Source organism: Neodiprion pinetum, chromosome 4 (genome assembly GCF_021155775.2).
Source record: "Neodiprion pinetum isolate iyNeoPine1 chromosome 4, iyNeoPine1.2, whole genome shotgun sequence".
NCBI lineage: Eukaryota > Metazoa > Arthropoda > Insecta > Hymenoptera > Diprionidae > Neodiprion > Neodiprion pinetum.
In genome coordinates this window covers 32,146,659-32,216,984 of record NC_060235.2, presented here as the reverse complement: position 1 = coordinate 32,216,984, position 70,326 = coordinate 32,146,659, and the positions used below count along the sequence as shown (strand labels likewise).

Below are 70,326 nucleotides of genomic sequence, written 5' to 3'. Positions count from 1 at the left end.
CACTTGCAGTAATTTCGCCACGTGGAATTTTTTTGTTCAATGAAATTATATACAACAAAGAGATAAACATGATTATGTTAAAAGTAACGCCTTACCTATATTTTCGTGAACTTTGATCTCTAGGGATGTAAATTTTTATAGCTATACTCTGTCGTGTAAGCAGATCGCAGAACAGATTGATGGATCGATTACACAGCTAGTCGGTGGCACGTGGCTTCCATCGTCGTTAATTATTATTCATCGTTGCTCTGTTTAGAAGTAAATAAAGTGATACGAAGCAAGATTCATCGAGTTTGATGGAAAATGATGGGGAAATTGATATCTACGTCAAGATCTCCGTGACGCTTATTCTTTACTCGGTTTCTTCTGTTACAGACGAAGAGGGTGCGTTGAGAGAGTGGACAGAGGTGGAGGGACCGTCACAATGATGGAGCTGAGTCACAGTCTCACCCTCAACGAGGATGCGCTAAATCAAATCCCAGAGGCCAAGCGGCCCGTCTTCGTATTCGAGTGGCTGCGTTTCCTGGACAAAGTCCTTGTTGCGGCGCAAAAGGTACACCAAGCGATGCCCTTAAGGGTCTTTGAAATTTTGACAAATCCTCAGAACGTGCTCGACGCTTAACGATGCTAGTTCGACAAGTGGCAAATAGTTGAGACTGTGCATCGTGGAGGCGAAAAACGTACGGAACGCAGAAAAAATAGACGTCTGTAAATCATACTTGCGTTACTCTAAAACTTTTATTGCAAAATCGAAACGCTGAAAGTCAGTAGAAGGTTGCCGAGGCAGAATAGAGTCTGCGCATCATGCGTCTATCATCATATCACGCAATCTTGCTACTTGAAAACACCGATGTGCCGATATAATATTCGTGCGAATATTACGCAATATTGTGCCGAAAAATTATCGATTTCTGCAAACGAAGTCATTCTTTAGGTGCATTCTATTACACAGCTGCGACCGCTAATTTGATGTCACTTTTTAGCGACGTTACCGAGAGGATGACCGTGATTTTTATACGGTACTTTAAAATTACATAACGCTAACTGCTGTTATCATTTCACTTAATCTTTATATAATGATAGATTACGCACTGCTCTACACGCATTGAATTAGGCACTCTTTAAAATAATGAAAGGTACCCGAAAGCGTGCATTAAATGATGATTTTGGTCGGTTGTAATGGCGTCTACATTAGATATTGTACACGCGAAAAACAAAAACGAGAATGGAATAATTTCGCTACGAAATTACAATAATGAATCGGTATGTAGAAACTCCGAAAAGATATTCAAGTCATTCCTGTACGCGCTAGAACATAATTTTTGAGCATGCACTGAAAATAATTTTACTAACGAATCTAGTTTTAAAACTGAATCAAATTTTCAGTTTGCATATTTAACTGCAACCAATTTAGTACAGCCAAATTATGAACGGTTATTTCTTACGCCATTTCGTACACATGTCTTACATATAGATATCCGCATCAACTTTCAAATTTAATTATATCAAACAGTAGCATTAATAATGAATTTGTTTACTCGGTTAATTGGTACGTATAGTAAAAACTGCTTGTCCTGCCCTGACTGTTCAATCGTTCTGACAATTTGACAGACTAACGTAATTTATTCCGCAGGACTTTCAAGCCCATCACACTGCCATTCTCTATACTTCATGGTACTGATATGTTACTTCGTATTATTCTCAAACAGTTTGATGTTTTTTTTTTTTTTCTTTTAATTTTTTCTCCCCGGTTTTTTGAAGCCGTAAAATAAATCTTAACTAATTCTTACACTTGCTTGAACTTTCGGGCACATGATATCTCAAACGATAGAGATAACATCAGTGGCAGTTCTGATTAGCAATGGACATTGACCAATACAGCTACATGTATAGCACGTAGCAAACCACTAATCTATCTCGAATTTAAATTGTCGGATAAAAAACAGTATAGAAGAAAAGAAAACAATAGGTACGGTATCTCGACGAATTACGTACTAAAGCATGCTAGAGATTAACAGGAATTACATTACACGGTACCATAAAGAAGAATTTAATGTCTAGTATTATGAACCATTAAGAAAATCGCAAGGTTCATCCGTCGAAATTTTTTACGCATCGCATATTATTTTTACCATGATAATTCCTGCCAGTCCGCATTTCATTACTCACCCTTGAATTAACGTTTGATGGTGCCGTTGCAAATATTCAAATAATACCTACGCCAATTAGAAGTTCTTTGATGCTTCTAATAAAGCTTGTCTAACACTGAAACGAACTTAACGTGACGTTGCAGAACGATATCAAGGGATGCCAACAAAAATTAGTCGAACAGCTCACAAGGCACATGCAAGGGGCTCCGGGACCACCGACCCGTCGTCTCATAGCGCGCTGCCTTGCAACCCTCTTTAGTGTTGGCGACACATTTCTGCTATTTGACACAGTAAACAAGTGCAACGATATTCTCAAAAACAAGGACGACTCTCCGAGTTTCCTGCCCACAAAATTGTAAGTTTGCATATCCAACTCTTTGAAAAAAAAAAAGAAAATTTGGAAATAAACAAACTCTGTCGAAATCGAAAACTTTTTTGTCCGCGTTTACAGAGCTGCAATTTGCTGCGTCGGATGTATGTACGAAAAATTGGGCCGCATGATGGGCCGATCTTACGAAGACACTGTTCAAATATTGATAAAATCACTCCGCTCAGCGGAGTCGCAAACCCGGATAGAAATAATGCACACTCTTGAGAAGGTAAACAATTTTTTTGTTGTGATAGAAACTACCGTAAACATTCTTACGGTACGGTTTGAAATTCATTTTGTTTCATCGCTGTGATACAAGGTGTGCGCTGGGATGGGATCTGCCATTACAAACGTCCACAAGGAAATTTACAAAGTGGCCCGACACTGCCTTACGGATAGAGTCATGGCAGTACGTTGCGCTGCTGCTAAGGTATAACCCACCTCTGACCTTGTTAATGTTAACACAATATAACGCAAAGTCAACATCAGTTTTTCATTTTCAAGACTTCATACCTCATAGTCAGTTGGACATCAATAGGGATATTTCTTAGTAAAATATAATACGTGGAAAAGAAAAATTGCGAAGAAGTTGGTATTCTTGTGCGCAAGAAATATACTCATTACTCAAAGTTAAGGTCACTGGTCCCGCGTCAACGTCAATTGCTTAGTTCGAGGCGCACTATTCAGAGCCAAAATTAGCGTGTGATCACTCATTCGTTTTCAGTGTCTTTTGGAAATGTTGAATCACGCACCTTTTCTGTGCACAACTGAAATCGAAAGTGTTGCCACATTGTGTTTCCGGGCATTCGAAGGTTCAAATTATGAAGTGAGATGTACCGTGGCAAAACTTTTGGGTGCATTAGTTGCCACCACGCAACAAGCAGCCACGAAAGGAAACAATCCGCCAGGTAACGGAGTCCTCTGATATTGCCCTACATGCGTCGTAGAATATGAATTTTACGAAACATTTCAAAGTTTCAGCTCCTCAAAGTAAAGGGTATAAGCCAATATCATTGGATGAAGCACTGAACATACTAATGTCTGGATTTCTACGCGGCGGTGCCGGCTTTTTAAAAGGCACAGGAGAAATGATAAAGGGAAGCTCGGGCGTAAATCGTGAAGTGAGAGTTGGAGTTACACATGTGAGCCTTGTATTTAACCATTAGCCCTAATCTATAAACTTACGTAATTGCAAATCGGCAGGTACTTCTAGTACCCATTATTGCTATGAGCTATTGATAGCCTTGTTTACGAACAAATGTAAGTTGCTTCCTTATTATTTTCTACAAAAATCTTAGAAATGTCCGTTTCGATTTTACGTCTTGTCGGATATGATCATCCTTAGGCTGTAAAAGAAAAATCTGAACGGAGGAAAAGGACAGCGTACACAACTAACTTCTCCGTTCCTCGGAAACATTAAATATATACGATTTCTTACGATATTACGCAATTGCGGTTTTCAGGCCTATGTAGTATTTGTGCAAATTCTCGGAGGAGCTTGGCTTGAGCGTAACATAAGCACCCTGGTTTCCCACGTCCTAGATCTGGTCGCTAATCCCAAAGCGGCCAGTTCACACGTGGATGCAGTATACTCGAGAAAATGCATAAACTTTATCCTCCGAGGTACGATAGGAAAGTTGTTAGGTGAGGGAGCTCAGGCTGCAGCGTGCAAAGAAATCGCCCATGTAATTTTAAAGCAGATGAACTCCATCGGTAAGTCATATCCGTATCTTCTGACATGGCTCGCGGTATAAGTAGGCATGTTGTAAAATTAACTGTCATTTCGCGAACAGACTTCAGCCCAGAAAACGCGAAAGACTGCAATCAAGAAACGTTATTCAGCCAACATCTGTTAGTCTGTGCTTTACAAGAAATGGGAAATCTGATTCTCGGACTAGGCACAACCGCTTGTAATCTCATATCCGACCAATCACTTAGTAAGTAAACCAGTCAACCAGTTATTAATGCAATAATTTTAAAAAATCGTCAATTGAAAATACATGTGGTTCATTTTCAGAAAATTTTTTTCAATTATTAACATTTCTTGCATATTACGTGTTGTCCAGGCTTGATTGAAACAACAATAGCAGTTTTGGTGCACCCTTGTCAAGCGGCAAGACTAGCCGCTTCGTGGTGTCTGCGATGCGTTTGCGTCGCTGTTCCAAGTCAGATAACACCGTTGATAGACCGTTGCGTGGATGCAATTGAAAATATGAGAAGTTCGCCGGAGGCAATAGCAGGCTACAGTAGTGCCCTAGCCGCGGTTTTAGGAAGCGTAAGATTATCGCCTCTCGGAGTTCCCCATACCAAGGGAAAGGTGCTTATTAAGAAATTGTTATTTCGACACACATACAGTTAATTATAATGCTGCTTTATCTGTTGCTGAAAGGTTTTCATCGCTGCCGAATAGAACTCGCTGAATTATACATAGTAGAAATCCATAAATATTAATCACGCTGCGGTGTATGCGAGTATGATAAATCTAGTTTTCCATAATGATAATCGATGCTTTGCATGCTATTACTTTTGTTTTTCAGATAATATTTAATACAGCTGAAGAATTATTGAGAAGTGCTAGTCAAAACAGCCGGTTGTCGTTGAACAGAACTCACGCTGGTTGGCTATTGATCGGGGCTATAATGACTCTTGGTAAAAATAATAATTTGTAGAAATAAGTTATCTCATTCATCTCAGAGAATTTAGTTATTTGGCCAGTTCAGCTACACAGATCTCTTGGAAGCATCTTATTTTCACACCTCGGTACGGAATGGAGTGTACTAGCGTAATATCTCAGAGAGTAAACAGTCCAAATTCATTAAAACCGTATTGTGATTAGCGGCTGGTATAAGTAAGAAAATACACCAAAACAACGTGGATTGCAACGTGCTGACACGTGCCAAAAACATGCCTTTATGAAAATATGTAGAATAAGAGACCATAATGTATTTGAAGTGGTGTATATGTGGGACATAGTTGTTTGCATAAATTTGATTTCATTACGTACAGGCGTGGCGGTGGTGAGGGGATTACTGCCGAGGATGTTATTACTCTGGAGGAATTCTTTTCCACGTTCAAACAAAGAGCTTGAGAGTGAAAAAGCTCGCGGAGATGCGTTCACCTGGCAGGTGACACTGGAAGGCCGAGCTGGGGCACTTTCTGCTATGCACAGTTTCTTGCTACATTGTTCAGATCTTCTCAATGATGACATCACTCGCAGGCTTCTCACACCTATTGAGTCTGCCTTGGCAATGCTTACAAAGTACATAGCAAACTTCCTGTTTCTTAACAATATACATAAGTAATCAGTTTAAACTCTGGTATTAATTTTAGAATACAAAGTACAAGTATTTCAGTGACGCACCTTTCATACTGTCACAACCTTTTGAATCCCGTGAGCGGTAATAAGTGTGTGTCATGTCTTGTTGAAAACCAGTTAACATTCGAATTTATCCTTTCAGCTTATCTACAGTCCTCAAAAACTATGGTCAACAATTAAAAGCTCCCGCTGCAATGGTCAGATTACGCTTGTACGAAACGTTATTACTGCTACCACCCCAAACTTTCGAAGGTGACTTATTATTATCTTCTTCTCCCTTGGTATTGCGATGTCATGATTCGTTAAAAACAGGAATGCCCCGTTCACGTATTGTGATTCTTGTTAATAAAAATACCCTACAAATGTTGATTTCAGGCTCATACACACATCTGTTAAGGATGTTGGTATCTGAATTTACTTTAACCGAAAATCCGGGGAATACCACAACTTCGTTACTGCGCATTGTGTGTCATGCCGACGATTCCGTTATTCTTGGAACATGGTTGCAGGAGACAGATCATCGCACTATTGAAGATCAGGTAAGTGAATTATAGACTATTGTTTTTAGTGGCATTGTCGGTGAAATAAATATGAGAGAATGATAGGCATATAATCTTGTTCCATATAAGTGAATGATAATTTAACGATGAACTCACTCTGCACATCTTTCGGTGCTGAATTAATTTCACATTTCATGTAGTTAATACTCACTCAAAAATTAGCTACAATTGAAAGAAGATTGTTGAAAGTAATATATACAGTTATCTTAGGCTCATGATTTCATGAGTCGACAATACTCGATGTATTCTCGTAATTTTCAAATAACTACTATTTGCCTTGTACTTCATCGTCCAGCATCATACATCAGTCGATATAAATGGCTTCTTTACAGACTTTGGATAGTTGTGCATATTTCAAAATTCAGAAGTCATTTTTGCAATTTTTCATACAAGTAAAAAAATCCTTGATGATAATTAACGAGTATGTGAAATTCTAGATGCATGTGCATGTTAATTTCAATAACAATTTGTTGTACGGACTATAGCGAGTAGCCTGTTCACATTTTTTATGTACGCAGAAAATCATTCTCTGAATTAGCATCTGGCAGGCATACATGAATAACAGATGTAACAGATCAAGCACTGTCACATATTTAAAAAGTAAATCACTCGTAAATTACATTTATATGACCATATACTCAAATCTGTCTAATGAACGAGCACAAAGAACAAAAGAATAAAATAAAAACTGTAGAAGATTCGTCCGACTTGAAATCTGCATTATAAATATCCTACGTAGGTATATGCATGTGCATTTCTCGATGTAGGAAAACTAAACTTTGGTGACGGATTGCAATAATTATTAACGCACACTGCTCTCATTCGTGTCTAGATGGAACCAAACCGACGGGCCGATTCTGAACATGTGAGTAATGTGTTCTGTAAACAGTGACTATCACCCAACTAGTCACAGAAAACAAGATTTACGATTTGAAATGTTTCTTGTCATTTATTTTGTGGCGTTAAGAGTAAAACTAACTTTTCGTTTATAAGAATTCAAATCATTCAAATTTAGTTGTATAGTAATTGTCTTGTTTTAGTTTCGACGGAATGGAAAGATTACTCGCTTTCCACTCTGTGTCCCTAATACATTCAAAATATTTTTCAAGTCTTATCAAAAAATTGTCCTATCCACGTGTTTAAGGTTTTTTATGTTAATTAACACAGTGTTCAAACAAAATTCTGTATCAGTTTCTCCTTTATCCTCAAACCAAAAAATCCGTTGTGTCACATGCTCTCATGCCTTTTTGCTGCACTATTGAGTGAAATGAAAAAATGCCATCGCACTTGTATTAAATATCAGATACTTGGAGATTTCATGAAATATTGGAAAATCTTAACTTGCGGGGTTGAAGGTGAAAAAAAACAACTTTAACATTTACGCTGTTTAACTGGGCTGCATTTCTAAAATAACATGTATAGTTGAGTGCTTTGTACCGTGTCGTTAATAATCCAGTGTCATTGCGGGTTTGACTGACTCAACTAGCGTGTGATATTACTTGCTAGCACCACTTTAAAATTAAGGAATAACAACTCATCATATTAACTAATGACATTGAACTTATTTCATTCCTCATAACAGATTCAAGCTTTTTATTCTACAACATTGATCGTCGATTCATGACTGGAAATTAATCTAATATATAGGATACTTGAATTGTTTCAGTTGCAACCTAATAGTGCCGCCGGATCAGGAGCACTGGAGCATGATTCATGCTGTTTGTATCGTCCTGTTCCAAACGTGAGTATTGTTAATCTGTCTGGTTTGCTCTCAGCGAACATCTCATTTGACACATCAAGAGAATTTTTTTATGCATGAATGAGCTATATGATGTTTATTATAATTCTCAGGGCGAAATAGTACCGGGACCACTTCCTCTAGGTGTTGCTGTTATCGATATGTCAGTCTCATTATTTGGACAAATATTTCCTCGCGTAGCGAACAAACACAGATTGCAAATGTTGGACCACTTCAGCGAATGTATTAAACATGCTAAAAGTGCCAGACAAGAAGCGGTACAAATGAATGTCTTTACAGCCGTTCTTAGTGGATTAAAGGGTCTTAATGAGGCAAAAACTAGTTTCGGCCAAGAAGATGTAAAAAAATCTGCAACCAATCTGATTATCGTGAGTCACTTGGTCCACTAAAATAACTATCCCTTCAAAGTATCGCAATTTAGAAAACGGTGTTAACTTTTTTAGAGCGCACTTGTCAGTAGCAATTCAATCCTGCGCTGCGCAGCTGGTGAGGCAGTCGGGCGAATGGCACAAGTTGTTTCAGACTCCAAATTCACCGCAGAGTTGGCACAGACCAGTTTCGATCGACTCAAATCGGCTCGTGATGTGGCTAGTAGGACGGGTCATTCGCTGGCACTTGGTTGCCTGCACAGATATGTCGGAGGAATGGGTTCTAGTCAACATTTGAACACAAGTGTCAGCATTCTGCTTGCTCTCGCCCAAGACAATACATCTCCTGTTGTACAGGTACGTTTTTCATCTAATAAACCTGCTGCCGGTTGCACATCAAGCTATTTCTAAGAACGTCATCTTTCGACTTAGGTTTGGGCATTGCATGCGCTAGCACTTATTGCCGACTCTGGAGGCCCGATGTTCCGAGGCTATGTCGAACCGACGCTGTCATTAGCATTAACTCTCCTCCTCAACGTTCCACATTCCTACATTGACGTTCATCAATGTATCGGCAAAGTTCTGTCTGCACTTATTACCACGATTGGACCAGAATTGCAAGGTATGTCTTTCGTATCATCTATATTAGCCTACTCGCTAAGTCTCGACGGAAATAAGTTAAATCAAACTCACATCTCTACTGCAATTTCACAGGCAATACATCGACCATATGTATGGCACGGTCATCCTTTTTATGCGCTTGTGCAATAATGCAAGATCATCAGGACCCGCTTGTTCAAGCTGAAGCTACAGGGTGTTTACAACAATTACATCTATTTGCGCCACGACATGTTAATTTATCCTCATTGGTTCCCACATTGTGTGTAAGTTGTTACTTGGAAACCTATCAATTTGTCACAAATCAGCAATTTTATCGATAATCATTAATTACAGCGCACTTTGTCAAGCAATCATCTTCTACTTCGCAAAGCGGCAATATCTTGCCTTCGTCAGCTTGCTCAACGGGAGGCGAAAGAAGTATGTGAACATGCGATGACATTAGCCAATGAAAGCAGAGATACGAACATCGTCGAGGGTCTTGTTATCACGGAGACAGGTCTTCCAGGAGTTTTATTCAGCATGCTAGATACAGAAACAGACAGCCGACTAATAAAAGATATCCACGATACTCTTACCAGTATGCTTCAAATGCTTGCTGCTGACAACCTATCACAGTGGTTATCCCTTTGCAAAGATGTTTTAACGGTAGCTTCAGGTAAGGAGTGATGATTTTCGACTCCTTGTTACAATTAGCGAGCTCATGGAAATTAGTAATGAAATAAATAGTGTTCGGAGATGAACGTAACGAAACATATTTTTAGAGTCGAGTACGACAACAGAAGAAGTCACTGCTGTTCTAACTGAAGATAGTACAGCGGATGATGAAGGTGGTGAAGCAGAAGGTGATGATGATCAGGCCGAATTTCACGCAGAAGAGTCAACACGGCAACGTCCAGCTGTCTCACCACGTTGGCCGACCAGAGTTTTCGCTGCGCAGAGTGTACGACGGATTATCACTGCTTGTCTTGTCAACAAGCAGGCACACTTTGATCTGGCCTTAGCTAAGGAAATGCAGCTCACCAGAGGAAGAGGTATGTACCACGCCTGGATTTTTCTTTCCTGTTCTTCTTTCACGATCAAAATGGTTGGGATACTTATGGCCCATATTTTGTGATTTGACAATTTAATTTTCACCTTTCAGGAGATTTTCTAGTACTGCACTTATCAGATCTAGTGCGTATGGCGTTTATGGCTGCGACCAGTGATTGTGATCCTTTGCGATTAGAAGGTCTCAAGACCTTACAAGAAATAATTGATAAATTTGCCAAAGTTCCGGAACCAGAATTTCCTGGACACTTACTTCTGGAACAATTCCAAGCGCAGGTGATTGTTTTGCTAAAATTTAAAACACGAAAAACTACTCAGTCTATATTCCCATGATCAAATAACGATAATCTTATCACAAAGGTTGGTGCTGCCTTGAGACCAGCGTTTTCTACAGAAACAGCATCTCACGTCACCGCTGCAGCTTGTGAAGCTTGTAGCGCATGGATTGGTAGTGGTGTTGCAAGGGATCTCAATGATTTACGCCGAGTACATCAACTGCTTGTATCGTCGTTGGAAAAATTAAGAGGCGGACATTCTCATCAACAATTATACAATGAAAGCCTTTCTACGTTAGAAAAACTGGCCATATTAAAGGCTTGGGCTGAGGTAAATACGTAATTCCATGTTACAGATGATTCACCACATCATTCAATAATTGCAATAAGCCATGTGAGAAATTCATCGCGTGTGTTCTGATTCAATGTTGTAGGTGTACGTGGTGGCAATGATTAATGATGGTTCAGCACCTGGAAATGTAGAGACGTCATCAAGAAATAAGGCTCATACAACTGCCGCAAACGAAGAAGAAGGCTTTGGCGAATTTGAGTTCCAGAATGAAAGTTTACTCAGTTTAGTTCAGCCAGAGTTATTAAGTCTGAGTCAACATTGGTTAGCTGCCTTGCGCGATCATGCATTACTCTCCCTACCACCTGGTAAGTTTTCCCACTCATATAAAAAATGAATTTTGGAAATACAACTGCTAGATATTTGCGGAATTTCATTTATAAATACATTTTTATTAGGTCCTTTATAGTTCATCTTTTCTTACAAATATGGTCACAAAATCCATTTGAGAATTGGTGAATATGTAGTTGAATTTGTTACAGCATAATATTTAATCTATATTATACCTCGTTCGTTTGAGGATAATATATTTAAATACACATTAGAATTTATAAAATTATTAATTCTAGACACGAATCTCTTCTTTAGATTCGTGTTTAAACATGTGTTTGATTAGTATAACAGAATCATGCATACAAGAATATGAAATGAAACAAATGAAGCCCGCGCGATACATGCTGTACAAATTATTACATTAATTCCGTTCAAATTCAAAGTAGACCCTGGCGTTTCAAATCCTCGTAAGTTTTCCGATTCACAACATTTCCTAGAGAGTCTTCAAACTCCTCTTCTTGTTCCGGCTGCCAACGTTCCGACTGTTTTTGTGCTTTGAGTTTTTCCCACAGAGCTAGAGCGTCCTCGATCTGTGTGACGTTGGCAAAATGCGCTGTATTTGGTATCCCCAAACATCTCATACCGTGAGCGTGTCTCCACTCTGCAAAATGCCTTTGGAAGGCTTTGGGTCCCTTGTATGTAAAGTTTCCACAAATTTCGCAGTTGTAGCTGATGTTGAGACCGTGAAGTTTGTACAACCAGTATGGTATAGGCTTGCCATCCCAACCGAGGGGTAGATTTTTCGGATTATACGGAACTTCGTTGTCATCTTCTTCTTCCGACTCGCTGGCACTAGCATCTGCATCGGAATCACCTCTCTCACCCTCCGTTCTCGCCTGTTTTCTTTGAACATTTTCTTTAGTGGCGACACGCTGACTAGATACCAGCTCGGCAAGCCTATACACCTGGGCCTCGAGCATTGCGATCTCCTTCTGCTTTTCCACGTCTCTTCCTTTGCCTGGTTTTCCCGGTTTGTTTTTGGTCAGCAGACTCGGATCTAGAGAGGCTTGTCCCTTAGTGCTAAACAACCTCTGCGCTCTCTCTTCCAAAGTTCCACCGCACTTAAGACCCAGCGCCAGTAAGGCTGATTTTAATCTGTCCAGACCTAGCGAGGCGAGTTCTTCCCAAGAGGAAAAGGCGGAGAGCTCTAAGTGCGCCCCAACGTTAGTTAGAGCACTTCCGGTCTCCTTTGGCCACCCTGGAAAGCTGCTGTTTTCCCAGTGTACCACGAATTCTCTATTGGCTGTTTCGATTTCAGCATTGAGATCAAGGAGCGGACGAACCCTAGTCAGGTATTCGGTCAAGTACTCCAGGAGCGCCTCGACGTATCTGCGGTATTCTGCGTTCTTACGCTCTCTTGGAATGTCAAATAAATGATCGAAAGTCGACAGATAGGTTATGTAATCGACCTTTTCAATACCTTTCAGGTTTATATACTTTTCGTAGCACTCGTGAAGATCGAGGTATTTCCCGTAGCCCTCTTCGTCGGTAAATTCGACGAGATTTGCGAGTTCCTCTGTTGGATTTTCTCGCATTTTAGCCAACTCCTCGAACTCTACCGACATCGGGACGCTTATCTCGTTCGGATGCCGCCGATAGAATTCCTTGATGGACTTGAGTCGCGAATAAAATTCGGAGAACTCGTTCGGTCCCGACAAAGCCTGGACCTCGTCCTTTCGTTGGCCATCGTTATCCTCGTAGAGATCCTGCAAATGCGCTGTGCTGTCCATGTGTTGGTCTAATAGCATTTTCAGCCGATGTTCTGAATTTATCGTTTCTCTATGCCCAGGCTTCTTGTGCAACATTTCTTTGACCATTGCGTCCATGAGACGCTCCCGTTCTTCATGATAGCGACGCTGTTGCTCTAAAATTGTTTCCATCCTATTTTTTTCTTCACTAATGTGCACTCGAATGTACTCTATACTACTTCACACGTAAACGTACTATTGATTACTGTGTCCGCCATTTGCAAAATACAAAACTTGGCTCATACGGCTCCAGATCGTAGCGCCGTGGCTAACAATGAGACCAAGTCAATCACTTAGGCTGTACGTCAGACTCTGACGGTATTGTAGTTTTCAACCGATGATTGAATATTGAATACATTCAGGTTTCCTTTTTCATTTTATTTTCAAAAGTGGATTATAGAGTCTTTTGATGCAGAAAAAAGAAAAAGTAGAAGATACCAAGGGTGCAACTTAATTGTTTCAGAATTTTCAAGTCAGCTTCCTCACGATGGAGGAGCTTTTTACACAACTGATACAATGGAATCAGCTCGTCCGTATTACCTTGAGTCTTGGGCTCCAATACTTCATGCAGCAACACTGTGGCTGAATGCTAGAGGCTTCGAATCTCCAGAACCTGCCAATGTCGATACTAATACGAAGAATAAACTTGGCCGTAATAATAATAATGACTCTACCAATACAGAATCTAATGTCGAACGATTCCATTTATTGTTTGGTAAGATTTTTTCTGCATACCTCACAATGAAAAATCTCATTTTACAAATTATTGCATTGAACATTCTTCCATATTGCGCTTCAAGGTATATGCATGGAAGCTTTGTGCAGTCCTCGATCTTCGGAGTCTACCCAAAGTGTAGAGACATGTCTGAGTGCTCTCTACACCTTACTTGATTCTATATGGGCACGCAACGTACTTATGGTTGATCGGTCCCTTCCTATTGAGCTTTGCAATGTTCTTCACAGGTAAGTTACAGAGCCAATACAAAATCTGAAAATTGCTAATTTTATTCGATGTATCAACAATTTTTAATTTCATTTTTCATTATCCTACGTTGCCTTTCACTGGTCAACAAAATTTTATTCATCTTATTCTAACTATACAGGTTGCTACTGACGCGAGAAAGCTATACCATTCAAATGATGGTAATGGAAGTACTGAAACAAGTAATGCGTGCTGCTCAAGAAGACCTTGCAGATCGGAAAAAATCGAAACTCAAAGGTTGTTCATGAAACTCGTTTTTATCAATGATTCAATACATTATTTATTTTATTACTGACGCATAGAATTCGTTCACTTTCAGAACTTGTCCCTGCAAATCAAGAGTCTAAAGACACCACAGAGGTCGATGAACTGGGGGAAGGGCAGGAAACTGGTGACCTTATTCCAGGACAATCTTTAGTTTTTGCTGTACTAGAAGTTTGCTTGTGCTTACTCGTACGACAAATACCAGCGTTGAATCCCAGTCCAGGTGGTGCGACAACGGTGTTGTCTCATCGGGGATATACAGCATCGGAGGAATGTGGCAGGCTCATTGCTGCCACTCTGAATGTGATGGAAGGTCTTCCAAGGCTTTGTTCTCCACAAGGTTGGTCCTGAAATTACTCGATGTGTCGATGTATATCATCGATAATTTATAATAAAAAGAATTCTCAACAATCACGTTAAGTTAATACTTGTTCGTAAGAACATATTGTAAATCATGCTGATAAGGTGCATATTTTGCTATCAAGCTTTAGTTCGGTTTATTTTAAGTTTTACATGTACGCGATGAATACTTAAACTGCATTATCTCACAGGTGCCATTGCGATTCTACCCACGTTGTTATATTTAACAACTGGGGTAATTAGAGAGACTGCGATTCGCACAGATAACGATAATTCTGGGGTCGGACCTGGAGCACCTGTGCACGGGGCTCTGCATTGTCTCAAGAGTCTTATGACCAATAAATACGCAACTGATGCAAGAAGTGAACAACAGTGGAAAACTTTGCTTCAGAGTGCTCTTGCTAAAATAGTCGATCTTGCAAAAACAGGTAAGCCATATTAAATCTAAAATCATCGTTACTGCATGTACGTACCTCATTACAACGTACATTCATAATGATTGGATTGCAGGTTGTGATGAAACGAAAATGGATGAAGTTGCGATGATGTTAGGGATTGCAGTGTTTGTCCTCCACGCATCCCCTGAGGTTGTGAGTGCGCCGAACTTACAGTACCCTTGCATCAATCATTTTCGGCAGTGTCTTCAATCAGAAAATACACTGGTCAGTACGAACTTTCTTTCTTACCCGGTCGTCCTAGTACCTTATCGTTGAATGAGAAAATGTATCTTTCTTAAAGGTTAAATTAAAGTGCATACAAACATTGAGAACAATCTTCATGCACTATGAACGCAGTGTCAGTACTCCCTACATCCACGCTCTCGCACCAAGGTTGGTGGAATATCTGTACAGTGAATCGAGCAAACAAGTATCAAACGAAACTCAGCTAACTCTTACATTAGAAAGCATAGCAACGATTGAAGCACTCATATCATTAGCTGAACCTGCTAATCGTGAGTAGATAATAAATTGTAACTGCTTTCACAATTATGGTTCTTTGTATTGATAAATTAAATTTTGCATGCAAACCAGGAGATCTTATGCAAGGTAGGTGACGATTTCCAGGGTGTTCTTTCTATCAGTTATTTTCAATAATATCCACACCAACCAACTGCATGGTATTATGTCATTGGATAAAAAAAAATATAATTGGGAAGTTTTTTCAATTTTCAGGTATTCAAATGCTTACTCTGTTGGTGCCTATTCTGATAAATTATCTACTGGAAGGTGATGCCTTGCGCCATGGATCCAAATTCCAAATCACTCTCCATCAACAGAGTTTTCAATGGCTGAATAAAATAGGACCAAAGTACCCTCAGGTTTGATACTTATAATTTTTCTGCAATGAATTGTACGAATATTGCATAGTCCACATAAAATATTGCATATTGTGCAGGAATTTAAGACGTTGATGGCACAATCTACAGAGTTGAAAACAAAGCTCGAAAACGCGGTGAAATCCAGCCACCAGCAGCAGGTTCAAAAGCAATCAAGATTATCGGAGCCAGTGAAACAAGCAATTAAACTCAACACTGCCCCTTCAATTAAATTAAAAACAGATTTTTCTAACTTCAACTAAATAGTCGTAGAAACAGAACTAAGTATATCATTCTTAGTAGAACACTATACCATAACATTTATGTTGCTATGTTAACAAATTGTGTATAATACTTTTTCTCATCAAATTGCTTACGGTCTAACATTCCATCAGAGTTCAGATAACAATAAGTGAGTATCAGACAATTAATTTTTAATATTTGTAATCTGATAAACCATGCATAATTATCTGTCTGAAATTTTACGTTCGCTGCGACATGGATGACCGATGATTCGCACCCCGTACATACAGTAAAAAAACTCGTAGCATCGAACATTTTAGAAGTGATATTTAGTTTTTTCGTTTCGTTGCATATTTATCAACAATTGATCCTCGCGGCGTACTGCTTGTATACTAATTTAACAGTTATTAATTTACTGAAGAATTTTCGAGCGTAAAATATGATTCATTAGACCGCAAATTATTTGATGAAACGATTGAAAACAAAGGGAATGCTCAGTGACCACAATAAAGAGTTATTTTTATATTATGTCATTTTAGGTCAAGATTGGAAGAACGATATGAAATAGTCATGAAATATTTCTTAATTATAACGTATATTTTGACGAATGCTTTAAGTCGATCAGATACAGATACATACACGGATAATATCTTTGAATTATCGTCTTTGTTGCGTCATTTCCTTTAATCTAACGCATCAAACGCTATTCACTAAAGTATGATCGAAATTAGGTCCAATCGTTGAAAAACAGTTGTCGACAATCCAAAAACAGCATTTAATTTGTAATAAACAATCAGAATTAACATCATTCGCGAAGTCTTATGAAAGTTCTGTTGGCATACCATTAGAATATGTTTATCAATGATATTGATTTACGGGAAATTATTTGTTAGTTCAGACGTTCATCCACTCCCCATTTATCTGTAGAAATATTTATGAACAGATTTGCCAAGAAAAAAAGAATAAGAACAAAACGAATGGTCCACATAGTGGCGTAAAAATTGTAGTCCTTCATACTTCGCATAAACTTGTATACCAAACGTAATACACACACACAGCAACAACCGTCATACACATCTAGCGAGTGAATAAAGTAGCTGTGATTATATATATTATATAAATTCGTATAGAAGTCCAAGTGATGATAGTATTACTACGTGTAACGGCGTGAAATCTCGTCAAAGTGAATCATGTTGTAATTTTACTAAAATGTATAGGAATTCAAGAAAAACAAAAACAAATATATATTAAATCTATAATAGCATTTTTATAATCTGATTTTTGTTTTATAAAATCACGTAGTCCTTGATATAATGTATAGTGGTATAATCTTATTTTAATTTAGTTCCGCGTTGTATTTCAGTTCCTAAACCGTGATTGAGAAATCTGATAAAATATTATTGGATACCTAATTCAACCGATGATAGAAATTACATTTTCATGTCTTATTGATCTGCCACTGTACTTTTGTTAGTATTCTGAATTCTACAATATCGCATCCGTGCGATCTACCGATAACTATAGCATGATACGAAATCTCAAATTTTCGCTTTGAACTGAAAAAATCCATTATCACACCATTATTCTTGAACTCGGTAATTAGTGTAGATAAAGCGTTTGCGAAATAACGCGCTTTGACTTTAGTCAACGTAGTGCGCCTAATTGTATGTAACTTCTAGTTCGTATCTTAGATTTTAATTTAGCGCTGCCCTGGTGATAATTTCGTAAACCATACTTGCCGCAAATATATGGGCGAGAGTCATTACGAATTCCACGTGTAGTCTGTTGGTAGTTCACACCGACTAAATTGAATCTGTGACGCTTTGTTATTGTTCCAGTATCTCTGATAGCCAACTTGATGCGCACAAAAGTGCCCCTTGAGTATTTTTAATCGATTTCTCCCACCAGAAACGGGGGAATGTTGATTGAACATAAAATGTAGCTTATTGATGGAACTGTAATTTTCACATCACGTTGACACTGTAATAGCATTTTAATCTAATTTACGCGGAAGTTCTATCAACGTCACAATTATGATGATGAAATATATCTGGCCGGAGTCTGCAAGGGGAGATGAATGAATTATCGCAAGAAATGTGTCTGAATTACATAATCGTTTCTCTTCGCAGATAAGAGATAAATTGTAGCAATTTCACTTCCAAAGATATTTTGCTACGAAAATATCGAAATGCAGTACTCATTTATTATTCACGTTAGACTGTTTCGCCGTATATTAATAAAAACTTTTCCAACAGATGCATCCTTCAACAAATCCAGATTTTCCGTCGTTTGCGACTGGATGAATTGATATCCTGTCCCGACAAAAAATCCGAGACTCCGTTTAATGAGAGTGGATTTTAGGCGGCGACAGTACCACCCGATTCTACCAACGCATCGCGTACGGCCCTGACTCATCGGAGAACGGCGACAGGTATAAGCTGTAGGCTTGCTCGTGGCCATACCCTGCACGGATAGTGGGACACGTACTGATGCCGAACAAGTGTGTTCAACACTCGAGAGAAGTCTCGGGCCACAGTCAGTCGCTAGAGAAGTCAGCGGAGTCAGTAGTGAGGCAACTCCGCAGCCGTGGCGTAGTTCATCAGGCACATCTCGGGTGCAGCGATAGAATTATTTCCGGCCCTTTTCGCCGTTATCAATGTTTGTCTATTCTAATCACTGACGACGCTCTCAGACCTCGTGCCTCCGAAGCTGCAGTACCGCGTATCATGAGTGAACTCTGATCATCGCAACCGTCCCTAATAATAGCCGCCGATGCGTCTGTGGAGCGCCTGATGCATTGGCCCGCCGACAACCTGAGCGCCGAGGCACCTGTGGAACCAAGTGTATCGGTGTTTGGTAATTCCCGTGACAGACCATGTGAGGATTTATGCTGTTTTCAGGGAGATCTTTGCGCGCTCCATTCTCCCGTAGCGAAGACGGTGAGCGGAATTTGACGGAGGTCAACTTCTGTGCGGGCAAGGTGAAGAGACTGAGGAATCCGAAGGTGACTGGTTCGGGATTGACGTACCTTACGAGGCTGAGAAAAAAATTAAAATTTACACAATGTGTAATCTATGGTGAACGTTTATATCTATGCGTCGTGCAATGACGACGTTTTTTTGCTGCGGTCAACGCGTGCTGACGGTTATTCAGTTATAATCAGTTATAGACAGTTGTAATCAGTTGATGTATTACACGGATGTCATGGTTGAAAACTGACACGTGATGCCTCTGCCCTCTTCTCCGAATCCTTTAACATCGTCATAATTCATTCGCATATTCCGATATGGATATTGGATAATGTATCAATAACTGGGTGTGTTTGAATCGATGAGATTGATCGGCACGATCACGATCCATCACTGCTTCAGCTGAAGAAATCGAAACAACTTTTTGTATAAATGACGGGATGATCTGGCAGTTGATAAATTAATTCTTGATGCACCAAAGAGGACGCTTTATAAATTCAACAGCTCTTCTGCTGGCAAGGAATGTTGAACAGTTTCTGATTATTCGCCAACTTGGAAAAAGTCTTTTGCATATGAGACTGACCACGAAAAGTTCCAGCGAGGGAAATAATGCATGGTGTAAACACTATAGTTATTGTCCGCGGTAATTAATTATCGTTGCTGCGATAAACGATCTGCTGGTGAAATAACGAGTAATGCATTTGACTTGCCTGCAGTTTTTGGTGAATAGACAAAAGACTGGACAGATTTGGCGACTCAGTTTTACTCGCTGAAAATCAGGAAGTTGGATAGATATCGTTGTTTTCAGGCTGCATACCTGACATAATCAACCGTTATTAAAATGAGAAACTGATAATATAGATACATTACACCGAGACGCTGGCCAGCCCAAGTTAATGGCGCGATTTTTCTAGCTATTTAGAAACTCCTGTTTCTAAACCTGATTGAGGATTACCCTCGAATATTACCACAGCCAAGTTAAGCCAAGGCAGTAGGTAAACGGAATGGATTGGTACAGGAAATTGCGTCGAAGACGGTAAGATCATATTTTATTCGTTTTTACGTTCATGTAATTTTAAGGGGAAAATCCTGTTGTAAGATACTAAAACAGAGGGAATGTTTAGAATGTTTTTCGAAGAGTCAAAGAAAGGAGTTTTCATAAAAATGTTATAAGTTATTTAACGACATTTTTACTTAAAAGAAACACTTTTTTCTATCGAAATATTTGGTAAATATGAAGCAACAGCAGCAGTTTGCGCCCAGTATTCCGCCTCTAATTCTTCACTGAAACAAAAGACGCAAGTTTTTTTGCATTTGTTGAAAAATTTCGTGATTGGTAGACCTTATCAACGAATTTACCTTATAAAATCATGCAACGCGTTTTTGTAACAGTTTACTAGCTACTTGTGAAATTAATTTTTCTTTCGTTTTGACCTAATCATACATTACGATTTTCCTTTAAGTAGTGGTATAAATTTAGCGTGTGGTGATAATTTCTATTAACTGCATCCCAGTGTTGAATCATGTTCGTTAAGCGATAATCGCGACGGAGCATGCCAACGATAACAAATTTAATGCACGTGTCAGGCCAAAGTGCAATTTTTCGTTATTCATAGTACAGAGTCTGTTATAAGTGAACGAACTTAAACGTTACGAGTAAAACACATCTCATCATGTGTGTAGTATAAAAATATATGTGCTGTTGTCCTTGCCATATATATATATATATATATATATATATATATATATATATAAATATTAATATTTGAATGTATGACTTGATTTGACACTATTCAGTATGTTCGAGTCGATTTAGTCCTTGAAATAAATTCTATATTGTAAACGGTTTCACCCACAATGTGAGTGATTTAAACAATTTACTGAAAAGCACTCGAAATTGTTGATTGACCATTCGACCATTGTCTCGGATACATGGAACCGGCAAGTGCAACCATCCTTAGCATTCCATTCACTTTGAGTATCGACACCAACTTTCCTTTTTCCCTGACAAGCACGCCTTCTAAATTTGATCTATTTCCTGACTTGGATGGCGCACGTTGCGTGGCTTGGCATTGCGCCCAGTACAGACTCAAGCCCACATCTTCGCACACATACACTATACTATTCGTGTATACAATATTAGAACAACGTATCGTTGGAGCAACGACAGTCGCTTACTGTTAGTAATTAGATCATTTGGGTAATTTCAAACAGGTGTCAATAAAATTCCCGTTCCGTATGAACCGGAGTACACAGTAGGTACTCCATCATCTATGATAGGTAACCCTGAAGCATTTTACGAAACGATCAAGCATTACATACGAAATATTATACTTTGTGTTATCTCAACTCTGCCGTGAAACTTAAGCCAGAGTGTTGCTTTGTTCGAGAGTTGCTCAGGGGAGAAGCACGTTTTTTCACGATATGACGAAGTGTTATCGATGAAGTAGATTAAAATACCATGGTATACATCATATCCATTTGCTTTCCGTTGTGCGAGATATCACGGAAAATGTACGTATTAGGTACAGTTACACAATCAACTCGAACAAGGCAAGCTCTGTATGATTTTTTTCATTGCATGGTTAGAGTTACACTATATTGACAATCTTATTGTGTGACAGTTTCTTCATTTTGAACAATGCCATATCCAACTATAAATTATACTTTCAAACGCGCTGTGAGTGGAAACTGAAAGAAAAATCAAACATTTAAGGCTTGTGCGCAACTTGAACCGGTTTTCTATTTCACCACTCTCACATAGAAGGCCGAGCCTGAGGTTCACGCGATCCTCGCTTCATTCATTCAAGTGGCAATGGGAGCCTCTGATACGAAAACGTAATTACTTTCTTACGAATCAAAGTTCGAAAAAACATTATATATTTTATTACATATTTTACGTATCGATATTCACGTATACCTATGAAAACGGAGATGAATATCGTTACAAGCGTGAAAAGTGTTCGTGACGGAATTACAATGCACCGCATTCAAACAGCTTTGTCATACTGGTTGTGAATAACATTTTTAGATCTTGATATGTTTGCACTCGCATGGCTGGCATCAATGTTTGCGCATTTCAACGCGCGTGGCTGACGATAAGTTATGTAGGTATGCATAACAACGAATGCAAAACATACGTCCACGCTCTAGAACCAATGCCCGCAATCTTCTATACCATCAAATACAAATTTTTATCAACCACCATTGGTTTCAATTGCCTTTGTCGGTCATGCATCACAACTGAAATAAACTGAATTTCGCGTATCATGAGTACCTACAAATTGCAAGAATCGTAACGTAATAAACCCACTGGTTTACACAGATTCGGCAGGAGAATTTTATGATGGCCTGATTCCCTCTATAAAGAATAGTATGTACATAAGATAAGTGTCCGTAAAATGCTGATTATGAGTATATAATTGTGTCAACGACTTGTATCTCTACATAGGTTGCGAGAATACAATCATAGCAAGACTGTGAAAAGGAAATTCCGCGAGTGTTCACAAACGCGGTAAATACTACGGGCTTTCAATTCCCTTTCCCTCGTCTGGAGTCATAATTCACGGAAATGAAAAAAAAAATATCTATCCATTTGTTTCAAGAAAAAATTACACGCTACCGTGAGAATGGTATAACTGAATCATGTAATACGCGATAAAAATGATTTGTAGGTAAGAAATCCATAGAAAATATCTCGTCAGAAAGAAGCTCCTGAGTATTCAATGACCTGTACGTGTTACTCCATATATTCTTATCCGTGGCTGACAGCCAATTATAAAAGTATCAGATGCGTAAAAACAACGAATCTCGCGCCAGTTTGTAGGTAAAAGCTACAGTAAGGTTTTTATGTTTATGACGAGGTTGCAAAAGTCTCGAGTCATTGCGCAAGATTATTCACAATAACAAAACAACAAAATATTTTGTGAAACTTGGTAGCTTATTCAAGTGTAGATCTGAATTCTGAATTTGTACCTTGGATCATAAATGTTTCCAATAATACAGTAGGCATGGTAGGTAATATACCCTACTTCAATTAAATTAGGTATTCGCATCATATAATTTGCGTATGCCAGGTTGAAATATTGCGTAACAACGAATGCAGGCTGAACAATGGATGATAGTACGATACCCACAGTGTATGCATGAATGCACGCGCATACTGATTCTTGAGGGAACTTCGAATTACCGTATAGATTGATGTGGATTTTTTTCTGTAAGTGTAATATTTCGACAGATTACCGAAGCACGCAGTCTAGTAAGATGAACTGAGAAACCGATTTTAAATTTGCCAAATTCTGGTTAATATTTTCATGCGCTGGTCTTTGACGGAAGAAGGAAATATTCTTACAACGGACTCATTTACAATGATCAACGAATAATATCTATTCCTCAATGCTTAGATACGATAAAAGACTTATCGCATCTGCAGTGATAAAAATAATTATATATTTGTGACTACTGAAGAAGACTAGCGGTAACATTTAGGGCAAACGTTTTACATCGATACAATCTTTTATAGTCGCCTGGATAGGCTAAACAGCATATTTAAAAAAGTTATCCATATCTGTAAACGAATATTGTTTGTATCGTATTTGTATCGACATGATACATGACATGTATATAGTAACAAGGCGGGCCCGTTTGGGTCAATGATCATCTCACATTCTGAATTTATGTAATGTGAACGTATAGTTGTAGTCTCAGATCTATATAACTGGTCAACCATAAAACATGTCAAACGGCAATATGGAAACTAAAGGAACGGCGCTAGCGACTTTAGTGTTGAGAGTGCGGAGAACTTCATAACCTGATCATTTGTGGCGCAGTGTGGAAATTCCACATTCCGAAAAGCTCGTTTCAAATTCACAATTTCGAAACGAAATCTATATAAACTGTTGAATAACCCTATATTTAATGACAATACACTTGTCATTCTAGTTTCACTCTTACATAATAAAATTTCGAAGGAAGGCCGTTGAAATTTTAACTTAAACCAAACTTTCGATCTTGAAATGACTGAAAACAAAATCAAATAAGAAAATGTTTCCACAGATTCTGAAATCTTGGTAGTATGTTTACTGAAAAAAATGTGAACCTTTTAATGGATCTTTTATGGAAGACTGTGTTCGCTACGAAAGGTTTCTTACTATCGCGATTTCGTACAAATCATGCAATTTCTTTATTTTGGCGTTAAATGAAAATGTATCGGAGTAGTTTTGTTCAGAATTGCACATAGATTGGGGCTGTAATGCCCTTTTTTGTGTTCGAGATACGTGGAGTTGGATAATTCAAGATATACACGACGACGTTGAAATCGACCAGAGCACCCCCTTAAGTCGCTGGCTCTGTAAACGAATTTATCAATTTAAAAGAAATCCGGTGGAAAAGTCACGCAACTTATCTTGTAAAGAGATCGATGTTCTTCCACCCTCATCAATTCCGCAACTATTATTATTATTTTTTTTTATTCTGCAGTCGAGCAGCGCCCGATGATGATCTTGAGACCGCAACTGAGCGATGGGAACGTTGGAAAAGTATAAATGTCATTTACTTCACAATGTTCTTAATGTCGCTTGGCTTCAGCATCATTCTCACAGGAGTTTGGCCCTATTTAGACCAGGTACGTATTTCATGAATGTACGGTGAATTGCATGGTTATACATAAATATACATACTAGAGTAGTTCTTAGTATGGCCAATTTTTAATTATGATATGAATAAAAATACAAGATATTTCAAGAATGCATCAAACTAGTTCCGTTTCATTGCGATGAGTGACACTAACCATAATTATCTACGCTTAACCTGCATGTATCTCTTCTGCAAAGCAATCATTACTTCACCTTGCTTATCTACAATATTATCGTCGCTTGCCAACTACACCGCACTTCACTGATGTTAGTTAGTGTTGAATATTTCCCAATGTTAATGCAGCCGGAGATGCAGCCAGTCAGCGTACAACACCGAACTTTCTACACGCATTCTTAGAGGACCGGATATTTTCTTATTGCCTTGGCCCATTATCATTCTTTCCTACGATTACATAAAATGGTACCTTGAAGGGTATTCAAAGCAATATTCTTAGTTGTCTTCCTCATAATTGTAGTCTGCGTTCTTGGTATACTGTGGCGATGCACCATGTAAATTGTACATTGCAATTGAAAATATTCGTTTCCAGCTAGATCCTACGGCTGGAAAAGAGTTCATGGGGTACGTCGTGGCTGCAAATCCCTTGGGACAGATGTTATTCTCTCCCTTGGTCGGTTGGTGGGGCAACAAACGCGGGTCCGTCAGATTGCCACTCTTGATTACTCTGGCTGTTTTTACTCTGGCTTCCGCAGCCTACAGCGCACTTGAAATCATACCCGTCTACAAGAAGATCGCGATGCTCATCGCCAGGTTCTTTGTTGGCGTCAGTTCCGGTTAATAAAATTAATTATTAATCGCTAATTATGAAATCCAACGACGGCGAATGCAGCAACAAAGAAATATATCATGTTTCTTTTTCTAATTTTCCTTGAGGAGCCCAACTTAAAGTTGAAGCATCGCTCTAGCAATGGTATCGATTCGTCATTTCTGATGCTTTTGCTCTTTTTATTTGATAATTAAAACTGTCACTGATTATCCATTTACAAGTATTATGTGACCGAAATAGCCACGAGCAAAGAAAAATGGGGCCTAAAAATTTGTAAACGATTTATTCTCCGTTATTTTCACTGAATATTTTTCATTTATTTTTAATTTTTGGACTACAAAGTCGGATCAGGAAGGCATTTGGTGTACAATTTAAATCTCTAATACAGACTTTATTATACTTTTAACTTTCATGCTTGTGCATAACCATATTCATGTTTTCAGCAAACATTGCAGTGGCGCGGTCTTACCTTTCAGCAGCTACGAAATTATCTGAGAGAACTCATGCCGTTTCTATGGTATCTCTCGCTCAAGTATGTACAAATATGCCATAAAAAAATCAATTTACATTAGCATAACTCATTACGTATGAGTTACTGCATTCTCCAATGGTACACGTTTGTGAATGGCCAAGTTCTACGGCGTTCAATGTGAAATGGTATGTGGATCTATGTTCAATGATACTTAGTCACTTATTTGTACTTTTCAGGTGCTGGGATTTGTCGTTGGTCCCGGCCTGCAGGCTGCGGTAACACCATTAGGCGACAAAGGATTTTACCTTTTTGGTCTTCCTTTCAATATGTACACAATGGCCGGTTGGATCAACGTTCTGATGGGCGTCTTCAACTTCGTCCTCTTTCTTCCGTGGAATTTTAAGGAGCACCGAATCGCAACTCGGGAAGCTATGCAGACTCAGGGGAAAACATCAGGTGATACTGACCGTTGGAACGCGTATAATTTCGCTATAACTGGTCGGATTGAGAAATTGTAAAGAGAGCAAGTAAAAGGCGCGCATGACAAAGAATTTCGGCTAACGTTCGGTTCTTCTTCATTGTTATGTGTCACTGCAATTTCTTTATTCAATTAACCATATGACACGCTTTTATCAATCGTTTCACGTGGGATACTGCAAACCTACTTACCTATTTTCTCTTTGTAAATTGATGTTATGATAATGCGTATAGCTTATAAGATAATTATGAACTCTCTTTAGGAAAAAAGACACTTCCCAAAGAGGAAAGTGAAGCTGATTGTGAGAAAAGTCTGATTCTGTTACAGAGGAAGAAACTTGGAAGGCGATGAAGCCAGATTACATTGCCTCTTGGACTTTGATTTGCGCGTTCTTTGTATTGGTCTTCAATTTTGTCCTCCTTGAAACGTAAGTAAAGTGGATATTGCCTAACCTGAGAACTTTTTTTTGATTCTGTACAAGTAACTTTCACCTTATACAACACAGTTTCGTACGAAGACTATAATGCATTAGTAAACCACAAACAACCTGCATGTTTCAGACTTGGAACTTCGCTGACGATGGATCAATTCGCTTGGTCAAAGACTGATGCCTTGTACTACATGGGTCTTTTAATGAGCGTCGGTGCCGTAGTAGCCTGCATCACTTTCGTCTTAATTGGTCCGCTGTGTAAAAGGTGAATTGAAAGTCCATGCTCTTCTTACAATTGGATGGATTTTAGAAACAATTAGAAGGTTAAAACTTTTTCGCACCTAACTGCTACAAGTCGTTCACGGATCCAATTTTCCCCACAGATTTTCCGAGAGGAAGATCATGCTCTGGGGTGGTTTCTTTTTAATGATCGTCGGAAGAATACTGTGCATTCCATGGGGTCCGAATCCTCCGGTGATCGCCGAGTACGGTCGTGAGTAGTTATTTATTATCATACTATGTACGAACCGTTTTTTAGCGTAATTTCAATACGGTGTGTTAAACAAACGACAGTAAGAAAATGAAATGAATGTTTAAAGCTTTCGGCAACGAGACAAAAGATGCCAACGGAACAGACATCCTCGGCTGTCCAAGCACCCAGGAATGGTGTCGGTACACGCCTCAAATGACCGTGACACAGTTTCTCCTCGGCTACGGATTGACGACCATCGGATATCCATTGGGAGTGACACTGATCCAGACGATATTTAGTAAAATACTCGGTCCCCGTCCTCAGGGAGTCTGGATGGGCCTCATGACAGGAGCTGGGTGTGCATCTCGTGTGATGGGTCCAGTGTTCGTGGGACTTATTTACACGCGGTATGGGACTTACCAAACTTTCGGGGTTACCGGTATGACGCTGGTGGTAGCTATGATTTCAATTCAAATTGTGAACAAGCGCTTAATACCACCCGATGCTGCTGATGCAACTTTAAGAGGCGTTGGTGAAATCGTCGATGGCAAAAAAGAGTTCGAGCTTCCCCTCGTCTATCAGCCCTTGAATACAGATCGAAAAGAAGGGGAGGCACAAGGTCTGAATGGAACGTCGTGATTAAAGTCTATATGTCGGACAGCGTTATGTACATACATTCGTAATATTGTAGCAGCAATGACTGCTGCGTTGACTCCGGTTACCCGTTAATCGAATTTTACCGTAAAATTTCAAATAAAACGGAGGCCACAGTGTCATTTGTTTGTTTGGGCATTGACGGCCACTGCATTGGCACGAGCTCAGGTCAATATACAAATACATAGGTATATCAAAATATTTTACTGCTAATGTACAGTGATAGATGTATGGATTGTTGAATATGTTTTGTGTACTCTAAACTTTATACATATTAAATTGATATATATATATTTGTTGGGTTAAAGACTGTGTAACGATGACTTTGTTAAGACTACTCATATGTGTACCGCGACGAACTTTGTTTGTACCCCATTTATACAATATTATAATGCATAATAGTGGGTAGCGTATGTTGTGTATATTAATCATATAAGAGTTCCGAACTTCTGTTACAACATAAAACCTTACTATGAAACTTGAAGTCGTACTGTATCACAAGCCACAGAACGTGTTAAATCTCTTTTTCATTTGAAGGTGTCACTACTGTGCACGAACTGTGGGATTTTGTGCACACATTCTAATGGTCATTTGGCACCTGGGTTATGCTAAACACCAAGAAAAATGTCTGAAGCCACTGAACGAAATACATAGAAAACATTTTTGTAATATTTGACACGTCCAATAAAGAGTCCGTTTCCGACGAACTTTGATTAACTATATCTTACAACGCACATACGTTCATACGTTAGAATACATATATATTTTTTTGTTGTGTTGTACTCGGCTAGTACCATACACTGCTGTATAATTCATTTGTCTATATCACGAGCCCAGTTTGGAATAAGGTTCTTTATAGTGAACAAGGAAGTCGAATGCACATGCGTTGACCAATGCAGATTCTACACGAGTCAACGCAGCCTACTGCACATCACGAACTGCCGCCAACCTATATGACGAAATGGTTTCTATCCACTTGCGTGACGCCCGTTAACGAGCTAGGACATCTCGTTCCATCGTTTTCAACATTAGGTTGGCAACAGAACGTGGCATACGCTGGGCTGCTTAAGGTGGTTCTTCCGGTAATCGACTGACTTACGAGAGTTTCCAAGTTTTGGTATATTGTTCACAAAGTGAAACAGTTTATGTGTCTGAAAATTGGGGGTCAGTTATCGGGCAAATAACAGAAATGAATGATGTTGAAAACCGATGAGTATGAACTGTTTAACAGGGGGGTTACGGCCGACCTATCATTGTCAAAATTGCAATTGAATGTTTCTTACCTTTAACGGGTTACGACTTACACAAAAATCGACGTACACGAAGTTTGGAATATCAGAATTCTATAGGTGACAAAAAAACGAGGGTTTTCGGAAAGTCTAAAGAAATATTTCACAATATAGCAACGGGAATGTACACCGTACGCGTTTGCTCGTAGACGCGTGAATATTTGGCAACGTCGCTTACTTTAGCCCGTGGTCAACGACACACCAGATTTGAAAATCACTATCCGTGTGATATTAGCCGTTGAATGAAGACGTTGATTGAAGAAGGTCAAGACGGATACCCCTGGGTAAATTTTTGTGACCTGTTTTCGTCGGGCAAGTGGGCCCTGGTGGGTCTGGGAGCGTAGCAGGGTTCTGCTCTATGGACTCTACCTAATAAATTTCTTCTAAAATTCGTAACAAAAAAGTGATTTCATTAATGTATAGATACCCGAGAGAAAAATGTATACATAGATCATAAATAATAATAGATCAGATGTTATAAGGATGCAGGGACCAACAAGTATATATATATATATTGTATATGCGGTTCGTTTACGATATAATATGTATGATCCATTTACAATTACTACGTGATCCATACTATAAATTTTATAATTTTCCAAGAAACAAACTAGATCATCTACAATAATACGGCTGTAATATGGGAATGGAAACATTATTCATTTCGAAATGGGATTCTATTCGACACGCGCTCGATGTATTCCATAACATTGATATTCATAATTATTCCAACAACTTTTCATTTGCTCTCTCGATCTTGAATTTTTGTGGACATGGAATCGAAACGCTGTTTTAGCTAGTCACAAGTGAAGTACCTACGTTGGGTAGAGAAGCAGAATTGTTTTTGAAAAGTGTTCGTATGGAAAAAAATTGAGAGTAACTGTAATACATCACGGATGCGCTGATTTTGATCGAGATGAAATGGATGCTCTGTATATGAGACAGTATTGGATGCAGTGTCCCGATTTGAAGATCTAGAAGGGCGATTGTCGGCAATTTTTTTCTTTCTTGACAGGGAGAGAAAGAACTAAGCTTCTTAAAACTTCGAGTGTATTTTAACACACATTTGAAAGGTGCGAGCAAACATTTTGATCATCCAACTGTCGCAGAACAGTAGCGGTATTAGCCGACTCCTTGACTGAAGAACATATCTTCAGTCAAAGGTTGACCGACGAAGGGCCTAGCCGCTTGAGTTTAGAATCGGCAAAAAAGATGAAGTGCGTATTTTTTGTCTGAAATGTAGAGACTAAGATCGTTATACATCATACGTCATCATGGTATTAAAGTTCGGAACTAAAGTTTGTGTATTCGAATGTTCGGATGTTCAGAAAGCGACGTCACCCAAATTTTTTTTTCTCCTGACGTCATCGTTTTGAAATCTGCTAGCCAAATTCCTCAGTCTGGAAACGACCGCGCAGTAGAGCGGACGTACGAGAATCGCGCTCCACAGATTTCGAGTACCAGGTTCTCTACCTCCCGGATCCTGAGCTCCGGGTCCACTTTCTGGTGCAACTCAAGTTCTAGGACAATAGCTCCGTAGTTTCTTCGCTCCTGGTCGGCTACCTGGTGAAACTCGACTTCAGCGACAAGCGCACCGTATTTTCTGTGCTCAAGGTCCGCTGCTTGGAGAAACTCGAGTTCAGGAACAAGCGCTCCGTGGTTCCTGCACTCCGGGTACGCTACCTGGGGAAACTTGACTTCCAGGACAAGTGCTGCTTGGTTCCTGCGCTCCAGGTCCGTTACCTGGTGAATCTCGATTTCTATTACACATTGCAGCCAAAAGACAAGACCTGTGTTTTCGACAGATTTCAGTAGGTGCTTTTCCTTTGGTAATTTCTCACCAGTTGATCCCACGCTCTTTTCGCTGCGTTTTCTGAGTTGAAAGGGTCGTTCAGATCGCATATGAGACCAAAAATTTTCGGCTTCCAAAATGAAGAAAAAATGAGACTAACCCCTTTGCATTTTTGGCGGATATTTTCCCGACTTCGAAAAGTGCCGGAATAAATTCTTTCACGCACAATTCCGACGTAATTTTGCGAGAGAAATCGATTGGGCGCAGTCCCAATACGCTGCGATGAACGCATCAGAAGTTACAGCCAAAAAACCAGAACCCGTGTTTTCGACATTTTTCAGCAGGTGCTTTTTTCTCCGTAACTTCTTTCCTGTTGAACCCACGCTCTTTTCACTGCGTTTTCTGACTTCCTGGGGGTCCAATTGGTCAGAAAAGGGTCATACAAATCGAATCGGAGACTAAAAGTTTTTCGCCCAAAAAAACAGCAAGGCTTACCCCTTTGTATTTTTGGCGAAAATTTTCGCGATTTTGAAAAGTGCTGAAATAAACTCTTTCACGCACTATTCCGACGTAATTTTGCGAGAGAAATCGATTGGGCGCAGTCCCGATACGCTGCGAGCAGCGAATCAAAAGTTACAGCCAAAAAACAAAACCTGTGATTACATGAATCCTTACGTAATGTTTTTCATGTGTTCTTATACTGAAAATATTTATTGCTATTCCAGGTACAACCCGAGGTGGTTATCGGTGGTTGTTCGAGGTGGTTGGCGATTGTTGGAGGTGGTCGGAGGTGGACGAGGAGGAGGACGAACTGAACTGAGTCTCAAAGCCCTGTTGACATAAAAGCAGCTATTCGATAGAAATTATAGTTTATAGTTTACACAGCCCATTGCATGATATTTCATTACAAATACATACGTTTCAATGTATTTAGGAATAATTTATCAAATATACGATAAAATTGATGCACCGGATCATCGTCGACTTTAACTTTTGAAATGTCCTACCATTTTCGAACACCTCCTACCTCCCCCTGCCACCTCCGACCATCAATGGCCACTTTCGACCACCCCCTATCACCTTTTGCCAGCGCCGACCACCTCCTAACATTTCCGCACACCTCCGACCATCCTATTTAGCTCTATTACCAGATTAGCTATGATATGAAAAGAGAAGAATTATTCGCAGAACGGCAGCGTTATTAGCCGACCCGTTCACTGAAGAATATATCTTCAGTCAACGGCTGACCATCGAAGGGCCTGGCCGCTTGAGTCTGGAATCGGCAGGAGAGATAAAGTGCGTATTTCTTGTATGAAATGTGAAAGCTAAAATCATTATACATCATATCATATCATCATACCTCATACATCATACATCATACATCGTACATCATACATCATCATACATAGTATCAAAGTTCGAAACCATAGTTTGGATGTCGGACGTTCAGAAAGTGACGTCACCAATTCAGAATCAGCTAGCCGAATTCCTCAGTCTGGAAACAACCGCGCAGTAGAGCGGACGGATGAGAGGCGCGCTCCGCAAATTTCGAGTACCGGGTTCTCAACCTCTCGGATCCCGCGCTTCGGGTCCGCTACGTATTTCGAGTACCGGGTTCTCAACCTCCCGGATCCCGCGCTTCGGGTCCGCTACGCGGTGAAACTCGACTTCCAAGATAAGCGCTCCGTGGTTCCTGGTTCATGTTTACAATAAATTATTTCAATTCGTTTTTCGCGCAACCCCAAAATCGGTAGCTGTCAGTCCGCTAATAAAATTTCTCGACTTCCAGGATAAGCGCTCCGTGGTTCCTGATTCATGTTTACAATAAATTATTTCAATTCGTTTTTCGCGCAACTCCAAATTCGGTAGCTGTCAGTCCGCTAATAAAATTTCTCGACTTCCAGGATAAGCGCTCCGTGGTTCCTGGTTCATGTTTACAATAAATTATTTCAATTCGTTTTTCGCGCAACTCCAAATTCGGTAGCTGTCAGTCCGCTAATAAAATTTCTCGACTCCCAGGATAAGCGCTCCGTGGTTCCTGATTCATGTTTACAATAAATTATTTCAATTCGTTTTTCGCGCAAGCCCAAATTCAGTAGCGGTCAGTGCGCTAATAAAATTCCTATAACTTTACAATCTACTCATAATCTTTTTGGTAAAATATGTCGATAAAAAAATTATATCAAACCTTACACATTATTTTTGATTTGTTCTCACGCTGAAAATATTTATTAGTATTCGAGGTATAACTCGAGGTGGTTGGCGGTTTTCGTTGGAGGTAGTTAGGGGTGGTTGCGGGTAATCTCGGTGATTCCGGAGGAGTGGGACGAGGATTTGTGCTCGGTGAGTAAAACACTTTTATAATATTTCATGGCAATTGTAATTATATTTCATCTGAAATATTACAAACTTGTCACCTTTACAATAAATTATTTCAATTCATTTTTCGTGCAAGCACATATTTAGTAGCTATGAATAATCTTATACAATTTATTATATTATGAATTAATTAATTAAAATTCTTATAATATTTGATGGCAATTGTAATTATATTTCATCTGAAATACTACAAACTTGTCACCTTTACAATAAATTATTTCAATTCATTTTTCGTGCAAGCACAAATTCAGTTGCTACGAATAAGCTTATACAATTTATTATATTATTAATTGATTATTTAATCAATTACTCAATTATATTAATCCTTACACAATATTTTCGATGTGTTCTTATAATGAAAATATTTATTACTATTCAAGGTATAACCTGAGGTGGTTGAAGGTGGTCGGAGGTGGACGAGGAGGAGGACGAGGAGGACGAGGATTTGTGCTGGGTAAGTAAAACACTTTTATAATATTTCATGGCAATTGTAATTATATTTCATCTGAAATATTACAAACTCGTCACGTTTATAATAAATTATTTCAATTCATTTTTCGTGCAAGCACATATTCAGTAGCTATGAATAATCTTATACAATTTATTATATTATTAATTAATTAATAAATATTCTTATAATATTTAATGGCAATTGTAATTATATTTCATCTGAAATATTACAAACTTGTTACGTTTACAATAAATTATTTCAATTCATTTTTCGTGCAAGCACATATTCAGTAGCTATGAATAATCTTGTACAATTCATTATATTATTAATTGATTGATTAATTACATTAATTCTTACACAATATTTTTGATGTGTTCCTACACTAAAAATATTCATTACAATTCCAGGTATTACCCGAGGTGGTCGGCGGTGGACGAGGAGGAGGACCAGGTGGACGAGGAGGAGGACCAGGAGGACGAGGAGGAGGCGGGGTGGGTCGTGGGAGAGGACCTCTCCTCTCCTCAGAGGAGGGGAGGAAGCGGGGTGGGTCGTGGGAGAGGACCTCTCCTCTCCTCAGAGGAGGGGAGGGGGAGGGGCAGGGAAGGGGGAGAGGTGGGCGGGGTGGTGGGGAGGGGGGGAGGGCGAGGGAGAGGGGGAGGGGGAGGGGGGGGGGGGGGGGGGGGGGGGGGGGGGGGGGGGGGGGGGGGAGGGAGGGAGGGAGGGGAGGGAGGGCGGGAGGGAGAGAGTGGAGGATGTCGATGCGACCCCGTTAGAGTTAATAGAGCAGAACAACCCTCCCCGCGCCCTCCCGCCCTCCCTCCCTTCCTCCCGCCCTCCCGCCCTCCCTCCCCCCCCACCCCGCTCCCCCCTCACCCCTCGCCCTCCCCCCTCCCCACCACCCTCTCCTTCCCGCCCCTTCCCTTCCCTCCCCCCCCCCCCCCCCCCCCCCCCCCCCCGCCCACCTCTCCCCCTTCCCTGCCCCTCTCCCTTCCCTCCTCTGAGGAGAGGAGAGGTCCTCTCCCACGACCCACCCCGCTTCCTCCCCTCCTCTGAGGAGAGGAGAGGTCCTCTCCCACGACCCACCCCGCCTCCTCCTCGTCCTCCTGGTCCTCCTCCTCGTCCACCTGGTCCTCCTCCTCGTCCACCGCCGACCACCTCGGGTAATACCTGGAATTGTAATGAATATTTTTAGTGTAGGAACACATCAAAAATATTGTGTAAGAATTAATGTAATTAATCAATCAATTAATAGTATAATGAATTGTACAAGATTATTCATAGCTACTGAATATGTGCTTGCACGAAAATGAATTGAAATATTTATTGTAAACGTAACAAGTTTGTAATATTTCAGATGAAATATAATTACAATTGCCATTAAATATTATAAGAATATTTATTAATTAATTAATAATATAATAAATTGTATAAGATTATTCATAGCTACTGAATATGTGCTTGCACGAAAAATGAATTGAAATAAATTATTGTAAACGTGACGAGTTTGTAATATTTCAGATGAAATATAATTACAATTGCCATGAAATATTATAAAAGTGTTTTACTTACCCAGCACAAATCCTCGTCCTCCTCGTCCACCTCCGACCACCTTCAACCACCTCAGGTTATACCTTGAATAGTAATAAATATTTTCATTATAAGAACACATCGAAAATATTGTGTAAGGATTAATATAATTGAGTAATTGATTAAATAATTAATTAATAATATAATAAATTGTATAAGCTTATTCGTAGCAACTGAATTTGTGCTTGCACGAAAAATGAATTGAAATAATTTATTGTAAAGGTGACAAGTTTGTAGTATTTCAGATGAAATATAATTACAATTGCCATCAAATATTATAAGAATTTTAATTAATTAATTCATAATATAATAAATTGTATAAGATTATTCATAGCTACTAAATATGTGCTTGCACGAAAAATGAATTGAAATAATTTATTGTAAAGGTGACAAGTTTGTAATATTTCAGATGAAATATAATTACAATTGCCATGAAATATTATAAAAGTGTTTTACTCACCGAGCACAAATCCTCGTCCCACTCCTCCGGAATCACCGAGATTACCCGCAACCACCCCTAACTACCTCCAACGAAAACCGCCAACCACCTCGAGTTATACCTCGAATACTAATAAATATTTTCAGCGTGAGAACAAATCAAAAATAATGTGTAAGGTTTGATATAATTTTTTTATCGACATATTTTACCAAAAAGATTATGAGTAGATTGTAAAGTTATAGGAATTTTATTAGCGCACTGACCGCTACTGAATTTGGGCTTGCGCGAAAAACGAATTGAAATAATTTATTGTAAACATGAATCAGGAACCACGGAGCGCTTATCCTGGAAGTCGAGAAATTTTATTAGCGGACTGACAGCTACCGAATTTGGAGTTGCGCGAAAAACGAATTAAAATAATTTATTGTAAACATGAATCAGGAACCACGGAGCGCTTATCCTGGAAGTCGAGAAATTTTATTAGCGGACTGACAGCTACCGAATTTGGAGTTGCGCGAAAAACGAATTGAAATAATTTATTGTAAACATGAATCAGGAACCACGGAGCGCTTATCCTGGAAGTCGAGAAATTTTATTAGCGGACTGACAGCTACCGAATTTGGAGTTGCGCGAAAAACGAATTGAAATAATTCATTGTAAACATGAACCAGGAACCACGGAGCGCTTATCCTGGAAGTCGAGAAATTTTATTAGCGGACTGACAGCTACCGAATTTGGAGTTGCGCGAAAAACGAATTGAAATAATTTATTGTAAACATGAACCAGGAACCACGGAGCGCTTATCCTGGAAGTCGAGAAATTTTATTAGCGGACTGACAGCTACCGATTTTGGGGTTGCGCGAAAAACGAATTGAAATAATTTATTGTAAACATGAACCAGGAACCACGGAGCGCTTATCTTGGAAGTCGAGTTTCACCGCGTAGCGGACCCGAAGCGCGGGATCCGGGAGGTTGAGAACCCGGTACTCGAAATACGTAGCGGACCCGAAGCGCGGGATCCGAGAGGTTGAGAACCCGGTACTCGAAATTTGCGGAGCGCGCCTCTCATCCGTCCGCTCTACTGCGCGGTTGTTTCCAGACTGAGGAATTCGGCTAGCTGATTCTGAATTGGTGACGTCACTTTCTGAACGTCCGACATCCAAACTATGGTTTCGAACTTTGATACTATGTATGATGATGTATGATGTACGATGTATGATGTATGATGTATGAGGTATGATGATATGATATGATGTATAATGATTTTAGCTTTCACATTTCATACAAGAAATACGCACTTTATCTCTCCTGCCGATTCCAGACTCAAGCGGCCAGGCCCTTCGATGGTCAGCCGTTGACTGAAGATATATTCTTCAGTGAACGGGTCGGCTAATAACGCTGCCGTTCTGCGAATAATTCTTCTCTTTTCATATCATAGCTAATCTGGTAATAGAGCTAAATAGGATGGTCGGAGGTGTGCGGAAATGTTAGGAGGTGGTCGGCGCTGGCAAAAGGTGATAGGGGGTGGTCGAAAGTGGCCATTGATGGTCGGAGGTGGCAGGGGGAGGTAGGAGGTGTTCGAAAATGGTAGGACATTTCAAAAGTTAAAGTCGACGATGATCCGGTGCATCAATTTTATCGTATATTTGATAAATTATTCCTAAATACATTGAAACGTATGTATTTGTAATGAAATATCATGCAATGGGCTGTGTAAACTATAAACTATAATTTCTATCGAATAGCTGCTTTTATGTCAACAGGGCTTTGAGACTCAGTTCAGTTCGTCCTCCTCCTCGTCCACCCCCGACCACCTCCAACAATCGCTAACCACCTCAAGTTGTACCTGAAATAGCAATAAATATTTTCAGTATCAGAACATATCAAAAATATTACGTGAGGATTAATATTTAAAAAGTGCTGGAATAAATTTTTTCTGGCACTATTCGGACGCAATTTTGCGAGACGAATCGATTTAGCGCAGTCCCGATACGCTGCGAGCAGCGGATAAAAAGTTACAGCCAAAAAACCAGAACCTCAGATTTCGACATTTTTCAGCAGGTGCTTTTTCCTTCGTGATTTCTTTCCTGTTGATCCCACGCTGTTTTCGCTGCGTTTTCTGAGTTCCTGGGGGTCCAGTTGGTCAGAAAAGGGTCATACAAATCGAATTGGAGACTAAAAGTTTTTCGCCCGAAAAACCGCAAGGCTTACCCCTTTGTATTTTTGGCGAAAATTTTCGCGATTTTGAAAAGTGCTGAAACTAACTCTTTCACGCACCATTCCGACGTAATTTTGCGAGAGCAATCGATTGGGCGCAGTCCCAATACGCTGCGATGAACGCATCAGAAGTTACAGCCAAAAAACCAGAACCCGTGTTTTCGACATTTTTCAGCAGATGCTTTTTTCTCCGTAACTTCTTTTCTGTTGAACCCACGCTCTTTTCGCTGCGTTTTTTGACTTCCTGGGGGTCCAATTGGTCAGAAAAGGGTCATACAAATAGAGTCTGAGACGAAAAAGTTTTGGCTCCAGAAATGAAGAAATACACAACGCTAAATATTGCCACAGAATCTTGCTGCGAGTGAAAATCTAGCCTTGGGATGCTACCATCATGTCTATAATTTCGATGGTACCGAGCTGGATGGGGAACAATTTTTTCTGGCATATTGCCTGTCCTCCAGGTGAATTACCCACAAATCCTGAATATCCCCAGAATCCTGTAGAAGCACGTGCTGCCTTAGAGTCTTTCAAACTTGTCATGTGTACTATAAATTATTTGAATTCATTTTTCGCACAAGCACAGATTCAGTAGCTATCAACGCACTAATAAAACTTTTATAATCTTTTGTAATTTACTCATAATCTTCTTGCTAAAATATGTCGATAAAAAAATTATATCAATCCTTACACAATATTTTTGATGTGTTCGAATACTGAAAATGTTTATTAGTATTCGAGGTATAAATCGAGGTTGTTAGCGGTGATCATCGGAGGTGGTTAGGGGTGGTTGTAGGTGATCGAGTTGAACGAGGAGGAGGACGAGAAAGACGAGGAGAATGAGGATTTGTGCACGGTGAGTAAAACATTTTTACAATATTTAATGGCAATTGTAATTTTATTTTATCTTAAGTTTTTTTAACTTGTCATGTTTACAATAAATTATTTCAATTCATTCATCGCACAAGCTCAAATTCGGTATCTATCAATGCGCTAATAAAATTCCTATAATTTTTTATAATTTTCTTCAAGTCTTCTTGGTCAAATCTGTCAACAGAAAAGTTATATTAATCATCACACAATATTTTTGATGTGTTCTAATTTATACTGAAAATGTTTATCAGTATTCGGGGAATAACCCGAGGTGGTTAGAGGTGGTCGTTGGAGGTGATTAGCAGTGGTTGGAGGTAGCTGAAGGTGATTTGAGCTGGTTCGAGGTCGTTGGAGGTAGTTGGCGGTGGTAAGAGGTAAACAGAGGTGGTCGAGAACGAGAACGAGGACAATGGAAGAAGAGGAGGAGAAGGACGAGGTGGACAAGAAGAACGGGGGTCGTCACAGGTGATTGAAGGTGGTAAGGTAGTCTGGGGCGGCGGGATGTTAGGGTGTTGGGGAGGCGGGGTAGTGGGGCCTACACGACCCCCCCGTACCCTACCCTACCCTACCACCCCGCCTCGCCCTACCCCCCCCCCCCCCGTCCATTTCCTACTTCAACTCCTATTACTCCTACTACTGATTCCACTCCTACTCCTACTTCCACTCCGGATTTTACTCCTACTCCTGATCCTACTTCTATTCCCACCCCTACGTCTACCCCTACTCCTGATACTACTCCTACTCCTACTCCTACTCTTGATCCTACTCCTGATTCTACTCTATTCAATACTTTAGAATGATATACTCACAGTGCACAAATCCTCGTCCTCCTTGTCCACCTTGTTTTCCTCGTCTTCCTCGTCCTTCGAGAGTCAAGATTCACCAGAAAGCCTACCTAGAGCGCAGGAACCACGGAGCGCTCGTCCTGGAAGTCAAGTTTCACCAGGTAGCGCACCTGGAGCGCAGAAACTACGGAGCTATTGTCCTAGAACTCGAGTTGCACCCGAAAGTGGACCCGGAGCTCAGGATCCAGGAGGTAGAGAACCCGGTACTCGACATCTGTGGAGCGCGATTCTCGTACGTCCGCTCTACTGCGCGGTCGTTTCCAGACTGAGGAATTCGGCTAGCCGATTTCAAATCCATGACGTCAGGAGAAAAAAAATTTTGGGTGACGTCGCTTCCTGAACATCCGAACATTCGAATACCCAAACTTTAGTTTCGAACTTTAATACCATGATGATGTATGATGTATGATGTATGATGATGTGATATGATCTATAATGATCTTAGTCTCTACATTTCAGACAAGAAATACGCACTTTATCTTTCCTGCCGATTCCAAACTCAAGCGGCTAGGCCCTTCGATGGTCAGCCTTTGACTTAAGATATATTCTTCGGGTGACGGGTCAGCTAATAACGCTGCCGTTCTGCGACAGTTGGATGATGAAAATTTTTGCTCATACCTTTGAAATGTGTGTTCAAATACACTCAAAGTTTCTTTCTCTCCCTATAAAAGAAAAGTCGCCGACAATCACCTTTCTAGGCCTTTAACCCTTAGCATCACCCCACGCTGAAAAACCTAGTTGCGCAAGACATATGGGTGTTTTAAGGCTTCTAACCGATTGTTTCATGTTTGTTGAAGCGTTCTTCAACCTTTCTAATGAATTTTATCGGTCAATTTATAGATAGCGTTCTAAAAACTGGTCATATATGCGAAAATTCAGTAAAAATGGCTTTTTTCAGAAAAATATTCACTTGTCTACTACCGGCAGATATCGTTACTTGTATTAATTTCAAAGGTTTTAGACCTTTAATTTCACTTTTTCTGAGCCTGGGGTAACTAGTTACCCCGTGTGGCCGCTAAGGGTTATATCAGGACACTGCATTAAATACTGTCTCATATACGGGCCATCCGTTTCATCTTGATCAAGATTAGTGCATCCGTGATGTATTACAGTTACTCTGCATTTTTTTCCATACGAACACCTTTCGAAAACAATTCTGCCGTTGGAACATCTCAAGGGGCGTAATTGCACGACGATTTTTGGTTGTCACACCAAAGCCCATGAGGGCAACTGTCTTCATATTCCTTAGTCAAAGTATTAGCTTTATGAGACGTGCATTGCGAAGGATGACAGCTTCATGAGATTTCGTGTCTCATGGGGGGGGGGGGGGGGGGGGAGGGGGGGGGGGCGGCGCCAAACTCCAATTGCCTCAGGGCGCCGTAATGTCTGAAGCTGGCACTGATAAGACATATTATGTATGGTACTATTTTCTTGCTATTTTACATATCCCGGATCAGAATGTATAAATTATTGATTTATTCTTGAATTATTCTTAATATTATTATTCTTATTATAATTCTTCTTAATATAATTATTATTAATATTGAATTATTCTTCCATATTTCAGCTGTATCTCCCCAGCTATTGGTTCTACGTCGATTCAATCGCCTTTTTCAGAAACTTCAAGGCCCAATTATGCTAACAATGAGTTTGTTACGCTGTGCGAAACGGATCCAAACTTACGTCTGAAATACATAACATTTGTATAGCATTTTTAGAGGTAGGGGAAAAAGTTAAATAGTCGAAAGACAGTTTCAGATTTAGCCTAGTACAGTTAATTTGTTTGTAAATTTTCTATTCATAAATTCATCAATTTTACAGTCTTACAATGGGAGGGCGCTATATGTGAGTAATCGATTTTGATGAAACTCAGATATGTTTTAGAAGTATTTGTCCTAAGTACCAGAACGGTAGGATTCATAAAATGTGCATGGTGTAAAAAAGTCTTATGCTTTGCGTGCTTCTACGATAAATACCATCCAAACGATTGTTCTCCTAATGTACATAGTGATAGCGAGTAATTTAAGGGCCTGCATGTATTATATTGTAATATTATTAATTATTCTTCACTTATATTGTATGTATAATGTAAAATAAATGACGTTACTACTGGATATTGTTTAGCAGTTTTTCCCTTCGCAAATTTCTAATGCGATAATTGTCATTAATATTCAAAAAGATAGGATACGTGAACGAAAACAAGAAAAAAGCATCGAAAATTGAGAATTATAAAACAAAAAAAAAATGAACTGTTCGACTATGGGACTTGAACACGGGCCAGCAGCCAACCAGCCGGGAACCTTGCTCATTGCGCCGCGCTCGCTTATTCGTCGGGAGTGCATAGTTGCCACTATAGATACCGCGCGTGAAACTTTACCGGCGATTTTCTCGGAAATTAAGGGTTGTTACCCTAGTTTCGGTTAGCTTGGTACTTAGGGCAAATACATCTACAACATGTCTGAGTTTCACCAAAATCGATTATTTACACATCGCGCCCTCCCCTTGTTGAAGTTTTTTTTTACCCTGAAAGTACAGAAGAACGTTGATAGGCAATCCAGTATCTACCTGAATGTAGAAATAAAATATCGACTCTGGATTGTTCACCTCTGATTTACAAAATTTCAAGGGTGATTTTTTATTTTCTTTGTACTTCAAGACATTAATGTAGGAATTATTTTTATTTTTCAGAATCATTTTTCATTTTTTAATTCGATAAATTCAAATCGGAATTTGTTTTCATTCTCTCGATTAGAAACATTGAATAAAGATGCAGTTCTTCATTTTGATAATTGCATAAATTGATTGCAGAATTATCTCTTATCAATAAATTACCAAATTCGTATTATTACTATTAATTGAAATTATTCAGACAAAGTTCCCCAGTTTGGAATTTTATCGAAAATTTTCGTTCTACTAGCGTAGTCAAAAACTGACGCTGTAAATCGTAGCGGGCTGCAGCCCCTCGATCAGAAACATTGAATAAAGATGCAGTTCTTCATTTTGATAATTGCATAAATTGATTGCAGAATTATCTCTTATCAATAAATTACCAAATTCGTATTATTACTATTAATTGAAATTATTCAGACAAAGTTCCCCAGTTTGGAATTTTATCGAAAATTTTCGTTCTACTAGCGTAGTCAAAAACTGACGCTGTAAATCGTAGCGGGCTGCAGCCCCTCGATCAGAAACATTGAATAAAGATGCAGTTCTTCATTTTGATAATTGCATAAATTGATTGCAGAATTATCTCTTATCAATAAATTACCAAATTCGTATTATTACTATTAATTGAAATTATTCAGACAAAGTTCCCCAGTTTGGAATTTTATCGAAAATTTTCGTTCTACTAGCGTAGTCAAAAACTGACGCTGTAAATCGTAGCGGGCTGCAGCCCCTCGATCAGAAACATTGAATAAAGATGCAGTTCTTCATTTTGATAATTGCATAAATTGATTGCAGAATTATCTCTTATCAATAAATTACCAAATTCGTATTATTACTATTAATTGAAATTATTCAGACAAAGTTCCCCAGTTTGGAATTTTATCGAAAATTTTCGTTCTACTAGCGTAGTCAAAAACTGACGCTGTAAATCGTAGCGGGCTGCAGCCCCTCGATCAGAAAAATTGAACAAAGATGCAGTTCTTCATTTTGATAATTGCATAAATTGATTGCAGAATTATCTCTCTTCAATAAATTACCAAATTCGTATTATTACTATTAATTGAAATTATTCAGACAAAGTTCCCCAGTTTGGAATTTTATCGAAAATTTTCGTTCTACTAGCGTAGTCAAAAACTGACGCTGTAAATCGTAGCGGGCTGCAAGCCGGCCCGCTTGGCGGCCCAAGTAGGGTGGGTGGTAGGTATAGGACCGCAGCTGGGCCTGTACTTTGTTAGACGCCATTGCGAAAGCACTGCAAGGGAAGCGGATAGACTTATTTCGAGTGACGGGGTAAGTGATAGAGCGATTTGCTTATTCATCTCTTTGCATTTCCGGCGCAGACCGGAATCTTGTACTTCTCTGTATCTACCCCACTGATCTGTATTTAACTGGATAGCTGTTTAACCAGAATACACGGCTCAAATTCCGGTGGAATTTTTGAGACGCCCTGAATCAGCGTCGTTAACACCCAGGGAACTAACGTAGTACAGTATGCGCATGCCCGAACAGCGGTGAATTTGAATCTGTATATTTATGCGTTTTAGTTAACGATTTCGGCAACATCATGATTACGAAACTTATTACGGACATTTAATTATGAAGTAGGGACGCTGGACAGGGTGTACGAGTATTATATGAAGCCGAATCATAATTTACGTAATGAAATGCCCGTGCATTATTTTATACCGTGAAAATACTAATAAACGAACACTTTATTATGTATATCAGAGAATATCGCGAGATGAATCTTACAGACTTGATAACTTGTTCATATCCATGAACAAAGTTAATTCTGAAATTGTGGAAAATTAATTAGTAAACAACTCTATCATCAACTGTATTGCCGCTATTACTTACTTGTGAAACGATAAATCTTTCCACTTTTCTGACCGCTTGTGCTATTCATTTTATACGCCTGTAGTTTTACCCTGTTCACTTTAACAGATCTGAAACATGGGTTAGCTTCGTAGGAAGGATCACACGTTTGACTTCTCACGCGTTCGGGCATGCGTATAAGGTACTACGTTAGTTCCCTGGGTATTAACTAGACTGATTCGGGGCGCTTGAAAAATTATGAACCGGTAGCACAGACTACCATTCAGGAATCATTTATCCAGGTAAATAGAGATCAGTGACCTACTCCGTTGCATCTCCGTCGCATCTCGAGCCCTGTACGTTCTTTGTCTCCAGCAACGGTCGCCAGTACTCGAAGTAACAGTTTTACGATATATACCAGCTCCATTCGATTGCTTTTGTATAATTGACGATGATTGATAAGAATTTGATTATCAACAGTCCGAAAAATCCATCTGCAGGTGATATCAGTCGTTTAGAATCAGAATTATAATTAATTTACATCACTTTTCAAAAAATTCGACTTTATGATCATTAGAAAATAATTTCTTCATTTTGTGTTGTTCAAACTGTTTTCATTTCACAGTATCTGGTATGTACCTAAACATTCTCATGCACGGATATCTTAGAACGAAACGATAACCGTTTATATTATGATTACGACAACCTCAAACACCTGAACTTACCTAGCCACTGTGCTCACATTTCACAAATGCCAGGGGCGGTGAAACCACTATGGTAGCTGCGAAGCACTCCACACATCAGATATTTGCAGTCTTAAAAAATTGAATTTTGTTTTAATGACTTGAATATCAACAATGCTGCAAGATCGCTTGAACGATGTAGCCATAATCCAGTGTGTCAGTTTGATTTTTCTCAAAAAAATTTTATGGTGCTACTTTCTAAGTCACTAGTCGTTCAACACCATCGAAATCTTACACCTTCAGTCAAGAAATCCAAACTTGAACAGTTTTAGGAGCTTTTATTTCGTTTGTATCAGAAGAAGAAAATATAAAAGAAAATATTGACTTGTAAACAACTTTTAAAACTCTGTGTTCGCAAAAATTAATAAAAATAGTATAATTCGATAAGTGCTCTCATATATTTGAAAGTTTATTCTTTCAGCTTTCAGTAATTTTCCACACATTTGAAGATGATTCAATAAGTACGGAGTTATGAATATCCATCAAAAATTTTTTTTATTGGTGTGTAACTTAAATGAAAAACTATATAAAGTTTCGGGACCACTTAGCCCTGACATACGAAATTTTTTTACTGGGGAATCTCTTTGCGTTAACGAAAAACATCCGTTCGCAACGTAGCAGAAAATTGGTTTTTTTTTTTTTATTGTGACGCTTCCTAATATTCACTAAGGTGTAGCTGAAGAATTAGAACTTAACTTACTAGTAAACGAATTCATAAACATTTATAACTGCAGAAAAGCAACTTTTGATCTATCGAAGTGAAATAAAATCGTACATTGCATCGAAACAAACGAACAGTTTAATTCCACGTCTCAAAAATATGTGTTTCGCCGCCCCTGAGAAATGCTGCTTGTAAATAGCAATATAAACAGTCGTGTTCAAATAACGTTTTCAGCTTTCATTTTTATCTCTTATCTCATGCGCTCGGAGAACTAATATTACAGGACATTTGAATTCAGGAAAAGTACATATAGAATCAGTTAAAGAACGACTGTGAGCTACAACAGCTGACGAGGCTTTCAGAATTGAAGTACTACTGTAGTGTGCAACATACACAGCCGAATTACTTTATATATTGCAAGTAGGTATTGATAGTTCTTTATTAAAATTAGTAGATTTACCTGTGCATGTAGAAAAAGCCACACCAAATAAATCTCATATTCTCGACAATGTTCACGTATATTTGCAATATTTCTAAAATAGCTTTATCCATAGGCAAGAAAAAAGTAGAAATTTTATCTTCAAACATAACGTCAAAAATTGCTGTGCATGGGGCATTCCATAGCATCTCGATCAAGATTCCAAGGTGACGTCTCAGATTGGTTTTACAATTTTTTATATGAAAGTACACGACGAAAAACGCGATTTTTTCAAAAGTTTTCGACCCAGCGTAACTGAAGTATGATTATGTGGGTATTTTTTTAACTGCACGGGTAACACTTTTAGAGTTTTACATCACGGAGAAAATGGATATCCTGTATTTAATATTGTGAGACACATCGAATATATATTATGAAAATGTAATACAACCATTTTTCTACTATGACTTGGCACTTTCATACTTGTGTACTATTCAACGACAATGAGTTCCAGTGTGTCGTATTAACAGAGTCGAATGTGCTAAATTGGTTCATACTCAGAACACGCCGGTGTCGATTCACGATCAGCTGTGCGGAATCAAATATGAGAGCGACGATACGTATCGGTAAAATTTATTTATTTATGTCGTTGTGTTTTTACACAGGTGGCAGTCAAGATGGCATCAGACGAAGCTGCTTACAAGCCAGGTACTGCAGCGCTGATAAAATACTTGCCCGTGACAGTGAATATTCACTTTCGTAGATATCGTTACAAGTAACAAAATTGAGCACAATAGTAGTAATACTGTTACCAAAATGCATTAGGCGTACGTATTATGACTTTCCGTGAAGTTGAAGTTTTTACTGACGTGGAGGAATAATGATATCGTTTTTGTGTACACCTGATAAGTGATAAGATAAAAATACTTTCTATATATATATATATATATATATATATATAAATAAAATAAAATAAAAAAAAAAAGTATTTTTATCTTATCACTTATCAGGTGTACACAAAAACGATATCATTATTCCTTAACGTCAGTGAAAACTTCAACTTCACGGAAAGTCATAATACGTACGCTTAATGCATTTTGGTAATAGTTTTACTACTAGTGTGCTCAATTTTGTTACTACATATATATATATATGTATATATATGAGGGTATTTAATCACAATTATTGTCATTGTAGACCAGAGTAGAGGAAAGTCAATTGCGAACAACTAGATTTTCATAATAGTTATCAAGTCCACATGAATTCCAGGCATATTCATAGTAATCTCACACGGTGCTTATTTGCAGACAAAGAATTAATTCAGAAGGTGTTGCGCGAATATGAAAATGATGCAAATCTCGAAGTCAAGTCTGTGGTCACAAGTCCTGGCTGCGAGAAAGGAGTCAACTACATGTCAGTCATAAAACGTCTTGTTGTCACAGGGACAACCGGAGCTGGATTCGGTGCGTATTACGTATAAATCTTGATACGCCAAATTATTGTAATAAAATTAATTAAGGGAATGCTTTAGTCAGTCTTCCCCGACCGTGTTAAATGTCACTTAATTTCACTCTTATCAAATCTTACGCTTCATTCACATAAAAATTCAATCATCAGCGCAATTTTACATGCAATGCCACTTGTTGTTTGAATACATTTTGAGTTCTTTTTTTGGCATAATACAAAAGAGTTTTTAGATATTATTGTTTGGCATTGCGTATAGAATTGCGTTGACTTCGGAATTTTCACGTTTACGTATCTTAAATGCAACAAAGTGCCTAACCGCCCCATTGTGTATACAATTCTGAACAAAAATACTGCATTACATTTTCGAGTTAACTAAGGATCAGCCATTCGATTTTCAAGATGAGAGAGAATAATACTTGTTCGCGATTTTCTAGTAATCGCTGTGAAAATCCTAAAGCTAGTATTCATTTACTTTTTAGATTACAACAAAAGTTTCATTTCCAAACATCTGGCTGCGAATGAAATTCATCAGGAGGTCTTTCAAAGTCAGAACTTTTTCGTCAACGAAGCTAGAATGTACCAGACAGTGCCAATGCTTCTCGGCAAGGATCAGAAAATACTTCCCGATTGCTTGTTCACTAATGTTAAACAGATTATCCTGGAAGACTTAAAACCACTAGGATTCTTTCTCGAGGACAGAGTTAAGGGCTTAGACTTTGACCATACGAAAATCGTACTCGAGGTCAGGCTCTTTACTATAATTAATTATATTATCGTATCGCAATAGATTTCTTTCAAAACCTTGTATCATTAGGCAAAACAGTATCTTTGTATGATTTTCTTCATTTTTTTTTTTTTAGGGATTAGCCGATCTTCATGCAGCATCGTTTATCCTAGAACACAATGACGCGGAAAATTTTAACCGTATGAAAACCAACTTCGTAGAAGCCTATTTTCCTGACACGGATCCTCCAGGTGTAGGGAAGAATATGAACGACTTCCCCAACTTTATCGTCTTGTGCTTGAAAGTTGCCGCGACCTCAGAAGATGACTATTCGAAAGAGATCGCCTTTATGGAAGAGTACCAAGGAAAAATTTATGATTTAATGAAGGTACGACTTGATCTTTACGAGTAAACAATAGACTTTATGATATTCAAGGCGCATATTATGTTTCGGCACAGGAACTGGTGAAACCTAGAGAATATTCGGTGGTGTGCCATGGTGATTTGTGGATCAACAACATACTTTTCAAGCACGAGGAAGTTAAGGGGAAAACGGTAGTCAGCGGTATGCGATTCTTAGATTTCCAAGTTGTCAGATTCGGGCCCCTGGTCACAGATCTTCAGGGCTTCCTACACAGCAGTGTTCAACACGAAGTTCTAGTAGAATATTACGATACTTTTCTTGAAATATATTATATGAAACTGCGGTCGAAGCTGTCAGAGTTACGTACAAATGCGTATGAAAAAATCACCTTAGATTGGTTGAAATGCGAAATGCAGAGATCGCAAATCTACGGTATGATGGTAAGTCTTTGGCTCGCACCTGCGCTCTTAGCGAATCTTGAAGATATTCCCGATAAGTCAGCAATTGCGATGCACACGGCTGAGACCACAGCGGCTGTAGACTACTGGAAGCAAAGATTGTCTCCACGGCTACTGCAACGAATAGTGGATAAGTGCAAATATTTTATCAAGTAGATCATTGATATAAAGTATACTGTTCGTTAAGGAATAAAAATAAAAATTCCGTTTCAAGTGGGACCGTATACAAAGCCTTCGGACATACCGATTGCTGGAAAATATTCTAACTATGATTATAATCAACCCGTTTAAAGACTGTATTGAAATGATTAAAATAATGTCTTTTTGAATAACCGACGATGTGTAAGATATGTTTTCCCGGTCACTGATCAAATTTCTTGTACCTCTAATGCCTAATCACACCGCAGAGCGGACGCAGTAAAGAAATTACGAAATATCGCCTGCCCTAAAAGGAACAGTTCTGGAACTTACCGCTATTTTCGTTGTGTGAACTGATTTTGCACAAAGTTTAAAGCTCATAGAAAGAACCGTATTGATTAAGTCCAAAACCATAAAAATCCGTTATGGTAGTCCATAATAGTCAAAGGTCGTCCAGTGACAAATCAATTTTCAATATCTGCAGTAATTAATAGAACGACTCTTCTTCTAATAGAACAGAGGGAAGTTTTAAAATAATGTAGCATTAGTGTGTAAGATTCGATTTTTCGTCAAAGCATTAAGAAATCCACAAGAAAATCGATCATCGTGGGACGTGAAGTTTTCCACTTCAGATCACGTTAAAAATGACAAAAAAGGACAAATAATAATTTTCTCATTTAAATTTCATAACATGGATCAGCGTGACCTTATATGTACATTATGAAGTCTGGCTAGTTTATTGCAACAGTAAATTTAAAATTTATCCTTAATCATCAGGGGTTCCGGTGTATTAAACGCGACGTTTGCATCGCTCGAACACGATAATTTATTACGTCATATCTACTGTTACATACCATCAAGATTGCGATGATATTTCGGCCAGCACTGAAGCAGGGGCACCCGTAAAATGAAATGTGCTTCCACAAAATTCATAGACGGACGTCGTTAAATTCGTTATGAATGAAAACCCATCTTTACGCTTGAGATCTGCTGCACTAAAGACGCTTGTTCAGTTGGTGTGTTTCAAGGGAAACTCGTGAAAACAACTGATAGTTATCGTCCGTTGTTTCAAGGCTCAAACAGAGGTCGAATCGACATAATGAATGCGGGACCTACATACACCTACACGTGTCTCGGCGTAGGTATTATTTCGTAGATTAGGGTTCGCTGATAGAGCTTACCATGAAAGTGTCTTTGTACACGCATGTTTCGTACAGTTGTCCGTGATCCATCCATCCGTTGCAGCCAAACAGTCGCGAGTGAACGTAAAAAGAATGGAATACAAGATCATAAAGCTCATTTATCTTCTTACGTGTTCAATGCATTTCGAAATCACTTTTTTTTAAATTGGCTGACAGGTCATGGAATAAATACTTCAATCCATTTTATGCATTATCAATCTTGTTTTGCTACTACCAATAAAAATTTCAAAGATGATTATAATACTCGTTTTTTTAGGGATGCATGATCTGAATGTGAACTGATTCAAGGCACGATAAATCAGTGGAAAGTATAAGTCGAGAAATAGGAGTCCCCCGTTATTCATTGCGACTTAATAAAATATTTAAATCGTACTTTGAACGATGCTGTCAGCACTCGACAGATTGGATGCTACACGATATTTGATGCAAGTCATTGCAGTACAGCATTGCGCACGAAAAGTGAACGTTTTCAACAAGCAAAGTACACACCTAATTGTAAGCGGAATATCTTATTAGCAAGTAAGACGATATCCTACTTACGTCTTCCCTGTGAAAAATGTCTAGAAACTCTTCAAGTTTCGGGTAAGAAATCTGAGTCAGGTTTTATTCGTCCAACATTTCAGCGAACGTGATGCAAGCGGAAACAGGGGTCAAACATTATTCCCAGCGCTATTTTTTTTTTTTGTAATAGTTAAGCGCGTGCCCACTGAATTTCAGTGAACGGAGGAGTTAATTAAACACATATTACTCGAGCACGCTGTATCGTGCCCATCTGATGTTATCATGACATGTGATATCTTTCACGAGGTCCGAGTTGAATGATTTCAGACCCATTTTCGCAATGTACTGGTGAGTTTTGCTGTTCATGTGTCACGTGCGATACGAAGCGTAGGTGTTCAATTTCCCACAATTTCGCAAGAATCACGGCACGGTTTCAAGATTCTAACTAGCGCAAAAAATATGAAAACTGTATTTGCCTCAGTGGTCAAGGATGCAACGGAAACTTATCAGATCTACGCATCACGGCATGAACATATAATTATCGACATCATCAAAAAATTAAAATTATGCACATTATATTTGAGCAACAAGAGAACTATTCACGGTGTTAAATTATGCACCTAACGTTCGAAACACACTCCTCAATGTCACTGCTCGGTTTAAACAATTCTCAGCGAAAGTAAATTTCAAACCTCTGTTGCAGAAAAATAAGTCACATGTCGCCGGTATAGTAATTTGTTCACAGATTGGAATTTTTTTTAAACAATTACCGGATAACACGAGCAAAGGGGTATTTCCGGTTTTCCTGAAGACAGAAAGAATACGATTAACAAAACAAAAAACCGTAGTCAAAAATTTCTCTAGGCAAAGTTGTACTGAATAAACCGGCCTTTGCAATGGCGTAGTGAACTCTTGGGGCTAAATGTCAGCGATCCCAGGAATTTGTCACTTACTTCAAACGGATATTTCAAAGCGTGACCTTTTTTACTTGACGCTACAGACTGCAGGGCACGAAGTTCAGCGTCATTTGGAAAATGACATCATAAGAAAACCTATCGAAGGATACGATCACGATTACGACCTCTGAAAAAACAACAATATGATTCAACTTTTCAAATAATACCGGCCATTGTCATTTAATGAATAATCATTCGCAGCGTGTATTATAATACCGGGTTAAAGTATATACGTCACATTTATCGCGTCGATTGCCACATTAATTATTCAACATTTATATCGACCGATCAAGTTTTTTGGTAATTTTTTTTTCAACGTCGACGATCGGAATTCTTTTATTGGAAGTTAATAATCCGAAGCGTAGATTTTCAATAATTTCGCAACAAGTTTAGTAGTGCAGATTTCTCGTCAACAAGAAAAAATTCTTCGTATAGCTTCTGCAACAGTTTGATCCTTAAGCGTTTTTGTGGGCACGTAAAGGTGCTCGCGTGACGCCGCACACCGTGACTTTCCCTGGTTTCTGTATCTGAACGTCGCCTCACAAAGATAGACGCCCCTCTCCAGGCCCTGGAGTAATAGCTTACCTCCTGAGGAACAGCCCTCGCATAGAACAGTATCAAGCAACTCGGCGCGCGAAATAGCAGACAGAGTTCCTCCGAACGCGAGGGCCACCATGCGGACTATGCTGAGGCCTATCCTGTTCTTGGGTGAGTTAGATTAACCGTAAATTTTTTACTTGACATAATACTGCCACAAACTATCTTTGGCATTCAATTCTGGCACGATCTAATTAACTGTGAAATGTGTAGAATGCGTATTCATGAAGCTCAGGAGGAAGTGAATGGTAGACAGGATGGCGTGCAGTTGTTGAGTGTAATCCTGACAGGACATTGTTAAATTTGTTCGTCGCGATTGATCGTAAATGATTATTGGGGAAAGTGTGAGAAAATTACGTCAAAAGAGTCTGTAGAATATTTAAATTTTAAATGATTCATGCAAAATAATTTTGGCTGGTGGAAGCGCTTAAATGTGCACCGTGCATATGTGGCATTGTCCGAATTTTAGACAGCAATTATTCAGCAACGGTTTACGGGTGCCTTGAAAATAACAGACCCGTAGCGTAGAAACTAGACGGATGTAAGACACAATGTAATCGGACCTTCATCTACTTCCGAAAGTCGTTTCGTTGTAAGAAAAAAACAAAATAAAACAATACCTTGTTCTCGGTCAGCACCATTCCACATTTTCGCGCATCTATGTTGCCAATGCCAAGAATCGCTTTAAAGGCAATCTGCTCGTCATATAATAATTGCAGTATCCATCGCTTTAACCTTTCACGAAGGAGAAATAGTTTCAACATCGTTGTATCAGTTTTCACTACTATCATTATAGTAGATTCTTTTTTCAATCTTTCAGTTTAGTAGTCAGTGGTAATGAATTGCGAGTCTGTTTCATGTAATTGAATACATCTATGAAACAACCGAAAAATATCACACATTTTTCTAACAGGATATTATCGCGGCATGGGAACCAAGTTTGCATATGGGTCATTGTTTTGCAATTTGACATTAACCGGTTACACGAACTGTTTCATGTCCGAACAATCGGTTTCGGAATATACGGCAGCTTTATATGAAAAAATTCGAATACTTTTCCACGATGTTACATTGTGTGATTAAAATTTCACGCAATGGTTATGTAAGACAGTTTAGCACATTTCATTCATGTAAATGAGGATAATACCTGTACTGGACGATTCTGTTTATAAATTTGAGATACCGATCTCGAAGTTTCGCATTGTTCGACTTCGTTCGCAATCACGAATGCGTATACTTTCTTCTTTAGCGCCTGTTTGCCCTTGATGAAATGATATAATTCGAAACTCAATTTGCGAAAGTTCTCATTCGGTTATTACTTTTCAAGGAACTGCCAAGTCACAGCTTTCCTGCTTATTCATATTTTCAACAACTACCAAAGTAAAGTGTTCGGATCGAACGAATTTATAAATACCACGCTGATCTAATCCCTCGTTTGAGTTATTTGATCAACAATCCCGCATCGAACAAAACAACCACTTCAATAAGTGCACAATTAAATTCTGTGCTCGATTTTTCAGGAATCATTCAATTTCTGACAGTGGAGTCTCTGGCAAGACAAGGTACAACAATAGCTGCAAAACTGACGAGCAACAAAACCAGTAGTCGTTACAGAGATCCATTGCTTGCTAAAATCTTGCCCAATCGGACACTTGCATCGAACGAAGAGCGTATAAAGTCACTGGCAATCGCACTACAGAACGCTGACAAGGTTTTGAACGGTAAAAGACTGCGGAAAAATGAACAGTCGGAAAAGCCTCGAACATTTGGTTCGCCGATAATGGCAGCCGAACTGCGCCCCAGGTCGGACAACGGCCCTTCAGACCCTCCACGTAGAAATGTTCGACTGCGCTCAAGGCCATCGGGAAGATATTCGACCCCGTCTTCCGTGCTGCTACCACCGTACAAATCGTACACTCCCGAGTTCGATTTTGAAAACGATAAAACGGCCCAGCTTCCGTCACTAACCAAGAAGGACGACGTCGTTACAACGGAACTTCCAGACAGTACCACTTTCGGCCGTTCGAAGTTCCACGAATCCACTTCGTCGTATTCTCTCAGGGACGGGGTGAAGAATTCGTCAGCACGCCACGGGCCAGATGAAAACGACATCGGACGTTTCTTTGTCCCGCAAAAAAGAAAGGAAACTTTTGGTAACCGTCAGGAATATCCGTCGGATTCATCTCGGAAAACTGACACCAAGTTTCCGCCGTACTGGGGTAATACCGCTTCCGAACCCTTGAAGATAAGGTTGAATCCTAATGCCACTGTTGAGTCTGCATCTAGAACAGGCGGATCTGATAGATATAATCAGAAGGCGAATGAAAATGAAATTTCGAAGAAGAAAGACATCCTTTCATCCGAAGAAACCGGGTATCATTGGGGAAGACGTCCGGTTCAAACCGTAAACCACTACAAGTTTGTTGGTAAGTATCAGACTATTGCACCTGTTGATATCCGATTCTATTCAATATCCGCACCAATTGTGCGGTGACTCTGGCATTCACTTTCCGGATGGTAAACGGAGTACAGTTCCGCATCGAGATAATATGTACAATATGTCTCAAATAAGTACAATCAAAATCCGGAGAGTCTTGTTTTTTCTAATTTACTCCATTTATCGAACCCATTACGACCAACGTAATATTTTTTGCGATGCAGATACGGCGTGGAAAGTTGACGCGATTCCTGGTGTCGCCGGCCAAGATTATCCCGTTCATCAACACCACGAGCACAATTACCTCCGGTATCCTTCCAGCAGGTTCGTCTGTCCGGTCGGTCCTGGAACGCACATCTATCTCGCCGACCGTGCATCCAGATGTCAGGTAATCAAACGACGTGATGGAATAAAAATGTCACAAGAAAATTTGACGCCCGAGTGCTGAACCGCAACACGAACTTATAATAATTCCGAAAGTTTCAGTGTTACGTAAATATTTTTCGGTTAAACGATTTATTATTGCTGGAGGTGTTGGACACTATTGAAAAAGCCCAACGATCGATCAGACAATAAATCGTATATATGAATTCCTGCTGTGACTCTATAAAACATTTACAATAATGCGCACGAGTTGATTGTCTCGCCTTATAATTCATTGTTCGAGGCACATAATGCATTCGTGTTCATACAAGTGGCGAACACAACGCGTTGCGACTTTAATTCGTACCTCATTCTTCGCACATCAATGAACACATTGTAGTTTCATCAAGATGTGCTAAACATTTCTGCTCGTACAACGAAGGTAGACTTATAGATAAAAATATGAAAAAAAAGATAAGCTGCATTTGAAAACTATTACTGCTGTTCACCAATGCAAGTCAGAAAAAAAAAAAAATTCCAAAGCCTAAAAGTCCTCTTTGCAAGAGTCATTCTAACTTTTGTAACAGTCACTGTTCACGCTCGTGCAAAATTCAACAAGTAACTCTAACCCACTGAGACACTGACGTGTGGACAGCCGGAATGAGGGCTCAGAATTCGTTTCACACGCTGTCATTGTCAGGCCCGTTAGCCGTGACGGCTGCAGTTTGTTACGGATAGTAAAAGTGTGAAGAATTAGAAGTAACGTTTTTGCAATCTTCATTTTCTTTTTACCGGTGCAGACTGTGGTCATTGACTAACCGTTTTCTCGATTATTATAGATATTCTACGTGTGTTACGGAGAAAAGACCGGAGTTCCCATGATGTGTCCAAACGGAACCCTCTTCAGCGAGAATCTGCAAGTGTGCGACTGGTGGTTCAACGTGGCGTGTTAATCACAAGATTAATATCTGTATATACATTTTTTTATAATAAAAATTGCAATCCACATCCTCTATCAATTCATAGAGCGAAGCGCTTAACATGTTTCCGCAATTCAAGGTCTTGTTTCTACGTATAAGCTGCGCCTGCGGCACAAGTGTGAACAATTTTACTCTCAACGATTCCAATAAATCCGAATTCAATTAAATTCAACCGGTATATCTCTAGGCCCTCAATAATAGCCCGGTTAGCATTGTATCACTTCCGTGAGAGGTAAAAATCATTAAAGAAAAAAAAAAAAAACGAAAAAGAACGGTACAATCACTTGCGTAACTGTGTTGTAAAAACACGTTGTGAAAATTAGGTACTAAAAACAAACTTCTAATAAAGAAACCGCAGACTTTAGTGAGTAGAATCACAAAAAGAAAAGAGTAAGGGAAAACTGTGCTGATTTCGGTATATTTTTTATGAGAAAATAGTACGGAGCAGACACGGGACCCGCGCAATTTTGCAATCGTTGATTCTTCGACGAATTGCCTCACCTAGCGCAAGAATGAGGCGCGAATGAAATAGGCTTATCTATAAAATAGATACGGATCCGATGGTTCCAGTGGGACGCATTCGCGGAGGAAATTGCGTCGGCCACGCCGGTCCGATTGTTATATTGTCAGATTGCTTCAGGTCTCCCTCCACGACTCGGTCTGCACTTAAACGTCTGTGCCTAACCGATGCACGGCTCGCTCTATACCTGTACACATCGATACCCGAGGTGTAGTACACACTGCTGGTCAATTGCTTTGCATTTTACGGTCCACTAGACTTGACTATCCAGCAGCACGCAATAAAAAGTCGCGCCGGCATCGATAGGGTACAAGTGAATCAAATAAGCTGTACGGTATGGCGCTAAGTTTTTATATAGGTGGCTGGTTTTTGGTAAAGATGAAACAGACAACGCGATTAAGTTTCCCGTTTATCATTTCTTTCCTTGATGTGGCGTATATCGGCATTATACATCGTTACCACTGTTACGGGTACTCGTATGCCATGTTCGTTGAATTTAATGTACAAAAAGTAATACTAAACAGCACTATATTAAATGCCGGATGGAAATTCTTGATCTGCAAAACCGGTTCTTCTGGATGACAGAGCCGCAGAATCAATCGATAAAAATTAATCGAGGTATAAAATTCGCGAATATTGATCACGCGGTAGGATCGACGATGGTTCCCCAGAAAAGAATCGCGTGGGTTTCTTCGTGGCGGATGAAGAACAGGAAAGGTCTGTTCACTTTGAAATTTTTCACGCCACCGCTGTAGTTTATCGTCGTTCCGACAATGGCGGCTGCCTCTGTTCCCGCCTCGTTGACCTCAAGTGCTATCTGTTGAATAATGTCCGATATCCGGAACTTGGAGTCTTTCGCCGCCCCGGCGAGGATCAACGGGGCCTTGGGCAAGGGTTCCTTGGACTCGCTGGGATCCGAGAGAGCTTCTCCCATTCTCGACGTTATCCGAATTTCCTCAGTGCTCTTGCCGCCCTCGAGAACTGGAGTGGACTCTGAACTTGACGCAGGCTGCGATGCGTTCAAAGGTATGACTCGCTGCACATCATCGGGCTTCTGATTCACTGATGCGTTCTTGTTGATTCGAGATTTAACGTTCACCTCTGAAGTTGTGATTTGATTTGGAGTGGGTGACGTTAGGTTTAAGTTCGAAACAACGGGCTCAAGGGTTTCGTTCGCCCCGTTTGCCGCTTCAGCTTCAGCCTTCTCTTTGTTCAGAAATGCGGCATGCTCCTCCAAGGCTGATGCCAAGTTCAGTGATGCAGTCAACGAGAGCTTGGGAAACATGACGTTCACGGTCCGTTTTTTCCCCTGATAAAGAAACAAATGTCAATCAACCGAATTCGAGAGAGCATTTTGCTAACGAAATTTGAAATACTCACCATCGCAGCAAGATCTACCAAGTTTTTGCTCGTCAGTTGAGTGACCAGATGACCGACGTTGTACTTCAAGGGGTTCGTCTCTGTTGGAAGGATCACGTACATGGCGCACTCGTAATTAGAGTAAGGCATCACCAGCATGCGAAGACCCAGATTATTGTCTTCGGCGTAAGTCGCCTCCTCGAGTGTACCTCTCATCATGTTCACAGAGACTGTGGTGTTCTCTGACGTCTGTATGACAGTAACTTACAGTTCAGTATCGATTTCAAAGACGTACACGAGTGACATGCTTCGTTATCGGTCAAGTTGACCTTGGTACCTTGAAGAGTCCACCAATCGTTCCGCCGGGTATGAAAGGCGTTTGCCAGGCACCGCGGAAGTGGACGGTTACAGCTTGAATTACCGCTGTGTCCGGTGGGGGCGGAAACGCTAGGAAGCGATCAATCAGACCTCCGGTTTGCATCGATCCCCATCGGTTCACTTCGTTCTGAGCTTCGACAGAATTATTCCTATGATAACGTCAAATAATTACTACAAAACGGACAACGGTTGAGAAAACGAACGGTTCATGAATTATAATCCTCTACCAGATTTGTCTATTGAAAATTTACCTTCCCCAAGATCATTGCAAATCTTATACGAACAGGCTTCGAATACCAGTAGTTAATTTTTGTGCGACGTACCTGAAATCAAGTGGCATAACTCTCGATTGGTAGAAATCCACAACGGCACGAACGAAGACATCGTTCAGATTCATGTTTTTGTCGACAAAAAATGCACTGCTAGTATGCAAGTAGGACCGGTTGGCCAACGAATGGACAACCCCAGGTGGGGGAAGAGGGGTTGAAAGCTCATTAATTAAGCTGCCCAGTTGACGATGCAATTCCAGACCAGGTGAACCATCCTGAGTCCTGGTAGCAAATTGGTGCATTTTTATCCGGTGAGGTTCGTAAGACCAGGCGTCCTGGGCGCTGACTGTATTTCTGAATCGAGACTGAAAGAAAGAAAACATGAGGAAATTGAGTGAACGACGAACGCAGTTGTATTTATACCACGTACGAGTGACGCAAGAGACTCCAAAACGGGTTCTTCCATTAGGTCGTCTGGGGAAAACCAACGAAATTGATTTCGCGCTACTGTCACAGTGAATAATACTTGAGTATCTTCTTCAATCATCATGACAGTAAACCGGTGGCACGAAGCAAATCTTTAAGACACTTATCTTTGTGATATTCACAGTCCATAAATCAGCGCCGATTTAAATTGTACGCCGACATTGGATCTGGTAGTAAAAAGTCTGGATTGCGATTTTATTACACCAATAAATTTCTATCAACTGTAGTACCTATATCACACAAATTTCGTTCGACATACTGGAAGCCGCTGCATAATTTTACTAGTTCGCACATATGTTTTATCGGTAGGCTTGTGGATTAGTAGGTGTCAAATAAACGAACAGTAAGAACTATTTACTTACAACCACATTGCCACTTCCTTTAACTAAACTTGGATCCCCAGGATTTCCCACACGTTGTTCAACCGATGTAGCGGAACTGTTAGCAATTCGTTGTTCAACAGCAGCCTCAGACGTATTCGTAATGCTGAACAATTAAAAAGCAACACTAACGATGAACGTAATAGAGAAAATAATAATAAGTGCAGAAAAAATACGATGAATAGTATAAGATAAAATAAAAGTAATTGTTCAATTTTCGCTAGTCAGACGTAGTAGGAAATCATATTCGTTAGAAAAATACGATGTTAAAGTTTCCGGTAAAATATAACAATTTAAAAAAAAACATCTCTGCTTATATATAGGTACCGAGCATGAATGTATAACTGTAAAATTGGAAGGATAGATAGATAAAAAGGATAAATTGTGAGCTCGATTCACAAAATTTTAGTCGCTGTTTAAGGATAAGCTTTAAAACAAATCCAAAAACCTGTAGTGAAATAAAGCATATTCACCTATTCTGGGTGCTATCGTGAAGAGTGAGAAGGATTCCAATTTGATTTTTCATATCACCTCTCGCTCCAAGCATCAGCTGGCCTAATGCCGCAGCCACAGTTAATGGAGACACGAGAAAATTTTTTTGTTTACCGCTACGGTCTTCAATCGCTTGAAGCTTAAGTGCCACGCTCAAGGCGGCTTCGACAGCTAAAACAGGGATGAGAAGTTTTTCAGTGTTTAAGTGTTCTCTCACTGGAAAATTGTTAGATTAAATAAGTGTTACTGAAATAATGACCTCACATTTACGGGTCCGGACAATTTTTAAATATTGACTATTGAAAAATAAGGTGTCGCCAAAACTATACTACATGCTTACGTCACACTCGGGTTTAAATGTTTTTGCGCGAGTAGCCTTGAACTGACGTGATTAGAATCAGTGTATTTGATAGACGAAACGTCCAAACGAATAAAAATGAATAGATACGAAACTATTTCTACAACATTATACATATCCGTACATGTGCCCCCAGCAATCTCAGCCGAAGTCGTGGATAAGGGACTAGGAAGGCTTTGACGGCTAAAAATGCGGTAAGAATTCGAATGACGTTTATGATCAATTGAGAAAATGTACGAAGTTATTCTTATTTTCAAGTTGCTTGTCACATTTTTGTCGATGAAAGTCAGTGGTATTCGTGAAAAAAAATATTGATAATTAAGGAAAACATTGAGCGACGAAGACGAGCGCTCGTTTTGCGCATTGCTCCTTTTTTGCCAGGATTCGGAGCCGCCGCATGCAAATTTTGTAAGTTTTTAAACGTCATTCCATTTGCGGGATTTGCCTACGTAGATTGAACTTAAATTGTGCTTCAAAAGTGAAAATTAAAAAAACGGCGGATAATAATCTGAGAATCGCGAAAACGATTTTAAATTCATTGTTCTATCGGTACGAATAAAAATTTTTTTTATACAGGCATCGGTTCAATGTGTAAAGTTTTAGATTTTTTCATCAAACCATTTCCAAGATCATCGCGGGAGTTTGTCGAACAGACCAACAGACCGACAGACTTGCATCCACCGGACTGACATTTTTCTAAAAACCAGTTTTGTGGATTCGAGAGATTCGAAAACGTAAAGATTCGTTCAAAATATAAACAGTGATCATCGACCGAAACCAATGCTTTCCTTATATCACCAAATCCGACGAAAAGTAAAAAACAAGGCGATATTTTAAGAAGTTCATTAATTATTATGATAAAACTAATTAAAAACTTTGTTTTGGGAAAAAAGCGTGTAAACATGCGTACTATACGCCCGAACTTTAGACTCGCGGTTACCTTCAACGCTCAACATCCTCCTTGAGGTTGTTCGAACAGTACGCGGTAAGTCATAATAAAAAACAGATTTTTTTTTAACTGATATAAAAAATATGAAGATGTAGATTAATGATTTAAATTTAAGTTTTACCTAAGATCACTTCTAATTGGATTAATTAAATTATTTATATTAACTACATATTAAATATCCAAGTTTCAATAATTAATTACACAAAAACTACACATCAGATCTTTCTCAAAACATTATTTTACACGTATGTATTAGCGATTAACAATATATCGAAAATTCAGCTCTTCATCTGTAAATTCCTCTAACATCCTAACAATCTTAATTACTAATATTTTTCTCATGGATACCAGTTTTACGCGCGCATCACCATTTCACACTCACAACTCATTTATCGTCTTTCTTATGTGGAAGCCTCTTCATTTCACCAGGCTTAACAATCCTCGCACGTACCGTACACACCTGAATATATCCTCTTATTCCCAGAACTCCGATCCAGCATTCTGCTTTCTGAACTTCTCGTGCTTCGTTCTGCTCATCAGACTTTACTTTCCATCTAACCTTCTTTTTTTGCAGCTTCGCAATTACTCGTCACCACGCATACGTTAACAATCGATAAATCAGCAAGTGCTATTTCATTTCCCAAATGCAAAATTGACAATTTTTCAATAACAGTTGCGCCAAAATTTTCGTAAGAGATTGTAATAATATAATAAATCAACACCAAAAATTGTGTTTTCGGAGATTTTAAGGGGGCACATACCTCCAGCGCTGGCGAAAATTAATATTTTGACCGTTGTATTTTACGGAGTAGGTATATTATTAAAAATAAGACAAAGCATTGGTTACACATTACTTATTGTAATTTCGAAAGTGAAGTAAGGGAAAAAAAAATTGTAAAAGAAATTATTTATGATAAATCATATCTGTTAATCGGAATTCTTTAGGCCACTGTTGGGAAAACGCCGGTTCAGGTTCTGCATGATTCATTCAGTGTAGGTCAATATATGGAACTGCAGAATTCAAACAGATTCCTGCACAGTAATGTTTTCGTCATAGTCCGTCAAGCCAAATTTTCGACATCTTATCTAACACTTCTTTTGCGAAACATAAGGAAATAACCTTCTTAACACAAAAAAATTTTGTTTTCCGTTTAACCCGTTGACTCTGCGTTGTTCTGATAACTATCGAGATCGACCTCTTCCCACTACACACTAGACGTTCCACTGTGCTTATGTGCTCTGACTCAACCATAACGGCTGTGTATTTTATTTCATTTAACAAACCAACTATAATTATGAATTCGTGGGAGTTACGCGTCTCGAACGCAGTGTGTTTCGGTTTTTGTCTTTTTGCCTTTTTGTTCTATTTATTCTTCATTTACTAACACGCATTTATGTAATTGGAAGTGTCATCTCATATGAGGTAATTTCTCTTTTATACTGCTTCAACACCCTTGCATATTATTTACATCAATATGTCTTATTTTGTCAAACCTATTTGTATATTATTTTATTTTATTTTGTTCGTGACAGATATTTAAATAAAAATGTTCTGAGGAGGGCCCCCACCAGGGCCGAAACGTTAACACGATAAAAGTGTTTTGAGTTGTGACCTTCATATCCAAGAATAATTTTAATCAACAAATCTCCAAGGTCAAGATAAATCATCTTCATAAGGAAATAAAATTTTTCATAAAAATAGTTCTCTAACACTCAATTTTTCATACTATAACGAAAACATTGCTTTAGAAGAATCTTTTTGAATTTTTCAGATCGACGGAATCATGCAGACTGTGAAGCGGGGTTTTTCGAATAGTGGCCTAGAGAATTCCAATTAATAAATAAAATTTATTTTAAGTAATTGTCTGACGATGTACTTTTAGCCTTCCTAGTCCCCTTGATCTTGGCGAAAGGAAAAAAATTATATGAGTGTTTCGAAATTCTGCGTCATTTTATCAAGTAAGTCCTCTAAACATAATTTATAGTTTACGTGGTTCCAGATATCTGTAATTTTTCGGCCATTTTACCAGTAAAAATGGACATACTCCAAGACTTGTTCCAAGTTTTATTAAAGCTACAAAATAATTTCTACAACAATATTTTTACTTTCAGTGAAAAGCGACACGAGACATTATTGTAAATGTTTTCATGAACGTTAAATTTCAGTCATATCAGGTTTCGTCGAATGGTTATTAAGGAAAAAATTGAACTCACCTAGCGGGTATTTCTGAAGGTCAGCGACTCGAGTTCGAAAAACACTTGGTAACTCATACGGATCGACGGCAGGGAATTTTGGCTTGTCAAAGACGATATTTTCCGCTGATATCGCAGTTGCAAGGGCAACAGCCACCAAAGACGTGGCCAGTATCATGGTTAATTATTCGATAAACTAGCGCGAGCTTGATCAGTATTTACACATGAGAAACCAACGCGTTTCAACTCAGGAATAATTTCTGCCCACAGAAGCGCGACGAGCTGTGTCGCAGGCAACACTGACTCCGGATAGTTACTGGTGACTGGCTCATATCTGCCGTCGAAAAAAACTCTGACTCAGATAATATATTCCGTCGTTCCCAGAGCCATGGTCATTGGTCAGTTATACAGCCACGGTATATTCTTGCGGGAATTACTGTACTTGGTTTCCGAAGATTGAGGCGCAAGCGACGCGTCATTTTCCCGGCCGTCATAAGCCGTGGAATATGAAATCTCGAGGTATGCGAGCCACTAATTAATCGGCGCACTATATGCCAAATTTAAAACAGCGTCGGCCTAGTTTGATTTCTGGGAAATCATTCTTGTTCACGAGTTCGTTCAAGGGGAATCCCTACAGTCGCTGGCGTTGATTACCTGTGTAGAAACTACAGATTTCTTTTTATGACGTACTCTGTCCCGATGGAGTAATTTGGAAATCCTATTTGATACACAATATCTGATTACTTTCTTAGGAACCTAGCTCGTAACAAAATCAAATCACGAATTGAGATTGACGCTTGTTTTAGATTCTAGTCTGAAATATCTATAAGGTGTGATTCATTTTGGAGGACAGCGCAAGCAAAGAAAAATATTATTTACCGTTTGTTACAGTGAAAAATCTAACGTAAATCGTCTAACCTCGTTGCTTCGAAGCCAGGTATTGCACGTAGAGTTCCGGAAATTCTTGATTCGATGAAAATCGTAGTTGCGCGAGTAAATCAATACTTAACGAGGCTGAAACCCCTGAAAAATTGAGCAACGTTGAAACGGAAGAGCGATGACTTGAAATCACTTCGTTCTTCCGAGTCATCGTAAACTTGGCTCGGATTACGAAGGCATTTCAGGGACATTATTTAATTCACGGTTCGGAACTGATCGAAATCCGTATCGCTGCTGCATCATGATTAACTTAAAATAGACATAGTTCAAGTTACGAAAAGTAATTGCACAAACGTGACAATGAAAGTAATCGGCCAGGCTTACTCGGTACACGCTCGATGCCGGACATCTGCAATTACAAATTGTAATGCATGTATTTGACGTAGGTAGATGCAAGATACCATCCCAGACCTGAATTGAAGGATAAACTTCACCGGGAACCGGTTACAGTTGCATAGATTTGCAGGACAAATCTCGAATCTGAATTCTCCAGTCGTTAAAACTTGTATGCACATGGCATGCACAGCTATACGTTGTGCGTAACATTCCTCTGGAATTTCCCGAGCTCCGGTATTTCCACCACGATATATAGGTATGTATACACGTGCATAGTCGTATGTGTTAACAACGTATTAAACACGTCGTCCTAGCGAGCCCTTGACTCATTAGCTGCGCTAACAGCAAATACGTTACATACAGTTTGCTTATTGCTAGCCGCACTACTCCTCGCTCAGTGTGTGAATGTGCGCTGGATATTGTGTAATTTTCTATTATCACGCTATGACAATGGTCTATGGAATTTTTCGAATCAAGATTGAAAGAATTTCGAGACCCAAGATTCCGGAGAGTCATGGCTGTAATCCTGGATTGTAAATGGAGTAAAAACTTGTCATCTCTTCGGTTCCACGCAAATACCGTCAGTAAATGATTTTCAATAAGCGAAATGAGCGTCAGTGAATAGCATGATTATTAATCAACCTTCGTTCAACCAATTGAACAAACTTGGTTTGACCGGCGTATCTTTCGTAGATATCGATGAGTTATAAATCGACGGAGACAGCATGTACGACTTACCGTTGGCCGATAGAGTAGGCATCTGTGATAACACCGATAATTGCGAAGTCAATCGGTGCCGGGTAAGAAAGACCACGTTGTTTCAGGAAAATGAAAGTTTTCCCCCGGAGGTTAAACTGCGACCACTGATGACGGCTAAAGTGTTTAATAACACATTGCTGGTCGTTTGATTTACATCGGTGCTTTGCGTGATTCATACGCAATTAAAATTCTTTCAGCGACACTAAACAGAGCAACTGCAGGGACCGACGAACCAGTTCATGGAATGAAAACGACCAGACCACTGATATGTGGTCGCTATTGCCGGTTAATCACACGGTTCTGTTCAAGCACTCGTGACAAAGGAGCCTTGGAATCTGCGCAGCGTTGTTGATTTATTAATAAGCCAATATTCTCAGTAGGGTATAACGTGCATTAGTAAGCACAGGATCTCCTTAGACGGGTCGTAAACTCGCATCCGTTCGACATCCGTTATGAGTGGTGGGAACATATTTCCTTTGAATAGTTGAAACTTTTGCATTCATAAAACGTGCTGTTAATCGCAGAACCAAATTAGCTAATTACATACACCCACGTATTCTGCAACTAATTTTTCCAGTTTTTACCAGGTGTTCGTGACACCTGGTTCAAACACTGGTATGAAAGCTAGAAATCACGGCGTTTTTTTTACTAGCCCGCTAATCGCAACGTTCTTGTACAAATTTCGGAAAAAAAAAATTCAACACATTTTCCTTCTACAGCATGGGCGTGCGACACCTGTGATCTTTTCACCACCCATTTCGCCGCGATTTGTGATTTTGGCGAATACTGCAGCAGGGGAAAAGGTCGTTCAGTAAGCATCGATTAGCTGAATTAGCCTGCTGCGCCGAACGGTTTTACCCTAAAACTGAAAAACTGACTATTGCACCTAGTGTTGTAACCGATTTTCATAAATTTGAAGGTATATTCACAGCAGCAGCAGTTCGAAACGTCTCGGAATTCCAAGTAATAAAATCTCTGTGCGCATGTGTGAAACGAAAGTGCCTCTGTCGAGAAATCGAATAATAATCGAACAATTCCCTGCGAGTAAAATGGACGAAAAGAAGATGGTCGGTATAGTAATTAGCCACGGTGTAATAACAGTCTAGACGCAATATACGGAGTTACAGGATACGCATTGCGTCCTGCGTTAAATCGCCTCGACGAAGCGTAGCGCATTGCACGGAGTACTCGCATGTTTATAGACGCGTACGTAGGTGAACATGCATGCATGCATGCACATATGTATGCGGTTGAAAGTAATGACGAGAGCTGCCAGCAGCTTTAATTACGCGTTATCAAGTTTTGATTTACACTTGGAGATGCTTCTGTTCGATAGAACTCGAGATAAGTACACGTACAGTCTGAACTTGTGGTGCCAACCATAATTCCTTCTCTGTTCGTATCCGCGGTTACCCAGAGGCTGGAAAATTTTTTCAAATAACGAGTTTAATCTATTCTGTAAAGAAATTTCTGTTATGCTCATCTTTTCTCTTTTGATTCCAGACGATACAAAGACCCACTTATATTGCTTCACGAATATGTGGTTAATTCATTTGCGCAGGTGTGCGGTTTTGTTTGTGAAACATTTTGGTGTGCGAATACCCGCGTTAATTACACTGCCGGTTATGTGTTATTTAACTATTATACGTACCACTGACCGCATATTGCACGATTTGGGTCACGTCGTAGCAAGCGATCAGTTGTATGTACATTGGAAACTAGATCGAATGTGTCTAGGTTTAATAATGCCGTATGTAAATCATTTATTCATTATACGCCCATAAACAAGTTTAAATTCGGATTCAGACGCTGCGCTGCTGCGTATTTATCGTTCGAGAAGTATAAGTGGTATCAAACCGCGGTAGACCCTGCAACAGTTATCTGCATATTATATTATACATCCGGTATACCTTAAACCCATTCATTTATCACAGCTATGTGATAGACGCTACATGAATTTCGTTGTATACTTTTACGGATTTTATTTAAATTGGAAAGTGATCAATCCAGCGCTGCAATTTTAATCATTTTACCCGCACGTTTGAACAGACTGTAAACCGCCCGTGTAAGCCAATAATTTGTAATCGCGCAAGTGTAATGAAAATTAATAACAGGATAAATTTTCAAACGGTTACATTCTGGGGACAATCAGTTACAATGGAATTTCCAATATGATATATTAAACCTTGAGCATAGGTTTACCCCGATGCTGGCTATCGAACACAGGAAAACGTTGCCGCTATCCGTAAACGTCGAGCCTAATATTTGTGTAATTTGACTGGAGTAAATTTGGAAGAAAAACTAAGAAACATGTCAATAGTCGTGAAATATTCAGCCGTTCGAAAATCAGTAAATCGCTCTCGACTTCCACTCGTTCGACTCGTTCCACCGTCACTGATTCGCATTAGTCGCTACTTATTGTTAGCACACAACGGAATAAACCACAAACCGCGGAGCCGGATGACTGGCAATAAAAACGCGATAACACCCCGTCGCAACGGAATTCTGTTGTCTCTTGCCACTGGTTGCAGGGCGTCGTAAACAGTCACGGTTAACATTAACGCGGCATTTACCAGCAATAAAGTTAACGAGTAAGTAGCCGGCGTGGGCTCATTTGATAAGCAAATCTGAATCGGATCCAGTTCGGGGTTAGGTGCAGAGGACACCGCTTCTCGAGTAATACATGCACCCATCACTCTGTAACCTACTGATAAGACGCCCGCCTGCAAGGCCCTGGATTACAAGTTGTCCCTTCGCATTGGTAATCGGAACTCTGTAGGATTTAGACTTGAAACTTGTATGTGACGAACGCAACGGACCGATGCGAGTGCTGAAACTAAACGTAGGTAGGTACACTTTCACAGATTTTTTTATTTTATACTTTACGGTCAATTTAAATCCTAATCGGCAGCTGGGCACGATACGAATTCCAATGGAAATTTAGAGTGCCGTCGCGTTTAGGTCTTGTGGAAATTTGAATAATATGAAAGCGCAGACGTTACATTTTACTGTGCTGAGGAAATAGAAAAATAATCGAAAAGTGTACTGCTGATAAAAACAAGTTAATATGCACTGTGCTTACGTGCATCGAGTTACTAATTTTCGTGACTTGCGCTATTTACCAAAACGTAAACGACCGTTGTGTCTTTACGTGCACCAGGTAACGCGTTATGAGCCGGTGATAGTCTGTAAGGCTCGATCACGTGAACGATAACGGATTTGAGTCGTTGGAAGTCAAAGTAACACGTAAACGCCTATGACCGTATTTGAAGAGTGTCAAATATTTCGCACGTAAACGTAGTAACTCTCGATTAATATTTGCCGTCAGCCTCTTATACCCTCAGCAAAGCAAATTTTGCTTGAAATATCGATTCGCGAATCGCGAATCAAATCTGCAGGATCAAGATGGCATGTCCAAATTTATGCCCTGACACTAGATGCACTTCTGATAATGACCACGAGGCGCCGATGATCTCAGAGGGCAAACATGACGTATTACGTAAAAGGTACTCTATATGTATATTTTAATACATACACACACGTATAGTATTGCGCACACAAGCCTTGTTTACCAAAGTTGGGGGTTAACTGCACGGAAGTAACGGGGGTAAGAAAGAAAAAGATATATAGTTTCACGGTTGGGCAACGGAGCCGAAAGCCCCGTCTGATCTCTACTCGGGGGATGCATATGCTCGTTAAGCAGACTTCATTGCCGTTTCTTAATCGTAGCAATTAGCCGAGCAGATGAAAGGATTAGACGCAGCACGTGGATGTCGTCGAGGGTGTCTCTTGGCGCGGCGCAGACGCCTCTGCACAATGACACCGCGGTAAGCCGTTTAGCCCCCCAGCAGCAGCCTCCACCCCTTGGCGCCCCAACTAAGTTCGAGGGGTACGCGATGCGCTCAGATATCAAGCCACGGCAGCTAGTAGTCAGACGACTTTGAGTGCTGTTGTTCTCTTTCGTGAGTCACGCTAAACGGCCGGAGTCACGCCCCGCGCTTTATACGCAAGGCGACGGCGGCGTCGGATCGTCCCCCGAGTGATAGCTGTTACTTATTTATAATATTGGGAGAATATCGCCCTACGAATCCAGAGATAAGGGTTGGAGGGAGCGATTCGCCTCGCCCCCGCGGCGCCCAAGATTCTGCCACCGCAAATCGGTACAGATATGCGATTCCTGTGGCCCGCAGAACAATGCATAATATATGACTCGGGCTGCTCTGAGCTGCCCGGCAGCCCCTTGCCTCACATTTTTACTACACTGTGCGGTACGCAGAGTTTGCGTTTCTAGGCGCGTATCTGTGTGTTAAAAAAGTCGTTGCCCGCTCCCAGGTTTCAATGAATTTTGAAGAGGCGATTTTTGAGAGATGCCCAAAGTTAACGTAATTTGAGTTGCACGCGGTATAATACCGGCTGGTACAACCCTGCATACTCGTATATTTCCACCCCGCACACACGCGGAGCTTCGTGTACAATGCCGAACCTCCGTGTAGGTATTTATATTGTCGTGACAGTCTTCCTGGCACCGAAAATTACGGCTAACGTAGTGCCGCGAGCCCGGGAAAAAAGTATTAAATTTACGGGGTACAACGCGG

General features: G+C 39.6%; 6 protein-coding genes across 22 annotated transcripts in view; 4 read left to right on the top strand and 2 right to left on the bottom strand.

The window, feature by feature from the left end:
• The window catches only part of LOC124216790 (HEAT repeat-containing protein 5B), a 75,746-nt gene extending 59,158 nt beyond the window's left edge, over positions 1 to 16,588 (top strand). For 10 of the 14 annotated variants that reach the window (XM_046621741.2, XM_046621742.2, XM_069135239.1 and 7 more), the window contains 34 exons: positions 376 to 553; positions 2,294 to 2,505; positions 2,602 to 2,749; positions 2,840 to 2,950; positions 3,245 to 3,428; positions 3,496 to 3,662; positions 3,984 to 4,233; positions 4,314 to 4,457; positions 4,587 to 4,837; positions 5,058 to 5,169; positions 5,527 to 5,779; positions 5,979 to 6,088; positions 6,212 to 6,375; positions 7,229 to 7,261; positions 8,063 to 8,137; positions 8,248 to 8,523; positions 8,599 to 8,880; positions 8,956 to 9,145; positions 9,238 to 9,407; positions 9,478 to 9,799; positions 9,906 to 10,175; positions 10,286 to 10,467; positions 10,552 to 10,797; positions 10,901 to 11,123; positions 13,360 to 13,611; positions 13,697 to 13,859; positions 14,000 to 14,115; positions 14,198 to 14,482; positions 14,694 to 14,930; positions 15,013 to 15,164; positions 15,241 to 15,454; positions 15,534 to 15,548; positions 15,675 to 15,820; positions 15,898 to 16,588. In XM_046621741.2, coding sequence (XP_046477697.1) covers positions 425 to 553; positions 2,294 to 2,505; positions 2,602 to 2,749; positions 2,840 to 2,950; positions 3,245 to 3,428; positions 3,496 to 3,662; positions 3,984 to 4,233; positions 4,314 to 4,457; positions 4,587 to 4,837; positions 5,058 to 5,169; positions 5,527 to 5,779; positions 5,979 to 6,088; positions 6,212 to 6,375; positions 7,229 to 7,261; positions 8,063 to 8,137; positions 8,248 to 8,523; positions 8,599 to 8,880; positions 8,956 to 9,145; positions 9,238 to 9,407; positions 9,478 to 9,799; positions 9,906 to 10,175; positions 10,286 to 10,467; positions 10,552 to 10,797; positions 10,901 to 11,123; positions 13,360 to 13,611; positions 13,697 to 13,859; positions 14,000 to 14,115; positions 14,198 to 14,482; positions 14,694 to 14,930; positions 15,013 to 15,164; positions 15,241 to 15,454; positions 15,534 to 15,548; positions 15,675 to 15,820; positions 15,898 to 16,080 — 6,267 coding nt within the window. In that variant the 5' untranslated portion in view covers positions 376 to 424 and the 3' untranslated portion in view covers positions 16,081 to 16,588. The remainder of the gene's footprint in view (positions 1 to 375; positions 554 to 2,293; positions 2,506 to 2,601; positions 2,750 to 2,839; positions 2,951 to 3,244; positions 3,429 to 3,495; positions 3,663 to 3,983; positions 4,234 to 4,313; positions 4,458 to 4,586; positions 4,838 to 5,057; positions 5,170 to 5,526; positions 5,780 to 5,978; positions 6,089 to 6,211; positions 6,376 to 7,228; positions 7,262 to 8,062; positions 8,138 to 8,247; positions 8,524 to 8,598; positions 8,881 to 8,955; positions 9,146 to 9,237; positions 9,408 to 9,477; positions 9,800 to 9,905; positions 10,176 to 10,285; positions 10,468 to 10,551; positions 10,798 to 10,900; positions 11,124 to 13,359; positions 13,612 to 13,696; positions 13,860 to 13,999; positions 14,116 to 14,197; positions 14,483 to 14,693; positions 14,931 to 15,012; positions 15,165 to 15,240; positions 15,455 to 15,533; positions 15,549 to 15,674; positions 15,821 to 15,897) is intronic. The other 4 variants (XM_046621737.2, XM_046621739.2, XM_046621738.2 and 1 more) reach the window with 4 other exon arrangements.
• Positions 11,187 to 13,118, bottom strand: noi (splicing factor 3a subunit 3 noi). Its single transcript, XM_046621762.2, has one exon. It carries the CDS (start codon positions 13,026 to 13,028, stop codon positions 11,526 to 11,528), a length of 1,503 nt encoding a protein of 500 aa, XP_046477718.1. The 5' UTR covers positions 13,029 to 13,118; the 3' UTR covers positions 11,187 to 11,525.
• A 2,056-nt stretch (positions 16,589 to 18,644) lies between the features above and the next one.
• Cln7 (CLN7/MFS domain-containing 8) lies at positions 18,645 to 28,431 on the top strand. 2 transcript variants are annotated; one of them, XM_046621760.2, is made up of 9 exons: positions 18,645 to 20,065; positions 24,508 to 24,652; positions 25,211 to 25,454; positions 25,891 to 25,979; positions 26,156 to 26,375; positions 26,725 to 26,824; positions 26,958 to 27,092; positions 27,211 to 27,320; positions 27,427 to 28,431. In XM_046621760.2, the coding sequence occupies exons 1-9, from the start codon at positions 20,034 to 20,036 to the stop codon at positions 27,936 to 27,938; spliced, it is 1,587 nt and encodes a 528-aa protein (XP_046477716.1). In that variant the 5' UTR covers positions 18,645 to 20,033; the 3' UTR covers positions 27,939 to 28,431. The 2 variants fall into 2 exon arrangements, with proteins under 2 accessions (XP_046477716.1, XP_046477717.1); XM_046621761.2 differs by having other exon boundaries at positions 18,646 to 20,065; positions 24,508 to 24,566.
• Positions 28,432 to 43,720: 15,289 nt separating this feature from the next.
• Positions 43,721 to 49,475, top strand: LOC124216823 (uncharacterized). Of its 3 annotated transcripts, XM_046621829.2 has the most exons (7): positions 43,721 to 43,779; positions 46,007 to 46,128; positions 46,792 to 46,834; positions 47,434 to 47,589; positions 48,073 to 48,335; positions 48,454 to 48,705; positions 48,777 to 49,475. In XM_046621829.2, the coding sequence occupies exons 3-7, from the start codon at positions 46,804 to 46,806 to the stop codon at positions 49,293 to 49,295; spliced, it is 1,221 nt and encodes a 406-aa protein (XP_046477785.1). In that variant the 5' UTR covers positions 43,721 to 43,779; positions 46,007 to 46,128; positions 46,792 to 46,803; the 3' UTR covers positions 49,296 to 49,475. The 3 variants fall into 3 exon arrangements, with proteins under 3 accessions (XP_046477785.1, XP_068991550.1, XP_046477787.1); XM_069135449.1 differs by lacking the exon at positions 43,721 to 43,779 and having other exon boundaries at positions 45,993 to 46,128; XM_046621831.1 differs by lacking the exons at positions 43,721 to 43,779; positions 46,007 to 46,128; positions 46,792 to 46,834 and adding an exon at positions 47,158 to 47,226.
• Positions 49,476 to 52,303: 2,828 nt separating this feature from the next.
• On the top strand, positions 52,304 to 56,587 carry LOC124216294 (uncharacterized). Its single transcript, XM_046620624.2, has 4 exons — positions 52,304 to 52,644; positions 54,054 to 54,959; positions 55,195 to 55,358; positions 56,173 to 56,587. The coding sequence occupies exons 1-4, from the start codon at positions 52,611 to 52,613 to the stop codon at positions 56,284 to 56,286; spliced, it is 1,218 nt and encodes a 405-aa protein (XP_046476580.1). The 5' UTR covers positions 52,304 to 52,610; the 3' UTR covers positions 56,287 to 56,587.
• A 647-nt stretch (positions 56,588 to 57,234) lies between these two features.
• LOC124216293 (serpin B12-like) lies at positions 57,235 to 64,010 on the bottom strand. The gene is made up of 7 exons (XM_046620623.2): positions 63,719 to 64,010; positions 60,179 to 60,368; positions 59,688 to 59,811; positions 58,894 to 59,204; positions 58,530 to 58,719; positions 58,214 to 58,441; positions 57,235 to 58,142 (listed from the first exon to the last, which is right to left on the bottom strand). The coding sequence occupies exons 1-7, from the start codon at positions 63,873 to 63,875 to the stop codon at positions 57,474 to 57,476; spliced, it is 1,869 nt and encodes a 622-aa protein (XP_046476579.1). The 5' UTR covers positions 63,876 to 64,010; the 3' UTR covers positions 57,235 to 57,473.
• Between the last annotated feature and the right edge of the window lie 6,316 nt (positions 64,011 to 70,326).

Coding starts and splice junctions, on each gene's coding strand:
- noi (XM_046621762.2), bottom strand. CDS start 13,028: ATGGAAACAATTTTAGAGCAACAGCGTCGCTATCATGAAGAACGGGAG.
- LOC124216293 (XM_046620623.2), bottom strand. CDS start 63,875: ATGATACTGGCCACGTCTTTGGTGGCTGTTGCCCTTGCAACTGCGATA. Junction 60,369..63,718: donor CCTTCAGAAATACCCGCTAG/GTGAGTTCAATT, acceptor TCCCTGTTTTAG/CTGTCGAAGCCGCCTTGAGC. Junction 58,720..58,893: donor GTTATGCCACTTGATTTCAG/GTACGTCGCACA, acceptor ACGTTATCATAG/GAATAATTCTGTCGAAGCTC.
- Cln7 (XM_046621760.2), top strand. CDS start 20,034: ATGGATTGGTACAGGAAATTGCGTCGAAGACG. Junction 25,980..26,155: donor CTATGGTATCTCTCGCTCAA/GTATGTACAAAT, acceptor TGTACTTTTCAG/GTGCTGGGATTTGTCGTTGG. Junction 27,093..27,210: donor ATTGGTCCGCTGTGTAAAAG/GTGAATTGAAAG, acceptor TTTTCCCCACAG/ATTTTCCGAGAGGAAGATCA.
- LOC124216294 (XM_046620624.2), top strand. CDS start 52,611: ATGCGGACTATGCTGAGGCCTATCCTGTTCTTGG. Junction 54,960..55,194: donor AAACCACTACAAGTTTGTTG/GTAAGTATCAGA, acceptor TTTGCGATGCAG/ATACGGCGTGGAAAGTTGAC. Junction 55,359..56,172: donor ACCGTGCATCCAGATGTCAG/GTAATCAAACGA, acceptor CGATTATTATAG/ATATTCTACGTGTGTTACGG.
- LOC124216823 (XM_046621829.2), top strand. CDS start 46,804: ATGGCATCAGACGAAGCTGCTTACAAGCCAG. Junction 47,590..48,072: donor GACAACCGGAGCTGGATTCG/GTGCGTATTACG, acceptor TTTACTTTTTAG/ATTACAACAAAAGTTTCATT. Junction 48,706..48,776: donor AAATTTATGATTTAATGAAG/GTACGACTTGAT, acceptor GTTTCGGCACAG/GAACTGGTGAAACCTAGAGA.